At 33.4% G+C, this 72,089-nt stretch overlaps 4 protein-coding genes across 9 annotated transcripts; 3 read left to right on the top strand and 1 right to left on the bottom strand.

Annotated features, from left to right (window-relative positions):
- The first annotated feature begins 4,585 nt into the window (after positions 1–4,585).
- On the top strand, positions 4,586–21,848 carry LOC123913729 (myosin-6). Its single transcript, XM_045964567.1, has 39 exons — positions 4,586–4,948; positions 5,388–5,516; positions 5,790–5,933; positions 6,037–6,182; positions 6,299–6,458; positions 6,628–6,686; positions 6,780–6,939; positions 7,256–7,405; positions 7,493–7,629; positions 7,729–7,875; positions 7,990–8,091; positions 8,432–8,489; positions 8,813–8,914; positions 11,286–11,323; positions 11,653–11,779; positions 11,911–12,081; positions 12,178–12,309; positions 12,422–12,531; positions 12,624–12,684; positions 13,240–13,417; positions 13,522–13,727; positions 13,890–14,009; positions 15,103–15,201; positions 15,468–15,680; positions 15,772–15,911; positions 16,072–16,186; positions 16,270–16,314; positions 16,409–16,492; positions 16,575–16,745; positions 16,944–17,099; positions 17,181–17,366; positions 18,290–18,415; positions 18,563–18,633; positions 18,733–18,832; positions 18,998–19,054; positions 20,073–20,129; positions 20,582–20,662; positions 20,731–20,813; positions 21,277–21,848. Exons 1-39 carry the CDS (start codon positions 4,946–4,948, stop codon positions 21,389–21,391), a joined length of 4,539 nt encoding a protein of 1,512 aa, XP_045820523.1. The 5' UTR covers positions 4,586–4,945; the 3' UTR covers positions 21,392–21,848.
- Positions 21,849–45,145: 23,297 nt separating this feature from the next.
- Positions 45,146–50,041, top strand: LOC123913771 (WD repeat-containing protein WDS homolog). Its single transcript, XM_045964623.1, has 4 exons — positions 45,146–46,111; positions 46,749–46,850; positions 48,830–49,465; positions 49,608–50,041. The coding sequence occupies exons 1-4, from the start codon at positions 45,452–45,454 to the stop codon at positions 49,782–49,784; spliced, it is 1,575 nt and encodes a 524-aa protein (XP_045820579.1). The 5' UTR covers positions 45,146–45,451; the 3' UTR covers positions 49,785–50,041.
- Positions 50,042–52,770: 2,729 nt separating this feature from the next.
- Positions 52,771–61,570, top strand: LOC123913738. Of its 6 annotated transcripts, XM_045964608.1 has the most exons (15): positions 52,840–53,135; positions 54,228–54,371; positions 54,491–54,607; positions 54,697–54,781; positions 56,359–56,467; positions 56,593–56,660; positions 56,779–56,904; positions 57,007–57,399; positions 57,514–58,016; positions 58,270–58,470; positions 58,573–58,633; positions 60,190–60,303; positions 60,903–61,016; positions 61,114–61,220; positions 61,388–61,570. In XM_045964608.1, exons 1-14 carry the CDS (start codon positions 53,077–53,079, stop codon positions 61,213–61,215), a joined length of 2,196 nt encoding a protein of 731 aa, XP_045820564.1. In that variant the 5' UTR covers positions 52,840–53,076; the 3' UTR covers positions 61,216–61,220; positions 61,388–61,570. The 6 variants fall into 6 exon arrangements, 5 of the variants coding, with proteins under 5 accessions (XP_045820544.1, XP_045820564.1, XP_045820558.1 ...); XM_045964602.1 differs by having other exon boundaries at positions 61,114–61,570; XM_045964580.1 differs by having other exon boundaries at positions 57,007–58,016.
- Positions 61,571–69,678: 8,108 nt separating this feature from the next.
- On the bottom strand, positions 69,679–70,422 carry LOC123894954. Its single transcript, XM_045945116.1, has one exon. The coding sequence runs from the start codon at positions 70,420–70,422 to the stop codon at positions 69,679–69,681; it is 744 nt and encodes a 247-aa protein (XP_045801072.1).
- Positions 70,423–72,089: the final 1,667 nt, after the last annotated feature.

Raw genomic sequence — 72,089 nt, 5'->3', positions numbered from 1 at the left:
TGATAAGCACCATCAATTTTAAAAGTATATCATATCAAAATTATTGTTGACTATATTATTCATCACGAAATATTTTTATGTCTTTCCTGATCAATGATTTTTTTTCTACCGGATAATAAATTTAGAAAATAATTACCGTGTGAGATTTGGAAAGTTATTATCACGTGTGATTTGGAAAATTATATATACAGTTCATTTGAATCCCAATCATTTATCTGATCGGGAGAAGTTGGTTAATGAATTGCAAATTAGATATTGAACCTACTGCGTTGAGTTTTGTGTAACCGAAGTTAGTATAGTTCCAAATTTTTTAATAGATTGTTTTTTACACCAAAATTCTCAATTATTTATATTTAATTTTATGTTATATGTTATTTCTATTAAAATTATGATACTAAGTATTGATATTAGGATTTTCACACACGACACAATTTTGCATTTAGTGAATGATTTCTATTATATTTAGATTTAGATTGATACTTAACAAGGAATAAATAATATGCAGTATTCATCATTTCATAGAACATTGTTAAATCGAAAAAACTCATATTTCTTTTTTCCTAACATTTCTATTGTTCATTGATTTTATAGGGTGCAGTGATGCTTCCGAAGATGTTTTATGCTGATTTTTGACACGAAATTTTTTGTTTCGCAACTTTGGTAGATCCGTTCGCGAATCAATTTGAAGTATTAGTCGATAAAATTAAAAATAATATTTATTTAACGCATGGCTGGTATGCTTTAAAAGATTTTTAAAAGAAAAAAATCATTGGACTTAAAAGTTACTTTTTTTTAACTAAACATGCTAATAAAAATTACTTTTTTTTATGTCTTTATGAATTTAAAAGTTTGTTCATGTTGAGGAGTATGGTTGATCGTATTACTGCAAATATATATCAAGGTGATATTTATGCAAATAGTAGTTGACTCCAGGTATATATCAACGTGACTATATTATTAATTACGAAAAAAAATCACTGATTCACATTTGTTTCTTTTGCTAACAATGTATCATAACCTTTCCGGATCAAAGAAGATTGTTTTCTGAATGGGTTTTGGGTGTTGGCGATGGAGAAATTGAAGATGACAACGACGATGCTTTAGACCTTGACATTCAATAAGATTTATTGATTCCAAATTCAGGTGATCCTCTTGTTTCTATCGTTGAAAGCACTTATTCCAAACTTTTACAAAACATGAACGATATAACGTATTTCAAAAATAGAGCTATACTAGCTCCTAAAAATTCAATAGTCGACACAATAAATGATTATATGTTGGATTTAATTCCTGGTGAAGAAAAAACATATTTGAGATATGATACTCCGCTCACACAAAATGTAGACGGTCAAACAGTGGATGATGTTCATACTCCCGATTTTTTGAACACGATTTCTACGTCGGGACTTCCAAATCACAAGTTGAGACTTAAAGTTGGAGTTCCAGTTATGCTATTAAGGAATTTGAATCAAAAATTAGGACTATGCAATGAAACAAGACTTATTATTACGAGATTGAGAAAACGTGTTTTTGAAGGAAAAATTATTTCAGGAAGTAATTTCAACGGACGTGGGAATTCCTTTTAAATTTCAACGGAGACAATTTCCTATAATGATTTCTTTTGAGGACTATTAATAAGAGTCAGAGACAATCTTTAAAGCATGTTGGGATATATCTTCTGTCGCCGGTGTTTTCACATGGTCAGTTATATCTTGCAATTTCAAGAGTTAATTATAGAAAAAAATTAAAAATATTGATCATCGATGACGACGGTTACGACTAAGACTTCGAATGTGGTTTATAAGGAAGTCTTCCGTAATATAACATAATTTTCTTTGTATGAATATTTATCCAAAATTATTGTTGAACTATCGTTTAATGTTACTCAATTTTTTTCATATACCTTACATTATTGGAATTATCTTATTTTATTTAATTATTATATACTCCCTCCGTCCCGGAATATAAGCAAAAAAAAAAGTTTTCACACTTATTAAGAAACTCTAAATTTTATCAAAACAAACAATTGAGTTTCCCGTATTACCCTTGTTATAATTACTTCTTGTTAATGGAAAAAATTAGCTTTTTGAATGATGAAAGCTAAAAAGTCATATTGAAATAAGCTAACTACCCAAAAGTTTATTGGGAAACTAAACAATAGTGAATTATGACTAAGGGTAATTTTGTAACTTTAGTATTAAACAAGTTGTTTTTTGCTTATATTTTGGGACATCAAAAAAAGGTTTTTTTTGCTTATATTACGAGACGGAGGGAGTATCTTACAACTAATCAGACTCGTGCACCGCACGGGTCGATGTAACTTAAACACTAAAAGTTTGACTTATCATTAGTTCATCTACTTTTTCTATTTTAAGAATGCAATTATGGCTACTCCTAGTGTGTAAGGCAAAAAAAAAAGAAAAGCAATTAACCCCTACACAAGTCATTTCTCCATTGCAAAGCTAAAATACAAAAAGGACAGTAACAAGCAAACCAAGACCACTTCTAAAGCTACAAAATTTCACTCACCTCTCAAATTAATTCAATACTAACCACTCAAATTAATTATCTATTTATTACAAATCAAATTGCCAATTACCAATGAATTATTAGATTTAAGATAAGTCCAATTTATACCAAGAGCAAACACATTACTAGCTTTATTAAGTCATTTTATCAAACACAAGAAAGACATTAATGAAAACAGAATTTTATAAGTTATTGGACAAAATAAAGAATGAAAGTACGTTTCCCAACACTGAAAATTGGAGTTATAGACGCAGTGATGAAATTTCTCACATGAAGAAATTCAAATGAAGGGCAAAAGAGGCAAATGCACGTTCGTTTGAGAAGCTAGGGAGGCTTCAACCAGAATTGATTCAAAAGGAGAGTCGTCGTATAAATTGAGCAGAGAGTCGGCGGAGAACCATATATACAAGTCGGAATCACGTTTAAATGTTCTCATCGGGCAACCAAACCTGTGCATATAAGAGAAATAGGCAGCCACAACCACCTATTAACTACTATACAATTTGTCAAAGAAAAAATTAACTAATATAAAAACATAGACATTATTTTTGTAAGTTGTTTCTAGTCCCTATATTTTTGTAAGATTTAAGGCTATCTTTGGATTGGTGGTATTGGATGGAATGAAATGGAGTGAGATGGAATAATATATGATTCCATTGTTTGGATTTTAAAAGGCTTAACTACACATTTGGTCCCTTACGTTTATTTTAGGTTTCAATTTGGTCCTTGCGTTTAAAAAGTATTAATTTGGTCCCTTACGTTTATTTTAGGTTTCAAGTTAGTCCTTTCCGTCAATTTTGTCATATGTGGCAGTCAATTTGCACATGTGGAGTGACACGTGGCACTTGGACACACTGACACATGTACTGTTCAAACGGTGTTAGTGACAAAATTGACGAAAAGGACTAACTTGAAACTCAAAATAAACGTAAGGGACCAAATTGATATTTTTTAAACGTAAGAGACCAAATTGAAACCTAAAATAAACGTAAGGGACCAAATATGTAGTTAAGCCATTTTAAAAATTAAGATGGAATGGAACATAATGGAATGTATTCGATCCTATTCCATTATATCCTCCAATTTTTGTTCCATCCAATTTGGGAGGTATGCGATGGAACCACTCCCTCAAACTTAAAAATGACTTTTTTGCCATCTTCTTCTAATATCACATCACTACTGATGAGTAGCATTTTTTCTCAATTTTTGCCTTTGTCTTCTCTTCTTTCACAACCTTATGTAAACGAATCTTCTCTCTACCATTTTATTTTGGTTGCTTTATACACAATTAAATCTTTGTTTAGAAAAATCACAAGAAACCCTGCGAGTTTTAATTAATAAAGTCTGCATCTTTTGGTAAAACAACACAAATCAAGTATATAATTCACAGTTCAAACGCAAGTAGAATGGTAAATTAAGCACGGACCGTGTCACTTGATTTACTGGTTAGAACATAATATTAACCCACCATGGCAAAAACAAAGACTTTATTTATTTTTTTTTGTAAGAAAGCAAAGACTTTATGAAGTTTACGATCGAAATACCACGAATTTAATAATATTGCATCAAATTTGTTTATTTAATTATAATGATGTTTCTTTATATAAAAAAAAACTATTTTTTCTTTGACAAAAAAAACTGTTATTTTTCAGTTTTGCAATATTTCTTTTCTGTTTTGATGTGGTTTCTTAGTATTAAAATGAGTTTTTGTTTAGAGATTGAATTGTTGAAGGAGATAAGATTTTAGTAGTAATGTGTTTTACAAGATAATAATATTTTTAATGTTTTAAAATAAGGGTAAAATTGGAATAAAAATGTTATAATTTACTCCATTCCGTTTACTCTCCAAATGCCGGGGTGATAATTTTGTTCCATTTCGTCATTGAATATCCAAACAATGGAATACAATTTGTGTTCCATGCCGTCACTCCATTCTATTATATACCATCAATCCAAACAAAACCATATAAACAACTTACAAAAAAATCAAATTATTTTTTTTTGACAAAAAGAAAATCAAATTATTTAATACTAATTTACTTTCACCGTTAAAATTGTGATTAATATATATATAATAATAATCAGAAAATAAACTTAGACCAGAAAACGGAGATGGTGGTGGAAGAAAACGAGAAGAAAAACAAAACACCAAAACTAGCTAGCTGTTAAACTCTTGTTCAAAAGTTTTGTTGTTGTTGAAGAGTTTAAGTTGCTTTTTATTTTCTTTCCAAATCCATTCAATTTCATCACTTTATACACAACAATTACACAATATTCTTTTCATTCATATACATAGCCATACCCATTTATTATATCTTTCTTTTCATCTTTCGAAGATCTTTCAATTTTTTAGTATAGCTGTTGCCATTGGAGCTAGATCTAGAATCATCACAATCAGATTATATTGATCCGATCAATGGTAATTAATCACTTTTCATTCATCTTCGTTTTTTTCTTCTTGTAGTCATGGTCGAGTCAAATCTAAGTCTTGTTTGTTGGTATTCCACTTTGTTCGCGATTTTACTTTTTCTTAATATTAATCTTATTATTATTGAGATCTTTCTACTGAAAATTGGTTTATGTAATGGATTATGATAAATATGTTCCGATTTGTTTGCTTAAATTTTAATTTTTATCAATATGCACGTTTGTTATTACTGAGCGACATTGTAGGATTATGGCGGATTGTGTTTGAGTTGTTTGGAGAAACACAAAAGATCAAAATTTTGATCAGATTTTTTTTCTTTTAATTATTTTTATTTTATTTTTTACATTTTTTTAATTTAAATTTCAGTCTTGTTATTAGGGAGGGAATGTATCATATTGGTTTATTTTAGTTCTGACACTCTGCATTGTAGGCCACTGCTGCCAATCCTATTGTTGGTTCCCAGGTTTGGGTGGAGGACTCCGATGTAGCTTGGATAGATGGCGAGGTCTTGGAGGTTAATGGGGATGAAATAAAAGTCCTTTGCACTTCAGGGAAGACGGTGAGAATGTTTTGTATATTATTTATTAAAATATTTTCATTTTTTTCAGCAATTTATTTTCATGTTCTTTGGAATTACCACTTCAGGTTAATGGTTTGCTATGAGTGATTTAAAAACTTAAAACATGAATTATTAGTTGGAATTTTTTAAGAGTAGAATAATGAAGATAGGGTAACTAAGTGGTGCTTGCAGTATCCTGTAGTTTCTTTGGAGTACTAGATATAAAATTTTGAATCTTTTCTCATCTCTTTTTTGTCTTACAATAATTTGTAGATTGCTGTTAAAGCTTCCAGTGTTTATCATAAAGATACAGAAGCCCCACCATGTGGAGTTGATGATATGACAAAGCTTGCTTACCTGCATGAACCTGGTGTCCTAGATAATCTAAGATCAAGATATGACATCAATGAAATTTATGTGTGTATTCCAGACGTTAACTGTTCAAATATTGTCTCCCTTGTATTGTATCTTATGTTTCTATACTTACTTGACATGTGGTTATGCTGAACTTTGCTTCCAGACTTACACTGGGAATATATTAATCGCTGTGAACCCTTTCATAAAGCTTCCTCATTTATATGATAGCCATATGATGGCACAATATAAAGGAGCAGGCTTTGGTGAGCTAAGCCCACATCCTTTTGCTATTGCTGACTCAGCATATAGGTATATCTTCTGTACAGATTAACTTAATCAGTTTACTAGTCAGTCTTCCACCTAGTGGGAAAAAGTTCCAGTTGTTGGCTGTACTGTTCTGACTGTATAATTTATTGTGGCTGTAGGCTTATGATCAATGAGGGAATCAGCCAGTCAATATTGGTTAGTGGTGAAAGTGGGGCTGGTAAAACAGAAAGCACAAAGTTACTTATGCGCTACCTTGCTTACATGGGAGGGAGAGCTAATGTTGCCGAAGGTAGAACTGTTGAGCAGAAAGTCCTGGAGGTAATAAAATTAATCCTTTATAGAATTTGCATTTTGGCAATCTGTTTGACTACCATTTATTTATGTTGTTTCTCAACCTTTTCTTGGATCTAAATTTGTGGAAACCTTACATCATATCTCATAGCCACTTAATTGATCTCATTTGCCCCCCTTTTCTGAATAATTTCAGTCCAATCCTGTTCTAGAAGCTTTTGGAAATGCAAAGACCGTTAGAAACAATAATTCAAGGTAGGGGGCTTTTCCGTTATATTGGTGCAGTGCAAATTTTATACTTCTGTCTTATTTGTACTATTTTTTAACTCTCACTTGTGACTTATGCAGTCGTTTTGGTAAGTTTGTGGAGATTCAATTTGACCAGAAGGGAAGAATTTCTGGAGCTGCTATCAGGACTTACCTGCTGGAAAGATCACGTGTTTGCCAGTTGTCGGATCCAGAGAGGAATTATCACTGTTTCTATATGCTTTGTGCTGCACCTCCAGAGGTAATTGAATTTCTTTTGTGCTGAATCAAAATTAAGGTGGCAGAAAGATTGGAACAAATCAATATGTAAATGCAGAGCATTTGTTAATGCATACATTAATTGATTCCTGTATCGAATCATAGATATAAGTAACTGACAATCAGAGTGATATGTCTAGCAATGGACCTATGTAGTGGTTTGTTGTAAGATGTGCCCCTTTAGCTTAATTGTAATAAAGCTTGCTGCTGTAACCTTTAATATTAAGTTTGTTTGTAACTTCTTTGGATTCAATTTTTTTTATTTTTCCTGATATTTTTATATTATTTATCTTTGGCAGGTTGTTCAGAAGTACAAATTAGGAAACCCAAGAACCTTTCATTATCTAAATCAAACAAATTGCTATGAGTTGGAAGGGTATGATGAATTTAAAGAATATTGTGATACAAGGAGAGCAATGGATGTTGTTGGAATAAGTTCTGAGGAGCAGGTATTTTATAGGGAGTTTTTGTAAGTTCATAATGCTGTTCTTAAAGTGTGATCTGTGTTTCAATTTATTTTCTTCCCTGTCATTCAGGAAGCAATATTTCGAGTGGTTGCTGCAATTTTACATCTTGGCAACATTGAATTTTCAAAAGGAAAGGAAATGGACTCGTCTATGCCCAAAGATGAAAAATCTAAGTTTCACCTACAGACTGCGGCTGAACTTTTCATGTAGGCAAACATCGCATTCTTGCATTAATTATTCTCTTGGTAAGGTTTACATTTCATCTCCTCTTCATGCGAAATCCTTGGTTTATAATTTTTATCCAGGTGTGATGCAAAGGCACTAGAAGATTCTCTTTGCAAGCGTGTAATTGTTACTCGTGATGAAACTATTATAAAATGCCTGGATCCCGAAGCTGCTACACTGAGCCGAGATGCTTTAGCTAAGGTTGTGTATTCGAGGTTGTTTGACTGGTAAGTCTTTGAGCAGATTGCACAAAAATATAGCTCGAACCTTTGATTTATTTACTGATAAATTGGTCAATTTGTTCCAAGTTCTGTGCCTGTAAGTTTTGTCATCTTTTGCAGGCTGGTTGATAAAATTAATAATTCAATTGGTCAGGATCCTGACTCAAAGTCCTTAATCGGCGTGCTGGATATTTATGGTTTTGAGAGTTTCAAGTCTAACAGGTGCATTATTGCCGCACATTTTGTTCTGTAGTTAATGTGTATTAGGTTTTATATTGAGCCTAACTCATGCTTATGAAAGCAGTTTGTAAGGTGAGGGGTGGAACTCTATATAAACGCATTTCAGGTCTTTTATATTTTCACTCCACTGTATTGCAAACTTCTCCAACTTGAATTACTCCATTTTCATCCCCTTAAAACATCCCAACATATCAATTAAACTTAATTCTAAAGAAATTTGTTTCCTTGTCATCTATCAGTATTAATAGTCTATGTCTCTAATAAATAATGGCAGAGCTGTAGATTTTGTGTTTGATACCTAGCTGTTCTGTTTACATTGCAGTTTTGAGCAATTCTGTATTAATTTGACCAATGAAAAGCTCCAGCAACATTTTAATCAGGTTTGTTTGTGAGTGAGATTTTATTCTTGATAATTGTTAGCATCTCTAGTTTGTATATTCGAAACAGAGACCTAAGGATCGATCGTTGAAGTTATGGGTTTTATATAATAATAGCAGAGAAAAAAAAGTACTTTAAATATTATTAATTAATAATAAGTTGATAGTAACTTAATACAAAAACTGAACGCTAAACCCCAAATATATAGGAGATAAACTAAGATACTCCAATGTAATATAAAAATATTATAAGATATTTTATTCTATTCCATCAAGGATGCAATGTTGACATGTGCTCTTGCAATGTTTGAATATCTATTCTGCAGCATGTCTTCAAAATGGAGCAAGAAGAATACAAGAAAGAGGAGATTGATTGGAGTTACATTGAATTTGTTGACAATCAAGATATTTTGGATCTCATTGAAAAGGTTTTTCCTTCTATCATCATAACCATTCTGTTGATTGGCTGTCTCTTTATACAAACATTTGTGTAAGATGCTCATTTCTTTTATGTGCACTAAATGTGGAGGGTGAGGGTTGTAAAAGTTGGTTGGGTCTCAAATAGATAGAAGGGATTAGCTTAGCTTGTGATAGAATCTTTTCTTTGGTAGTGTGGCTTCCTGAATCTTTTCCTGGATGGTGACTTTAAATTAAATGATTATGTAGCATAATTGTTACCAGAAAACTAAGTCTAGGCATGCATGGCATGCACTAATGCATGCCTATCCATTTATTTAATTATAAGAGAAATGAGTGAACATAAAATTCGATATTTGAAATATTTGCTCTCTGAAAAAAAAAACATTAACTTTTGAGGAGTTTTAAAATTTTAAATTTCTACTCACTAAATACAGTTCCCTTTTCAGGATAAAATTTATATTTTGTAGATATCTGTGACACTTTTTCATGTTAATATAGAAAAAGATACGAGATAAAAGACCTGTGCAGTTTCAATTAACTATAAAACTAAACTTTTAAGAAAGTATGCTTAACATCAAGTGTTTGGATGGGTGAGAAACAGGGATTGGTCGATGACTATGATTAAAGGCATGGTAATATGTTTTAAAGGCACGGCATTTTGTGTTTGTTACCCAGAAGTTTCAAAAGTGAGACCTTTATTTGTAAATGTGATCTTTCGAGAAAAATGAAACAAGTTGTTTCGTACTTTTGAAAAAAAAAGGCCTTGGGTATTTTTTCTTTACTAATATTTAAAGGATGCCTTCTGTTATATAATTTGATTTTGAATAAAAAAATAGTTATCAAAATGTATGTAGTCTCAATTTATCTTATATAAAAAAACTTTTTAATTTGAAATGCTTTTTATTTTTTTATTATATAGTCATAATTTTTAAATTATACAATATTTTTTTAAATAGAAAAGTAATTAAAAATATTTTTGTGATTATAAAATTTTATCTAATAATAATATCAAATTTCTTTGACAATTGTCAATTAGAACCTTTAATTCTCTTTGTATGAATCTCCTTAATTCTATCATATGTTGAAATTTTTTAATGAGATCTTGCTTTACACTCTGTTCAAATGCTCTCAAAATGTGTTATTTTATTTACATTATTGTAGTTTTTTTATTTATTTATTTATTTATTTTTTTGACGAAATTTACACTATTGTAGTTGCAACCCAATATATTATATTTTTTTAATAATGATTCTTGTTTGGCTTTTAAAAAGAGACATGTGGTGATTTATTTATTACCATTTTGAACATCTATTTTGTATTGGATTTTTTTATTTATTAATATGTAATTAAATATAGTTGGATTTTTTGAGGGAATTAAATATAGTTGGATATCTAAGGAGTATTATTTTTTTTGGTAAGGATCTAAGGAGTATTATTGCGTTCAAGTTTCTAATTTAATTTCTTAAAACTAATAAAATAAATATTGATCTTCAATTATAATTTGTTCCACGAGCACATGCACCAGTAGTTTTAGGAAATTGTTACCAAGCTGATTTTAGACACAGCAACATACTTTTAAAATCCATTGGCAAGTGGCAAGAGCATTTTTTCTTCTAGAAGTCCCGACAACTATTCTCCTTTCGATGCATTGATATTTGTTTTGGTAATTTTAACATAAACCATTTTTTTGACAAAATAATAAACCACAAAATGAAAAACATTCCAATGTTACTTTTATTTTCTGTTGTGGATAGATTTCTGGTAGTTCTGTAATGCTTATTGTCTACTTCCGTAGAAAAGTATATTGCTTTTGAAATGAGTTAAGTTTTACACGTTACTGGGAATGGAAGTGGTTAAAAGTGATCCAGTGGGGTGCTAAGTTGCTTAGTCTTATTTAAACCCTTTTTTTCATCTACCGTTCCTATATTTAATGGAAGAAGTAAATTTAGGATATGACTCAAATCTTTTGATAAGCATGACCTTATAAATTGACGGGGTGTTGAGATTTGGCGAAGTTTTAAATTTATGTCTAATATAATACTAGGTTTTTTCATCTACCGTTCCATTTTCAAGAATGTTTTTTCCTTAATCTCATAAAATTTAATGCAAATTGCATTTAATTTTATCTCTCCCCCCTTTTCTCAATAAAGAACAACCAATAAGAATTGTTTTTACATCTTCTCAAGCAACTTATTCCAAGGAAAACCCACAAAAACATATTTCAAATTATCTTGTTTTACTTTTTCTTAATACGTGTGATTTTTGTTTTCCCCCTTATAATTTGGGACGGAGGGAGTAGGCTGATAAGCAATAATTTCGCATTAGTGGATTTATTATTCATCAATTACCAATTTTTCTTTTTATATATTCATTTTTCAGAAACCTGGAGGCATTATCGCTCTTCTCGATGAAGCTTGGTATGTATACCCTGTACTGTTCCTTTGAATTGGTATTGTGGATAGGGTCATGCTAACAAGTTCCCCAAGGACATTGTTTAAGGAATCCATACAAAGATATATTGTCTTGAAAATACAAGTAAAAAAATGTAGAAGTAATAAATACACAACTATATATGCAAAAGTTACTACTTTTGATTGCTTAAACAATGCCTTAAGGGCACTTGTTAGCATTTTCCTTGTGGATATCAACATCTCTGTACCACTGGCTTAGTTTATTCATTTTATTCTGCTATAAGTTTTAAATATTTTTTCGATGCTTAGATAACGTACATGTACATATTTTGCAGTATGTTTCCTAGATCAACAAATGAAACTTTTGCGCAAAAGCTGTATCAGACGTTCAAAAACCATAAAAGGTTCAGCAAGCCCAAATTGTCACGTAGTGACTTCACAATTTGCCATTATGCTGGTGATGTAAGTTGGGAGTAGTTTCTACATATTTTCAGATATATAATTATAATCAATAGGGTAGTTACTTGATTGAATACAGGAGCAGAATGCTAAATATGATTTAAACTCATCATGCCTAATATGGGGGATTTTAGGTCACTTATCAAACCGATTTATTCCTAGACAAGAACAAAGATTACGTTGTTGCAGAACATCAGGCACTTTTGTATGCTTCCACGTGCCCCTTTGTATCGGGTTTATTTCTCCCCTCACCTGAGGAATCGTCCAATAAATCAAAGTTTTCTTCAATTGGTTCCCGGTTTAAGGTTGGTGATTTTTTTTTTCATTCCTTTTTGACAGAATATGATTTGGTTTTCATCCTCCTTATGCACTCTTGATATCCTTGTTCCTATGTCCTGCAGCAACAATTACAAGCACTACTTGAAATTCTTAGTTCCACTGAGCCACACTACATTCGTTGTGTTAAACCCAATAATCTTCTCAAGCCAGCAATTTTTGAGCACAAAAATGTTTTGCAGCAACTGCGCTGTGGAGTAAGTCTGCTTGCACTTTTGTCCTGATCTGGATCATATAGTTAAAGTGATAATTGAAGTTTAAATTGTAGCTTGTGAGTTTGTGCTTATTACATAGTATGCCTGCTTGTAGGGTGTCATGGAGGCAATCAGGATAAGCTGCGCTGGCTATCCCACCAGAAAAACGTTTGATGAATTCGTGGATCGATTCGGGCTTCTTGCACCTGAAGCTTTGGATCGTAGGTATATAAGTTGTTAATCTTCCTTCCTTGTCAGGCTATTAGCTTTTTATTATTCTAAAATCTTGATTTATTTTACGTTTTTAATTATGTTAGTTCTGATGAAGTCACTGCTTGCAAGAGGATTTTGGAGAAGGTTGGGCTTAAAGGATATCAGGTAACAATTACCTTGTGGTCCACTGACTTTATTCTTTAGAGATTTATTATTGTGTTTGACTTTTATCAGCGGAGTTTGGGATATATTTGTTTCTGAAATGGGTGGAACACTTTTCTATCAATTCACCAAGGATTACTTGGATTGGAACATTGCTATGTTTTATTCAGAAATCTTCATTGACTTGAGTATTGACAAAACTCTCCAAACTTTATTCTTTTAAGTTCTAATAATGTTTTACTTTTTGGGAACTAATATCATAAAACTCATTTTATCTGGTTGCTGTTAGAGTTTCTGCTGGGACTATAGCTATATTTTTCCTTTCTTTGTTCTTCCATGTTTCATGACCATTCCTAGGGCTGCAAATCTTGACAGTATATTTTAGGTTTAGGAACGAGAACTCTTTTGTGCCTGTCTGTTAAATGACCACGAGGTAACTGTATATATATATATATATATATATATATATATATATATATATATATATATATATATATATATATATATATATATATATCAAAGTGTGGATTATTTTAATGGTTCTCTTTATTGCTGCAGATTGGTAAAACCAAAGTGTTTCTTAGAGCTGGTCAAATGGCAGAACTAGATACTTATAGAAGTGAGATCTTAGGAAAGTCAGCAAGCATTATTCAAAGGAAAGTTAGTTCCTATTTGGCCCGCCGAAGTTTTGTCTCGATTCGCTTGTCTGCTATACAGATACAAGCTGCATGCAGAGGTATCTGCCAAGTTTCTCAAAATATTATCCTACTAGTTCTATTGAAGGGAAACTTAAACATGAGAAGACTCATGACTCATGAGTTCTTTTATATGCTATCACAGGACAACTTGCTCGGAAAGTATACGAGGGATTGCGGCAAGAGGCTTCTAGTCTGATCATTCAGAGGTGTTTACGCATGCATATTGCTAGGAAGGCATACAATGGATTGTACAGCTCAGCTATTTCTATTCAAACTGGTATGCGAGGGATGGCTGCTCGCTGTGAGCTGCGCTTTAGGAAGCAGACCAGTGCAGCATTTATCATTCAGGTAGAGAACATTTTACAAATCCATCATTTTAGGACATTTTAAAGCATGTATTTTTGTTATTGGCAAAGGTCCATACATCCTACTCAACCATTGTTGTAAGTTTGGATTTTATTTTATACTTTTGATTTATTTTAGTTTGTCTTTGTGATTTGTGTATTGCAGAGCCACTGTCGGAAATACTTGGCCCAACATCATTTTATAAACTTAAAGAAGGCAGCAATTGCCACCCAATGTGCATGGAGAGGAAAAGTCGCTCGGCGGGAACTACGAAATCTCAAGATGGTAACTACCTCACCCCCCAAGAAAACGTTTTTTTAATCCATCAATGAAATGTTTTAAACTTGTTAAATTATTTGGTAAGTTTATAAATATTACTGACAGGACTCAAAATAGTAGTTATTAAAGTGAGTTCACTTTTGAACATTGTTATAGAAGGAAAAATGTACAAAGTTTAGATACCTAACACTAGCAGCACCTTATTGCTTATTATGGAAACTATGTTAAGGTCCTTCTTATTACAAGTTCACCCCGTAGTCATTGCAGCATTGCACCTATACATTGTTAGTTTGCATAAATCTCAACATTTTAAGGAGGAATAGATGCCATGATTGTATTATTCTTGCGAGATATGTTTATGTGATATTTTCTTTTGAATTCCTTAGCAAAACTACCTATATTTTCAACCATGTGCTATTTAGTTTTGGAACAATGAATACTATCCCATTGATTTTTCATCCATCATTTTTATGCTAATGGGTCACCCATACCTCCATTAAGAAATAAATAACTTAGAAAAGTATTTAGAATAAGCTAAATAATTATGAAAAGAGTTGTGTCAAATTTGTTTCTTTGTTGAGATATCTCATGGATCTAGTACCCAAAGCTCTGCAGGTCTTTTGTATATGCATTTTTCTGTTTTTGATTTCTAGTTTAAAATTGTGAAACACAATCGAATGCTCTATTCTTCAACTTTAATACTTTTCTTTTCCGTATCATTCCATATACTTCACCCTGACTAGACCTTCTTTTTCCTTATCTTTTGTCTCCCTCCATATCTAAGAAAGATTTGCAGCAGATTGCATAATCCTGCAGTATCAGCTGTGCACTTGTAGTTTACTTGAGTATAGCATTGCTCATGATGAATAAGTACATTAGGAGTACAACTAATGTACTTATAATATAATAATAATAATAATAATAATAATAATAATAATAATAATAATAAAATTAATTATCTGTGCATTTTGTTAGGATTAACTGACTGTGCTATTTTGTCGGCTGGAAAGGGCATTTGTTTTAAAGCTCTTGTTATGATTGCTATCTATCCACATATCCAATTTTTTATTCATTGATTGAAACTTTTATTTTATATCAGGCTGCAAGAGAAACTGGAGCTCTCCAAGCTGCCAAAAACAAGCTTGAAAAGCAAGTTGAAGATCTTACATTGAGGTTGCAGCTGGAAAAACGCATGAGGGTAGATAGCTATTATTTTCAGTGTGAACTGCCAACTGTAATTGTTTTATTGTACCAAACTGACAGTTTTCCTGACCCATGTTAAGCACATTATTCAATATATAAGATATTACTGTAGTAAGATCGGTTAGCTCTAGACAATACTTATCTGGAAAAACTGGTGTAGCAAACTTGTATTGTACATAATATATTTTTGTTTCTAGACATAAACACACTGTCAAGTATCTTCCCTTGCAAAGCTTCTTAAATCTCTTGGAACAAATGTAGGTTGACATGGAAGAAGCAAAAAAACAAGAAAATGAAAAATTACAATCTGCTTTGCACGAGATGCAACTTCAGTTCAAAGAAACTAAGTCATTGCTTCAAAAGGAGCGTGAGGCTGCAAAAAGAGAAGTAGAGAGAGTGCCTGTCATACAGGAGGTTCCAGTTGTTGACCATCCTGTGTTGGAGAAGCTAACTAGTGAAAATGAACAACTCAAGGTGGGCTGATTATGGGCATTAACACTTCCTCTTCACTGAAGAGTATATTTTATACTTTGAATTATTAATCACTTGCTGGAGTCCATTGCAGACCTTGGTGAGTTCATTGGAAAAGAAAATTGATGAAACAGAGAAAAGGTATGAAGAGGCAAATAAACTCAGTGAAGAAAGGTTGAAGCAAGCTTTGGATGCTGAATCGAAAATAATCCAGTTGAAAACTTCTATGCAAAGGTTTTGATTTCGAATTAACGCTTCGTTGGTATCTCGTACATATTTAATTGATATAATTTAAAGTATTACCTGGCTTAAGTCTTTGAAGTAGTTACCATCTGTTGACCATTAAATTACAAAATGTATACCATCTTGACCCTTTTTACTTAAATATTTGTAGTATTGAAGAGAAATTCTTAGATATGGAATCTGAAAATCAAGTTCTTCGGCAACAGTCTCTGCTTAACTCATCTGTGAAAACAATGTCAGAGCACCTTTCTACCCATGTATATGAGGTAAATTGTGCTTTCTTAAATATGTATTTCTGCATTCTCTGTATGCAAGTGTGAATCTTTTGGGCTATTGATTTTATATGCAGAAGTTGGAAAATGGTCACCATTTGGTAGAAGATCAGAAAGCTACTGTAAGTGCATTAGTTTCTACTCTTATCTACATTCTCTTTCTATAGCATGCCAGCTTTTATGTTGAATGGTATCTAAAATGAGTTGTCTTTGCAGGAAACACAGACTGACACACCTGTGAAAAAGTTCGGTACAGAGTCTGATAGCAAATTAAGGAGATCATACATTGAACGTCAACATGTGTGTGCTTGAAATTTTACATCTAATATTCCAGTTCTTTATGCTACTATGTTCATCTTTTTAACTCTTATTTCAAATGTAGGAAAATGTTGATTCCCTTATCAATTGTGTTATGAAAAATATTGGATTCCATCATGGAAAGCCTATTGCTGCATTCACCATTTACAAATGTCTTCTCCACTGGAAATCATTTGAAGCTGAAAGGACAAGTGTATTTGATCGCCTTATCCAGATGATTGGTTCTGCAATTGAGGTAATTTTTATTTAGAGATATACAAGTATAATACTTTGAACCTTCCCCTAATAACTTGAGCTTTTAGGAAAATTAATCCTTGATATATGATTCTAATTTTCAGTGAAAGTCTATAATATGGTTTTTTTTTGTATTCTAAAATTACGTAATGGATCCCTTATCCAATCTAACTTTTTTTTTTCCTTGCTTACTTTCCAGAATCAAGACGACAATGATCTCATGGCTTACTGGCTGTCAAATACATCTGCACTATTGTTTCTGCTCCAACAAAGTTTAAAATCCGGTTGTTCAAATGACGCAACCCCAGTTAGAAAACCACCAAATCCAACATCCCTCTTTGGCAGAATGACTATGGTAATAATCTTACAGTGTTTGTAATCTATTCTCCCTTTGCCACTTAAAAGATCTCATATTTATTTGTTACCTGAATTGCAGGGTTTTCGGTCATCTCCTTCTTCTGCTAACCTTCCTGCCCCATTGGAGGTTGTACGCAAAGTAGAGGCTAAGTATCCTGCTTTGCTTTTCAAGCAACAGCTCACGGCCTATGTGGAGAAAATATATGGTATCTTGCGGGACAACTTGAAGAAAGAGTTGGCATCATTTATTTCGTTATGCATCCAGGTATTTTGAATACAATTGTTTAACTGAATCTGAATGGGATAAGTAAAGTTGAATGTCTTATTATAATCCTCAGTTCTCATATCTTCTCCATATATATATATTTTATTTTTTTTAAGTTCATATCTTGTCCATATATAATATCTGCCTTTTCGAGATACTTTCTTGTTTCTAGAAATTTCTAAGAGGACTCTAGTCCTCCGATGTGTTTCCCGTCTTATCTCCGGATGGTCATAAGATTCTAGAGGTGGTAAAGTTGAAATCCTGGAGTTGGTTAAGTGCTAAGACCATCTCCAATGGTGGGTACTTATTTTTTTAAGTACCAGTACCTAATAGGTACCCCCGTTGGAGCAAAACACAAAGAGTACCTAATAGGTACTAGTTCTATGATAAGAAGTGATACCTATATTATTTTTGTGGGACCCATTTATAATGATATAAAGTTATTGGTGAGACCTATTTAGAACTTTCAAGAGTTGCTGGGTTGGAGGGATTGAGTGCTTATTAGGTACTAATATTAAAAAATTATAAATAAGTGATGTGTATACGTGGGGTCCAGTTAAGTACTAAAAAATGAGTAGCTCCATTGTGAATGCTCTAAGTGGACTGGTTTCAGATATCCGATTTCTTTGTGGTTTACTAATCCCATAGGATGCTTGGTTTTTTTACTTTTATTTGTATAGCAATTACGGGAAGAATTATCTTGTATATAGTTGTTAAGTCTCTAGTACTGCTATATGTGTGTTTCGGTAGGTGTGCTATTCCAGTTTTTTTTGTATCCGGCTGGTTTGCATTCTCTTCTTGTAATTGTCTTCCAAGTTTTGGCACTTTTCTAAAATTGTGTTTCAAATGAAGTTTTTAGCTTATAATTTTATTTTTTTTAAATACTGTTTGTTACTCATGCAATTCATATTGCTGATATACAGGCACCAAGAACATCAAAGGGAGTCTTAAGATCTGGCCGATCTTTTAGTAAAGATTCTCCCATGGGTCATTGGCAGAGTATTATTGAATCCCTCAACACTATTCTCTGTACTATGAAAGAGAACTTTGTAAGAAACTAAAACTATGGCTTTTTACCAATTTGAGTATTGTGTAATTACTTTTTTTTTTACCATTTATGCTTTTTTTTTTTTACACTAGCTGTTTATGCTATTTATAAAAACTGCTTATACACGATATATTGTTTTGGGTTTTAGGTGCCTCCTGTCCTTGTCCAAAAGATCTTCTCTCAAACGTTTTCATATATTAATGTTCAACTCTTCAATAGGTAAGTAGTTTTTGCATGCATCCTTTGACATAATTTTTTGTTTGTCATGGTGTTTTGATCTTAATGTTTAACATTCTGTTTTTAATAAATGATTGGTAGTCTTCTTCTGCGACGTGATTGTTGCACATTCAGCAATGGAGAATATGTGAAGGCTGGTTTAGCAGAATTGGAGCTGTGGTGCTGCCAAGCAAAGGAGGAGGTATTCATTTTTTGTTGACTGTATTGTGCTAGATAGGTTGAGTTATTGCATAAATTAATTAGGCGCTTAATAATATAAGGCAATCACCTATTGCTACTCTGTATGGCTTTTGGGTTGGTTATATGTGTCTTCGGAAAGTCTAACCAAATTGCCCTGGGTTTGCAGTATGCTGGGACATCTTGGGATGAGCTCAAGCACATTAGACAGGCAGTTGGATTCTTGGTAAGTGTTTCTTGTTTCATAATATGGCATCATGTTTTGCTTCCACTTACTGTAATTAATTAAATCCGACAATTTCACCATTAGGGTTTTATCACAGGATAAATCCTATCGAAAATACCCATGTGGCTTTGCATTGTACATCTTTTAAATCGTTTTAACCGTCAAAATGAATCTTTTATTGCCAGAAAGTTCATGCTCAAACAAATTTATGTAAGATTTGTTCAATCATATTTGAAACTTAGGTATCCAACTAATTGAGGGGGTGGGAATATTCAAAATAAAAATAAAAATGAGGGGGTGGGTGTGGGTGTGGTGTGCGTAATAGAAAAAGTAGAATAACTAGTGCAATTTTCACAAGTACTTGCACACCCTCACTTTAGAGTAGATCTGCCTTTGGCAATGAAAGTGTGAAAAAGGTTTTGACAACGCAGTGATTAAATTGTCTTTTAGATTTTGGGTTGGACCTAACTCAATTCCATAAATTTGCCTTGTGAGGTGGGGAATGTGTACCACTTATAACTATTATTCAGGCTATGTCCCTATTAAATGTGAGACACTCAACACATTTGATAATTCTCTAACCTGTTACATCCATGCCATCCGCTTCATTAGACTGAGGATGAAAAATTGAAACCCTTTGGCATTATCTAACTATATTAGTTCATAAGAAACTGCATCCTGTATATATTATTTGAAATGCTATACATGAGGCCATTATCTATGATAAGTAATTTTTTAACCTCCTAATGTTGAAGATAATAGTTTTAGCGGTTTATTTTTCTAGATAACTAATCGTTACAGTAGTCCAAGTTTGCTTGGTAAACTAATCTTATAGCTTCTATCTTTGTGATGATTTTACTTAAGAACAATGATGTTGACAAAACCTCTAAGCTCTTAATTGAATACGACAATATGAAGATTTATTCTGTTTTTCAAAATAAATATTTTCTTTATATGATGTGATCAAAATTCAATGTCTTAATTACATTTATTGGTTTAATTATTGTCATTTTAACAGGTTATCCATCAGAAGTATAGGATTTCCTATGATGAAATCATTAATGATTTATGCCCTGTAAGTATCCACCTATCCATCTGAAGCTTTGTGTGATAGTATAGGGCATTGTTAATATTATTAGTTGCCTATATCTTTGATACAACATTCAACCCTGTCCTTCCATGAGTTGTGAGCTCTTGAAATTAGTGTTTAATTTGATTTGTTTTTAGTTGTTGCTAAGGAAACATGATGATTTAGTATTTTTCTTTAAGTAGCAATTGAGGTGTTTGCCTAGATTGTTTATCTCTTTAAACTTTTGAGATTGCATGAGGCTACTGCTAAGACTGAAATTCAAATTTATTTCTGCATTTAGTCCTAAGGATGGATTGGAAGGAGATCAAGGAAATCAATATTTGCATTATGCATAATTTTTTGCTCTTTGCACTCATACTCTGCATAACTATGTCTTTCCGAGATTGTATGTTTCTTTCTCATGCCTCTTCCTTATTCCCACAATTATTCTGCATCAGATCATGAGTGTCCAGCAGCTGTACAGAGTATGCACCCTTTACTGGGATGCTAACTACAACACTCGAAGTGTATCTCCAGATGTAAGTTTTTATTTTCTTCTACATTTTCTCCAATATCAGCAGGCTATTAACATGCTGAAATGATTCAGGTCCTTTCAAGCATGAAGGTACTTATGGCTGAGGACTCTAATAATGCTCAGAGTGATTCTTTCTTGTTGGATGATACTTCCAGGTGAGACTGCTTGCTTATGGAATGTCAATTGATGCATTCTTGTCTTTAGAATCAAGAGAGTGGAATAATATTTTCATGTCTGAGACTTTTTATATAGGAAAATAAATTACAATAATAATAGTGAGTCAATGACCAATAATTTAAGAATAACAAATAAAAATAAAGAGGCTTATAAAAAAAGAATGAAATAAAATCATTGAGAATCAAATCTGAGTTCCCCAGATTCTTCTACAATATTACCTGCCATTGTCAATGATGGACAAAAGTTTATAGCTAATTTTTATGTTGTATGACACGGGAAAAAGAGATGCAGCTTAACTTGCCTGTATAATCAATTATTTATCAGACTTACAACTCAAATCTTTGATTGTGATTTTTATTTAATTGATATTAATTGAACATGAAGATACTATTATTCAGACTGTTTACATGTTTACTAACTGGCTTTTACTTCTAACTACAGCATCCCATTCTCAGTTGATGACCTCTCTACATCACTGCAAGAGAGAGATTTTTCTGAGATGAAACCAGCAGATGAGCTTCTTGAGAATCCCGCCTTCCAATTTTTGAATGAGTAGGCAGCAAGGGAAGCTTAGTAGTATACATTTATCGTAGTCGTTAAGGAAAGCAACAAAATCAGTTGCTGGTCTTTGCATAGTGGTTGTATATACAATTCTGTTTTCATTCTTTTTTCTTTATACCTAATTTTGTTTTCATTTTACCATCCATCTGCATATTGTTTATCGAGTCAATGTCCCTGCATCATCATGGCCCTGATGTAAAGTTATTTTTTCATTCTTTTCTTCACATTCATTTGTAAAATCTTCATTATAAAGAAGGGGTAGGGTTTTTAATATTTATTACAGTATTGATGATAAGTGGGTGTGCCTTGGATGTCCATTTTTTGTTATCCTGGTTTAAAAAGTGAAGCTGAGCTTGGCGTCCAAGCTCACTTTCCTCTTTTTTGTATTGCTGTGTAAATGGATATGAACTTTTATACATAATGAATATGTTGTTCATATATTGGAGTTTGAACTCATGCTTTGCTTCTGTTTTCTTTTGGTTCTGAGACATAAATGCAAACATGGCCAAATAGATTCTCTAACAGCATCCACAATGGAGAAGTTGTAGAAATGGAGAAAGTTGCACGAGGAAGATTATAAATTATTAGGGAGTAATATATACTACTAATTTAGACTTGGTCTGTTCAAGTGTCTCTTAACTTTGGATACGCTGCATTGTAATAATTAAATATAATCAAAAAGTTTTCCTGTGCATGAAACAACCATTCTCATGCAATACATTTTCTACAATAAATTGTCTTAAACAACTGCAGATGAAATTGTCATCTCATGTGTTTGCTCAATCCGGATTCAGTTTAAAATGAATTTAACACGTTTAGTTGATACTAGTTACAAAAACCCGTGCAATGCACGGGATCATGATAATTTTACGATAATAATCTTGTCATAATAATATTATATAGGAATATTTGTAATTTACTTGTTTATTGATAATATTATCATAATAATTTTATGATAATACAAATATTACATCTCAAAAAATACACGACACTACCAGCAAACAAATGCCAACATATGGAAACCTTTCGATCTTTACACAACACTACCACCAAATTAAGAATTAAGAATTAATTGATGACATGGTGAATTCCTCTAGTTTGAAAGTCTGAAGCCATCTAACTACATCCTAAGCATAGATTTCCAAAGAAAGTTAATCCTTTCAATTGTTTTGTTCCACCAAAGAAAGTTATATGCTGGAAAATACTTACTTAGGCACAACCACAAATTAGAGGTGTTAGGCACACACATAAGTAAAAAAAATTATATTTATTAATGTGACTGTTTTATTTTTCTTTTAATTTTTTTGATTAATGTGTATGTGCATAAATATTGGGCATTAATATTAATAGTTTCTGTTTTTTTTTTTGTTGAGATTTCTTCAATCTCTTTGATTGTTTTAAAAAGACAACTTCACAAATCAGATTACAATTTCAATCTCTTGCATTAATCAATATAACAATTCTGCTATAAGACTTTTGGATTATTCTTTAGATGATTTTTTATTGTGCTATTGATATGGATTTAGGAACCTTTTCTATCGTGAATCAAAGACAAGAACAAATAACAAACCCAATTTCAATTTATATCCTTCAACCACGTCCCTTTTCCAGTCACGCGATAAGAAAAAAAATCATAACCTTTAAACCATAACCAAGAAAAAAACTATTGTTGTTGTTTTGTTATAGTTGAAGTTGCTGCGTTATTGTTGCCTATGCTGCGTTGTTGAGGGTGAGTTGATGACGACGTTCGAAGAGAACGCAGGAACAACGATGTGCATCATCAACACTAGGACAACTTTTGATCTCAGCCATTTGAAATTGAGTTCTAATATAACTTTCTCCTCAACTGGGACTCTGCCTAAATAAAGTGATTCTTCATGTCTTGATTGCATTTCATAAAGCAAAGAGTATACTTCTATTAGTGAGAAGATAACTATTGGCTAAGGACATGCAAACTTAGAGAAATGTTTTTTAAGTTATGTATGTGTGCCTAATTTAGGCTTGTGTCTATGTAAGAATAGCTCACAAACTTATTGTCTTCATGTACACCTTGTCTATATTTCCCTAACTATATGACTTTGGCAGCATTTTACATTCTAAATTTAAGAACATCATATCAAAGTCATAGATTTACTCAAAGTCTTTTTGTATAGCAAAACCATTGATATAAATTGAAAAGGAAAGAAAAATTACGGAGCAGATATTCTACATGAAGGACCAGTTAATTGAAAATATCAAATATAATAAGAGACAATATTTTTGTTGGATTTGCTTAACAACATGATACTATTAGACTAAGAATAATCTATGAAAAGTGTCTCGAAAAAATAGAGGAGTATCAAAATCAAAATGTAGCCTAAAATATCTTGAACTCTTATAATTAGATTGCAAGTTATATACCAAAAACATCGTAATATTATAGTAAAAACAAAACGTAGCCAAAATCTTAATACAAAACAAAAAACAATGATAAGGGCCAAATTTCGTCACCTGAAATCACGCTTCAACGTCCGTGTTGTCGAAACGAACTAAATTAATAAAGGGTAAATAGGGTTTTACCCCCTGCAAAATAAGCCAATTTTGCATTACCCCTGCAAAAAAAAACTTGGGATTACCCCATGCAATATGAAGATTCTCTCTTTTTACCCCCTGCTTGACAACTTGGCATAGAATCTTTATTTTTTACGAGGTGGCATGCATATGTGGCATTTATTTATTTTTTATTTTTTTAAATTTGCACATGTCATTTTTATTATTAAATAAACTAAAAATTAAAAAAATAATAATAAATTCTTTTCTAATTTCCCCTTCATCCCTACCACGATAACTTTCATCATTCAACAAGAACAACAACATCAACACCACCAAGAACAACAACAACATCAACAAAATCATCAACACCACCAAGAACAACAATCCAAAAAGAACCCAATTTTTTTTCTTCCAAAAATCAATCTCGGTAAACCCAGAAACATAATCATAAATTTCTTTTGTTCTTCTATTCTTCATCCCTTTGCAACAACCCAATTTCTTCCTAACCCAAAAACATAATTCTTCTTCCCAATTCTTCATCCCATCAATTCAATCCCTAACCCATAAATTCAAAAACCCAGTTTCTGCCTTTATAGGAAATCCGGTTTCTAGTTCCTGCCTTTGTTCTTCATCAATCATTTGTTTCGACGAATTCGGCGGAGTGATTCGGCGGATTTCTAGGTTTTATTTTAGATAAAAAGGATTCTGGGATTCTGAGTTTGTGTTAGAGAAAAAATAATTTTGGGTTTTGAGAAGAAGAATGAGAAGGAGAAAGATTTGTGTTATGTTACAGGAAAAGATTGTGAGTTTTTTTTTTTTTTTTTTTTTTTTTTTTTTTGCGTTAGAAACAATGGATTAACATATCTTTTTGAATTAACATATTTTATTTTTAATAATTTTTTTTGACACAATATTTTTTATTTTTTTAAAAACTAATTAAGTGGAATTTTTTAAATATTTGTCACCAATTTATTTAATAATAAAAATGACATGTGCAAATTAAAAAAATAAAAATGAAATAAATGCCACATATGCATGTCACCTCATAAAAAATAAAGATTCTATGCCAAGTTGTCAAGCATGGGGTAAAAAGAGAGAATCTTCATATTGCAGGGGGTAATCCCAAGTTTTTTTTTTGCAGGGGGTAATGCAAAATTGGCTTATTTTGCAGGGGGGTAAAACCCTATTTACCCATTAATAAATATCAAGCTTGGTATTGAAAGCTACTCCCATATTTCACTTCAGTTTGGCTATACAATTTAACGAATTGATCTTGAAAGAGAAATAAATCCAAGTTAGATTCTCATAAAAGATTCTAAACAGGAAATTTGCAAATGGCTACAAAATTAGTCAAATATATTTAATTCAAAACTGAATACAAAATCTGACAGTAAAGACATGACATGACATACTGATACATATCATGATTAGTTAAAGATGTTTCTTCAATAGTAAAAACCAATATAGTAGAGAAATGGAACAAAAAGCATAAAGTCGGTGCCGTGGTGCTCCTCTTGATTTCATCCAAAGGAGGATGGATGTGTGTCCTCCTGCAAAGGAAAAGAAATCATCAAACTTCATGATATAAAAGAGAGTCACACAAGACTGTGAAATAAAAGAGTCACACATAAACATCAGCAACAGTTCACTGCAATATGCCGTGCAAAAAAAACCTAATTGGCAAACATAAACAAAAAATTAGACATTCCACATAAAATTCAGATGATGAAATAAAAGATAAGTAATTTTAAACCTTTATATGGTGAGAGCGTTCTTCAAAAATAATAGAATGGAAACGGCCGATTTACTCTTCTACAGAAATATTAAACAAAAACACAAATAAGAGTATGATAATCTCAAAATAAGTTAGAGTAAAGAGTAAAGTATGATAATCTCAAAATAAGTTAGAGTAGAATATAGATGGTAATACAAATTCAAAGTTTTTAATGCTCATGAATATTGTGTATACTTTGTTCATGACAGAGCATGTGGAAGACCAGGTAACAACCAATTGATAGGATATTTTATATTAGTTGCTAATTTGAAATCAAATTAAGAAGAGGTTACTAACAATATGGGTAACTTGACAAATTAGGAACTTTTTTCCAACAATCCAAACTTATCTACCAAAACAAACAAAAAAAGTCAATTTTTAAAGTTAAAAAAATCTATTTTACAATAACAAATTTTCCCTAAACCTATTTAATATCATTAATACACCATCAAAAGAATGGAACATTTCTTCTATCTAAAAAATTCAGTTCCTTCTAACTACAAAAATCACAAGGTTCCAACTATTAGAATTAGAGATACAAAATAGAAATGAACAATGGAGGTTAGGGTTTCATTAGAGTACAATGGCATGTGACATAATGAAAGTTACAAGAACACTTAATAGACTATACTAACCAAAAAGCTTTAAGGGCCCAATAACATAAGCCCATATTTTATTATTATCTAACACCTACCCTCAAACTCACGATGCATAAACAAAAAACATTGTAAGTTTGTCAAACAAAATACGAAAAACATAATAATATAAACTTCTAACACTACCCCTCAAGCTAAAGCTTACTAAGCTTTAAGCTTGTTACAAATTAACCCAAAAATAAATCAAACCAATTAATACCACGACCAACGGAGCGGCAATTTGCAGTCAACAGAGAAGTCATCAAAGAAAGGAGAACCAAATCAAATCAATCCAACATATATTCGAGTCCAAGCTAACCAAAACAAACCAATCGAACAAATCCAAACCAAACAGAAGAATCAGCAATAGAGAGAGATGCAATCAAATAGAAGAAATCAATAGGGAGAAGTGCAATCAATCAGAAAGAAGTCAGCAGAGAGAAGCAATTAGACAAAAGAATCAACAGGGAGAAATGCAATGCAATCAATAGAAGAATCAGAAATCAAAGAAGAGAAACCAACGTACCGACAAGAACCATCATAAGCAACCCAATCATATCAAAGAAAACCAAACTAATTCAAACCAACAAGAAGAAATCATCAGAGAGAATAACCAATTAGAAGAAACCAAATAGGAAGAAAGATGCAATCAAACAGAAGAAGTCAATGAGGGAGAGACAATCAAAGAGAAGAAGAATCAAAAGGGGGGAGAAGCAATCAATTAGAAGAGACCAATAGAGAGACAATCAGAAGAAACCAAATTGTGAGTACTTAACCCACCAAATAAACCAAATTGTGAGCACTTGACTCACCAAACAACCAAAGACTAACAAAAAAAGAAAACCATAATGAAGAAAGGAGCAAACACCAAAAAGTCAAAACCACCTATTCATCACCATCCATATGCAAAGTCACATCCTCAATATTCATATCTACACCAAAATTCTTGAATGATACGTACAATTCAGAACACTCGGAATCGCACCGAAAACGAACAAACAACCGCACCAAAATTCCAAAAAGCTCTTACTAGAAAGCACTCATTCACTTGCAACTTGTTACAACCAAACTCCCATGAAACAAAGATACAATCCAACAAAAGAGTCTAACGAATTTGCCAGCAAACCAACAATCCTCATAAACATATGATCCAATCTTTTCATAACAAGAAATCATTGCATTCCAAGAAGCCATTTTACATCATTCCGATGAAATAAAACAACCTATGTTGTCTTCACAACACAACCTTTTTATCCAAATAGAACAAAGCCAACCAATAAGATATTTCAATAAACCAAATCCAACACAAGACATTCCTCAAACACCTTACAAGCACTCATCATCTTCCCACAAACAGCATACAAAATCAACATATTCCTAACATATATAAACATCCGAATCAAAATCAAACTTAATAACATTGCCTTAATCCAATATTCCCAAAACAAAAGCTTCACATATATCCCACCGCCTACATTTATGATTCACACCAAAACCAAACCTTTACAATCCAATGCAAAAATCATTGCATTCCAAGAAGCCATTTTACATCATTCCGATGAAATAAAACAACCTATGTTGTCTTCACAACACAACCTTTTTATCCAAATAGAACAAAACCAACCAATAAGATATTTCAATAAACCAAATCCAACACAAGACATTCCTCAAACACCTTACAAGCACTCATCATCTTCCCACAAACAGCATACAAAATCAACATGTTCCTAACATATATAAACATCCGAATCAAAATCAAACTTAATAACATTGCCTTAATCCAATATTCCCAAAACAAAAGCTTCACATATATCCCACCGCCTACATTTATGATTCACACCAAAACCAAACCTTTACAATCCAATGCAAAAATGTAAAAGCAAACAATTTAAATGGCAACCTTGAAATCTACCAACACACCATCGAAAAGACCAAGAAAAACGAAACAACACAACAAAAAATCGACCAAAGCTTCACAAGAACAAAATAACTTACTCCCAATATTTTTTTTTTTAAGTTGTGGCTTTTTTACTAATGCACTGATTCTCTATCTACCTAACAAATTCAAAGATGGATGCAAAATCTTGTACTTCATTGTCCGATTGCAAAGTTTCAAATCCACCAACACCAATCTTGCGATTCCAACAATAGGACAAAGCAACACATTCCCAAACTATCAGGAACCCGACAGCGGAATAACAATATACTATCTAAGGAGGATCGAACCAAGCTCTCGATACCATGTTAGAATTAGAGATACAAAATAGAAATGAACAATGGAGTCTAGGGTTTCATTAGAGTACAATGACATGACATAATGAAAGTTACAAGAAAACATATATATATAGTAGAACTTAATGGACTATACTAACCTAAAAGCTTTAAGGGCCCAATAACATAAGACCATATTTTATTATTATCTAACACCAACCATATGAGTAACATTGCTATGAACCATGCATCTAAATAGAAAATCATATAAAAAACACCACAAACCAAAATTCAATCAATTAAAGTTCAGAAAACTTATCTAATTAAACCCAAATTTGTGAACCTAACCAAACAATAACATTCCAAAAAAAAACTCATAATATGAAATCAAACCATGAAATAAGGGAGGGATTGAGAAGCAAGTTGAAACTTTTCTACTTGATGAAGCTGAACTGAGGATTTCGTTTGATGGTTCTTGAAACAGGTCGGAGGGTGCGACTCTAAATAGCGTGTCAATCAATCATGCTCTTTTCCTTCATGTGAAATTGGGAAGGAGGCGTGAGGAAACTGAAAGAAGAGGGAGAGAGAGCTGAAGAGAGAAGAATTGAAAACGAGTAAGAAAGTGATTCATGGTATTGAAGGGAGATAATTTGAAATTTGAATTTTCAAATTGATTCGAGCAAAAACTATGTCCGTAGAGAAATAAAGTGAGTTTTTTTCTTCTTCATTGCACATTTAGTCTCTTATCTTTTAAAAGTTTTGAATTGGTCCTTATCTTTTATTCCGTTTAATAAGTTGGTCCCTCCCGTCAATTTGTTGACTGACGCCGTTAGACGGGGACACATGGCAAACGAAAAACACATGTGGACAGACATGTATTTTTTTGACATGTCATTGGCACGACAATTGCCACGTCAATTTCTTTAAATTTTTAAATTAAAAATAAAATACAACTAAAAATGCTGAATCTTTTAATTCTTTTTTTTTTTACACAATCATTTAATTCTTTTAAGTAAAATAAAAAAAATACTGAATATATAAAACAAAATTATAGAAAGGGGGAGAATCAAATTCTTGGATGAACATAAACCCGTATTGTAGCAGCTGAAGAACGTGAATTGATAGACCTATGCTGTGGTGTGTGTCTATATCTTGAAGAAACAGAGATTGTAGGAGTTGGAGTATCAGGTCTAGAAGCACAAGGTGTAGAATTGATTCTACTTCTTGAAAAAGATGAAGATTTAGGAGGATGAAGAAAATTAGAATTAGAATTAGAATTAGGGTTGGAACTGGGATTGGGATTAAGGTTTAGGGGATTTTCAAAATCCCTATTAGTTGATTCTTTGAAAAGCTTACAACTCTTTGTTGTTGTTGTTGTTGTTTTTTCTGAAAAGAATAACCAATTGGGAACGATGATTCAGAATTCTCGTCGTCGGAATCGTCTCGTTGTTGGCGTCTTTGAGCGGTGGATGCAGAAGGTGTCATGAATCTGGAGCTGACTTCACGGGTTCTTGGTCGGCGGTTCTTGATTTATGATGAACATAGATCAAGAATTAAAAGATTTTGTAAAAAAAAAAAAAAAATTTTTTCTTTTTTTTTTTTTGGTTTAAAAATTTTTTTAAAAGATTGAGTTAGGATCCTCTCCATTTCCAATTCTTTCCATTTCTTCCATTATTATATAGTTTTGAGAATATAAATGCAAAAATGTGACATCAAGTGGGTCCAAATGTCATTTATACACCCCAAAATATTTAAAAACTTTGGTAATGGAAGAAATGGAAAACATAAGAAATGGAGAGGATCTCAACTCCAGCATTTAGTTTAAAATTTTTTTCTAGTAACGCCCCAAAAATACCTAGTTACACCCAAATTTATTTTAAATTTAATGACAATATCAATACTGCCCTTAATCTTACTTTTCATTTTATTTTTTGAGTGAATGTATGTGAAATCAAATTCACATACGTGTCTGAAAAATTGTAAGTTCATGTGTTAAGTGAATTGAATTCATTTATAAGTCTGCAAACTCAATTCACGTATGAAAAAAACACCGAAAATAGCACTTTGTAAAGTTTGTTGAAATCTTGATATGTAGCGGTGATATGTATCTACCAAAAAATTAGTACCTATCTATAATTCATCTTTGCCCATTCACTGAGAGGAAAAAATTTATCATCTTTTGCTTTTGCTTTAAAGTTTTTTCTACAATAATACATTATAGACGAATTGGAGTAGTTCGACAAGCAAAAGTATTGGCAATAACAAGAAGTTTCATGGAGTTAGGCATCGTGGGAACAATGGGTCAAAAAATCATAAAAATTAAATTGAGAACAAGGGTTTATGTGCATTTAGTTTGTTTCAAACTTTCAATAAGTACTACAAGTCTTGAATAGATTTATATGTACTTGAAAATTGTTTGATTGAATGAATGAAGAAAGTGAAGATGAAGTGAAGAGAAGATGAAAAGGTTGAGAAAATATGGAACCAGAACATATTAAAGAGACAAAAAATTGAAGAAGGGGGTGTTGGAGAATTAAAATTTAAAATAAGGATATTTTAGTCTTTTTGGGGTGTGGTTGGATAAATTAGGGGTGTTGCTAGAAAAAATCAAAAAAGAATTAAAAGATTCAGCCAGTATTTTTTTATTTTATTTTATTTTACTTAAAACAATTAAAAGATTGTGTAAAAAAAAGAATTAAAAGATTCAGCATTTTTAGTTGTATTTTATTTTAATTTAAAAATTTAAAGAAATTGACGTGGCAAATGACATGTCAAAAAAATCCATGTGTCTGTCCACGTTTGTTTTCCGTTTGCCACGTGTTCTCGTCTAACGGCGTCAGTCAAAAAATTGACGGGAGGGATCAACTTATTAAACGGAAGAAAAGATAAGAGACCAATTTGAAACTTTTAAAAGATAAGGACCAACTTGAAACCTAAAATAAAGATAATGGATCAAATGTAGAATTAAAGCTAAGTTTTACACCAAAATGGTATTTTTGGGAAGTTGCAGAAGAAAAACGGACAGAAATCTTATGGAAAAAACTTGTTGACTTTGTATACTTCCTCCGTCCCAAAATGAGTGAGTCATTTTGACTATATGCACTATTCACATATCTTGTTTTGACCCTATTTTTCTACTAATAAATAAAAACAAATATTAACATATGAGATGTTGGATTCATCTCGATGAGTATTTTCAAAATATCATTTTATTTTTATAATTTTTACTATTATACAATTAAAAATATTAATCGTCAAAGTTATGCATTGACATGCGTGATGCAGTCAACCGACTCACTCATTGTGGGACGGATGGAGTAGTTTGAACCGACCGAGTCTGTCAACAATTGCACGTGAGGAGTCTTTGTCTTATTCATCTATTGGATCAGACGGTATTTTATAAGCCCGTGTTGCAATTGGCTTATATTGGCCCAATAAAAGCTACATGTTTGATAATTGTGGTAAAATTTTTGGACTTCGTGAAAGACATCTTTGATGTGGTTGCGTATAAAATTGACACGTGGAAAAATATACCCTGTGTGCATACTACAATTGTCTAATATTAAGATAAGATTAAACTCACGATATTGGTTGCGTATAATTGTACCCATCAATACATTTGTCCATCTTGGACCAATTAGCTCAACTCCCATAGATTTATTATCCATACACTTGACAACAAGGAAAATGCAGCTTTGGGTCATTGAATTTGGCCCCAATATTATTTGTTTTATTTTTTTAATTCCCTTTTTTTGCTTGGTACACAGGATAAACTTGGTGCCCAAGTTTCACAAATTATTATTTTAACTATCTCTCTTCAAATCCTTTATCTATAAATACCATTAGGATTGCCCAAAAATTTTACACAACAAAACAGGAATACAGATGCATGTTTTCAATAAAAATGGTTTAATTACTAAATTGGTCCCTTAAAGACATTTTTGGTTTCAAATTGGCTCCTTAAAGAAAAAAAGGCCCAAACTGGTCCCTTAAAGACTTTGCCGTTAGTCATAATAGTCATTTCCGTTAATTTTTAACTGTAAATGTCTAAGGTGGACCAATATTACTGATGATCCATCATAGACCTTATTAATTGTTTTAATTTTAACCATTTGATTTTTTCAATAAAAAAAAACACCATTGAATCTTTCATGTGCATTGTATCTATTGTGAACTACCAACACTTGATACTATTTACCTTTTCTTCATCTTTTTTACTCTTCTTCTTCATGATCTTCATCGATCAGCAAACCCAGGAAGAAAAAAAAGAAGTAAAACAATCCCAAATCTTTGCACTGTATATTGGTGCTATTATATCTCTTTTCCATTGAACAAAACAACAATAAAGATTAGAACACAGTAGAAACAATAACAAAACATTGTAGAAGCGATGGAAACATTGTGGATTGAAGCACAATCGGAGATCGATCGGAAAAACGCGAACAAACAACAATCAAGATGTCAAAGATGTTGTAGATCGGAGCACGATCGGAAAAAATGCCCGTGAATAGAGAAACACGAACAGAGAAACCCGTTGGTGTGATGTTCGTCGGCGGCGGCGCAAACAAAAGAGAAAGGCGGTGTGAATAAGAAGGATGAAGAAGATCTGTAGTTGTTTCTGTTTCTGTTCTCCCTTCAGTTTCATTTTTTTTGTTTGGATTTGTTGTTTGTAGTTGTTTGGTGAAGAAGATGAAGATCTGGAATTTTTTTCACAATTTCTGGAATTTCTGTTCTCCCTTTATGCATTCACACAATTTTATGGATTTTGTTGTTTCTATTCTCCCTTTAATTTAGCATAATTGTTTTTTGTTTGAAAATCTGGAATTTTGTTGTTGAAGTTCATGAAAATATTGTTAAAGATGAAGAACAAATGAAGGTAGAAGATGAAGGAAGGAAAACAAAATTGGGTGTTTGTGTTGAACCATTAGTAACAGTGGACTTGCACAAAACTAACAGTTTTTTGAAAAAATGGACGGAAATGACTATTATGACTAACGGCAGTTTGAGCCTTTTTTTTCTTTAAGGGACCAATTTGAAACCAAAAATGTCTTTAAGGGACCAATTTAGTAATTAAGCCAATAAAAATTGTCCTCCTTTTCTTTCTTTTTTCTCCATTTTATTCTCTTCAAAATTGGACTAACAATCTTCATTTTCCTTTTTGTTATTGTCTTTCTTTTGCATTGATTTGGAGCCTGAAAATGGAAAATGTATTTGATTAGATTCCATCCATAGTCAAAGTGAAACATGAATATATGAAAAATGATTAAGGTTATGAACTATTTCTCTATGCAATTTATTAGTTACTTTGTTTGAGACTTATATTGTCATTTTGTTTGGTCTTTGGTGAGGCTCACTTCTTTCAAGGATCTTGCTTCTATGTTTCAAAGGTAAGAATCTCATTTCTTTCATGAATATTGTCTTTAGTAATACATTCTTAAATTACTAACTCATGATAATTTTAGTGACATTATGTTTAGTTAGTCTTTATAACTCTTCAAAAGCTAATTACATATAGAAAGACAAAATATAAACATGGACAATTCATGATTTTAGTTGCAATTCTCATATGAAGCTATTTGAAGATTTTTATGACTTGATCTATTTATTGATCACTTCCTGCCTGATTTGGAAGTAAATAAGTTTTTCCATATAATCTGAAAAAAACAGAATTTATTTAAATAAACTATCCTTTTACTTTTTTAAAAATTTTCATCACAATATAATTTGTGAGTAGAAAATATAACAAGCAAATTGGTTAAAACCAAATATATTTCCTCTAAAAAAACAAACCAAATACAAAAGGATTTGGGTTAGACACAAAACAAGTTAAAACAAGGGAGTAACACATACCACTTGCTACAACGGAAAGATGTTTCACAATTGCTTGAAGCTGCGACAACGGGAGACCATCATGGCTGAATCATCTTAACATTGGAAGGGAAGACCTTAGGATGGTTTTTCAATAGTGGCAGCACTCAACATCCTGGAATCAATATAGAATTAACATGTATGGAAATTAAAAAAACAGCTTCAATTTATCCAATGTAATACTATAATGCTACTCCATATAGGTCTACCAAAAACTATAATTCATGCTCTAGAATTGATTTTGCAGGTACATTTGAAGATAAAAATATGAAACCTTTCTTCAAGGTTGTCCTACTCTATATGTAAATCCATGAGTTTTGGGACCAGAGGAAAAAAAATTAGAGTTCAATGTATGCTGGTTGATTAATTTCAGAGTTAAACAACATAAATCATAACTAAACCCAAGCAAGATGAGATTTTAAGCAAAACAGTCCAATATTGAGAGTAAATTAGAGTTCATATTAGAACTTGGAAATTCATAAGTTATATATTAATAAGTACTAAAATCATTTTAAGCAACAAAACATTTATAAGTTTAAATTCAAATTTGGAAGGAAAGAAGAGTAAGGTCTCGAAGAAAATTTGGCCTTGAAATTCAAAATTTATCACAAAACAGTGTAGTACAATACAAGATTTAACACTAATTCAATATTACATAGTCATGACATCTTGATACGTCTAAACTCTTTTATATTCTCTAAAAGGTGAGTAAATTTATATTTTCTTTTTTAAATTTATGACTTTCATGAATTTTTTGTCTTCTTTGATATATTCAAAACATCACTGCCCAGATAAATAAATACTAATTTGAAAGTAAAAAGGTTTGTATGCAATCTGTACAAAAAGAAAGTTTGGGTTAGTGTTTTCTACATTCTAGGGAAACATACCTGCAAAATCAAATAGATGAAAACCTTTTTACTTTCTTCAGTTGTATGCAATCTGTACAAAAGGTTTGTATGCAATCTGAAAGTAAAAAGGTTACTTTCTTCATCACTGCCCAGATAAATAAATACTAATTTGTAAGTAAAAAGGTTTGTATGCAATCTGTACAAAAAGAAACATGCCTTTAAAATTTGGCCTGTCATTGCATATTCTGGGGAAACATACCTGCAAAATCAAATAGATGAAAATGGTATCATTTTGAGGCCGGGAATTTATAATGACATCACATGCTGATGGTAATCACACTCAATTTATAAGATAATAAGATACAAAAGCTACAATCAATGCAGTTAATAGTTTTGGTAAAACTATTAAGTAGTGAAGAAAAGACAATCTACAAAGTCATTGACATGCTGATGGTAATCACACTCAATTTATAAGATAATAAGATACAGAAGCTAAAATTAATAGTTTTGGTAAAACTATTAAGTAGAGAAGAAAAGACAATCTACAGAGTCATTGACTAACCGACATAAAATATACAAGTTAAGTATTATAGTTAATCATTATCCTGTTAAAATATGAAAGATATCAAAAATCTTAATCATGGTCACACTCAATAATGCTTACGAAATGGAAAATCTATGCATCATGCATGTACCGGTCTACCAGATACACAGGAATACAGGATCCACCCCCATCTATTATGCATGTCAGATTAACGCCCATGTTGCCAGGATATGTCATATAACATTTAAGAAGTATTAATCAATTGTGGTAGACAAAGTCTTGTGCTTACCCAAAAGTACCCATGAGCCCTTGTAGGAACAACATGACTTCTTCAGTTGCCTCTCTTGCCTCTCCTTGTGGGTAAAGTCATCTTCTAACAACACGTTGCTAGCTTTGAAGTCTCAGTGGATTACACAAGGATTAGAATCCTCGTGAAGATAAGTCAATCCTCTCGCAGCTCCAATGTCAATTTTTTTTTCCGTGCTTCCCAATCTAGAGGATTATTTCTCTGGTCAGCACCTGCAAGGATAAATAACAAGAGTTAAATTTGATTAATGGTAATGCAATGTAAATTGAACAATGAATGCATACTGAAGGCGGAGAAAATATGTCATCAATTACCATGCAAATGAGATTCAACACTGCCACTGCGAACTAGCTCATACACCAAGCATCGCATGTGCCCTTCTGTGCATACACCGATGAGTTTCACAAGATTACAATGATGCAAACGGATAAAGTCATAAATTTGTATGGCTTATGGAGATTATGGCATCTCAACTTCCACAGTAAATTCACGGTATCCACTCTGCTGAATATCCCTTCCCTTGTTAGCAGCTTAACGGCAACATCAGTTCCATCATTTAACCTCCCATGCTAAACAAGCCCAAATCCTCCTTCTCCCAATACTCTCAATTTCAGAAAGGGAAAATGTTTTCACAGAAAGAGCAGAAGTATCCATGGTGGACATATGGGACATTGATGTTGAGCTTGTCATTTTGCTACACAACATATGCCCCATGACTGCAAAACAACCAATCACCCGTTTATATTTAATTTAACCTCAATTCTGATGTGATTTACGGAGCAAAGTAGACATCCAAGAGTCTCAAGACAACATAAATGTTTTTCCATTAACGCACGAGGCCACCTACCATATTTGCAACAATTTATACTTTCCCCTTGTAAGAAGGCTATAGTAGGTGATGTCCCTTAGTTCTCACGTTTTTTTTTTCTTTTCATATTGTTTTGAAAAATCTGTTGTGCTCTCTTTCAATAATTTTTTCATGTCATCCTACTATATTGTGGTTATTATTAACACTCATTTGTTGTGAAAATGTGCCTCAATATTTTCCACTATCTCCATGACTAGATTCTTCCATGTGTATTTCTAAATTTTTAAAAGAATTAGCAAGGACATGAATTTCAATATAAAAGATTAGATCTTGCATTTACTGTGTCGAGTTTTCAGACTTTATAAACTCTATGGATTAAAATAGGAAGGCGCATGAATAGATATATCCCACAAAAAAAGTGTCAGATGTTAATTTACTCATGGATCTCCAGGTAAAATTTAAAACTTGCATGTTATGAATTTCATAATCACTAGTGTGTGGTGATGGTGACAGTGAGAATTTGGTGGTGGTGGTCATTGAAGAAGAATGAATTTTATGCAACTCTTTAGATCAATTGAATGTGTGAAATCAAGTGCTTAGAAGTGTCAATTTAGTTGTGAATTTCCAAGAGAGAAAATAATATGTTATGGAGTTAACTTGCTTATAGAAATGCTAATTATTTTGATGGAGAAGCTGATTAAAACATATCTAATATAGAGTTCTAGAAAAATTCATCACTTAATTGATAATAAGATTTAGAGTGTAATGAAATTATATGTTATATAGTTAAGTTTCATTTGGACAGATGTTGTAATTTATAACTCAATAATCTCTCTAAGCCATACAAATGAATCTCTAGTGGAAACCCCCTCCCCATGATTCCATTGCCCCCTTTTTTCAACCTTTTAACGGATAAAGTTTTAAGCTTTCACCCATTTTACACACAATCGAAACACCTTTTAATTCAAAATCAGTTTATACATTGGATGTTAATCTATCAGATTTTTTCTATAAATTGGGGAGTAAAAAACAAAACGGGTACAGACAGAAGAACAAAAAAAGAAACAACAACAACAACAACAACAATCAGGGCAAAATATTTAAGAGAGTAGATATAAAGAAATCAAAAACAAAATCTCAGAATCATAAAAACACAAGAAACACTCAAAAGTTTTTTTAACAAAAAAAAATCAAAACAGAAACACAAAAAATAGCTCAAAAATTTATTAAAAAAAAGAAGTCTGCATAAAATATAAACATATCTAAAGAAATCTTACTGTTCGTTGTTGTTTTTTTTTGTATCTTTAACGTTGATCCGTGTTTAAATCACGAAAAATTATGTTGGGGGGGTGGGGGGTGCGTCGGTTAGGGATCCAGCGAAGTGGGTTTGGCCGGTCACCAAAAATTGGGTTTTGGGTGGCTCCGGGGAGTTATATAGTTGAGAACAATTTTGTATTTAAATTTTTTATGAGACACACTTTATGATGCTATTTTTTTCAATGTAAAATAAGTGGGATCAATTATCATTTATTACTCCTTAATATGTGTCTTATATGCACATGTTAACAAAACTGTTTTGAAAAATTAAAGGCATCTACAATGAACATCCAGAGGTAAATGTGGTTTAAAATAGTAATTTATTTTTCACACATATGGAACTTTTACCTTGATAAAGTGCTAAAGTAGGTATAAAATCTAGTAAATAAATTGATTTTTCAGACACACAACAGGATTAATCCAAAACATTAAACTAATAGGATTCAAAAGATACTTTAAGAGTCCGTTTGGTGTGCAGGATATGATAGTGACATGATAGGATATAAAACAGGACAATGATAAGATAGAATATCAGCAGGATAACAGTTATCATATAATGTGTTTGGTGCACACATGATAACAAACATGATAACTATTATATCTTGTTTTTAATACATACTTGCTCATAATAATATGATAAGGGCTTAATTAGTAAAATGGTCCTTTAAAGACATTTTTTGTTTCAGATTGGTCCCTTAAAGAAAAAAAGGTCCAAATAGGTCCCTTAAAGAAAAAAAAGTCCGAATAGGTCCCTTAAAGACATCTCCGTTAATCAGTTTGGTCCTATTTAGACCTCTTTTTAGGGACCAAACTGATTAACGAAGATGTCTTTAAGGGACCTATTCGGACTTTTTTTTCTTTAAGGGACCTATCTGGACCTTTTTTTCTTTAAGGGACCAATCTGAATCCAAAAATGTCTTTAAGGGACCATTTTACTAATTAAGCCTATGATAAGATATATAACAATTTAAATGATAAAGTTATTATTGTAAAACAATTGTTATTTTTTTAAAATTATTTTATAATACTTTGAATTTTATATAAAAAATATATAAATAAGTAATCAAATAACTTTATAATTTCAAATAAAAATTATGAGAAAATATTCAAGTTTAATTTTTTATATGAATCATGATCAAATAAATAACTCAATAATATATACATGTTAGATAAGCCAAATAAATATATGATATATCTCATACGTAAATAATAAGACTACTATTGCAAAAGAATTATATTTATTTTTTTTATAAAATTTAAATTGATATCCCTATTTTTCAATTTTTTAATAATTATTTTACTTTAAAATATTGTAATTTTAGTAAAACTTTAATTTTTTAGAATATATTAATTACAAAATTACCCATGTGAGAAATCATAAATATTTAAAAATTAATTATTTTATTATTTATATTTTATTTTTTTTATTTTAAAATATATTTTATAAAATAAATCAGTAATTTTTTTTCTTCTTATCCTATCCTGCTGGTAACCCAACTCAAATTTAGGATAATAATTATAACTAAAGACAAGAACGGATCGAGAAATTTATGAGACGGAGGGCCAAAAAATGCAATATGAAATGTTAGATAAAACATAATAATAGTTTTTTTTGTTAACTGATAGGACTCGATCTCGATTACGACTGAACATTGATCAATAAAATAAAATAGTAGAATATAGTAGTTAATAGAAATTCTTATTGCTGGAAATAACTAGAGTTCATGTGGGATCTAGCTCACAATACAAACAGAAGACTAAAATGAAAGGAAATAAGCTGTAAATGATAAAGGAGGCACTTCGAGAGGCCTAAGCTCTCCTAGGGTAAAATTCACCACTCAAATCATGCATAAAAAACAATGACAGGAAAACATTCTCCTATTTAATCAATCAGATCTAGATTTACTTTCTCTTCCCTCGCTGAATAAGGAAACATTCCTATAAGGGAATGATTAGCTGTATCCTTCTGCCCACGTTTCCTTTTATAAAATCTGTCATAACTATCAATACCTCCCCCTTCAAAATTCTCCTTGACCTCAAGGAGGAATCTGGGAAACTCTTTTCTCATCTTGTCAGCTAGTTCCCAAGAGTTCTCAACACCTAGAAGTCCTTTCCACGTGACTAACACTTCAACCTCCCCACTTGCATTCCTTCTGGTATCTAATGCTTTTTCAGGTTCTGGTTTCAGCTGCCACTCTTCATTCAAACTAGTTGGTAAAGGTTGGAAATGATTATGTTTGCCATAGACCCAATTAAGCAAACCATAGATTGAATAAGATTTTCTCCAACAACATTCACAATCAACTTTAGCCTTAAACACATTGAATTTCCCGGGGTCCCATGATATTATCCTCATTGATGAATTTAATATCATAGTTGCAAACATCAAAGCTTTAGATATAAAATAGCCCCTTTCCATCTCAAGAAATTGAATAAGTGGAACAACAACAACCTTGACATCATACTGTTGCAATACCATCTTCACAACCACCCAAATTGATTTCCTCGCAATTGGGATGTCTGCATTGGCATCATATTCACGCTGCTCTGTCACCATCTCACCTGTGTTACTTTCATTTGCAACTGTGGTCATCATTTTCAGCCTCAACTTTTTGACATCTGATCGCCCATTATACTTGTCAGTAATCAGTATATCCAGTGGCGTCTCTTCTACAAAATCAAGAAGCATGATAAAATCATAGACTGCATCCTTTATTGAGAAAATGGTTAAATGAAAAACAAATGGTGCTGGTGCTATGCCATTTTCTCTGTTCTTGCTGTCCATAGTTGGATTTATGAGCTTTTTCACCAACATTGGTTGACCCCTAATTTTATCCATGTCTTTAAGACTTGAATTGAACTCAAGCATGTTATCACAGATAAAATATTCATAATCATGTCTACGTTCTGCTATATCAACTAGAACCACATCTAACCCATTATGAGAGGCCTGTTGACATGCTTCCTTTGCCACACCAATAAGATCTTTGGCATAACCTTTCTTTAATACATATGTTTGAAATATAATTGCAAGTGCCCATAATTGTTTAATAGCTCCCGACTGAATTGCATCACAAGTAGATAGTATAACTCTGTTATTGTGTTGTTTGAGCCAACAATCAATCCTAAGATTAGAATTCCCCACACCCATAGATACAACGACAGGTCTGCTTAGCTCCTTGGTAACATTGATATCCTTTAATGTGCCAACATAATGATTTGGAATAAAAATATGAACACATATTTTCTTCCCTGCATGCCATGCATACTCACATGTAAATGCCCACTTGGCTGTTGCATATGTCAACATCTGTAGCACCTCTAATGCCTTGACATCTTTATATTACCACCGGGAAATGGCATATGTAGACATCCTTAACACATCTAACACTTTGACATCTCTAATCACTATTAGTAGTGAACCAAGACCACAAGGAAGGTAAAGTAACCTTTCTTCTGTCCCTTGAATTGGGATATGTGAATTTCCCTTTTTCTGAACCCAGAGGTTGTTAGTTTTGAATTGGGCCAACTCTATTATTTTTGCTCCTGCCCAATTGGTGAATATCTCAAAAAGCAAAACCTCATTAACATGGGTCTGGTTCATTAGATTAAAAGATGTACCGAATTCACAGATTCCCCATTTTACCCCCAGTTTTTCTAAAATTCCTCCCAATATAGAAATTACCTTTTTTGCCCTTCGTCTTTCAAGATTTTTCTCAACTGAAGTGAGATCGATCTGCTCGGTCGATCTAGAGGTCATATTCGCCGGTGTTGTCTGTGGCGGTGGACTTGTCTCCGCTCCTGAATCGGTGGCCGGTGACTGCGATGATGGTGGTAGCTTGGCCAACGACCCATTCCCCTGAACATAATTTTCCGGATCGGGAGGTTTAGGTAACGGAACTCGTTGTGGAAGGACCATCACTGATTGGTTGGAATCCGACGGGTCTGGCTCTAGTAGCTGTGTGTGTGCTACCGGTGCTTCAATGATTTGGAAGTTTCTAGATACCGGAGGTTTGGGCGGCGCAACTTGCCATATTAGTGTCGTTGTAGATCGAACGACGTTCAGCAGTGGTGTTCGAGACTGCAAAGCTGGTGTAGGTGCACAATCGTTCTCCTCCGTCGTACATAGCACCCTCATCTTCTCTGTCACAACCTTCACCGCAGTTTCACAAACCTTCAATTCTGTTTCTGGTTGAAACTCTAATTTGTTGAGATGAATTCCTTCTTCAACGTCACAAAATCTCTGATCATTACCACCGTCAGTTTGTTGTGGTTGAGATTGTGAGTCCCACAACCACGTGCTATTATCGGTCCATTCCTCTTCTTCGTCATAGTGGTGAACTCTTTCCCGTGGTCGCCCCCGACGACGGTTACAACAATCCCGTTGTTCTAGGACGAGCTCCGAATCTGCTCCACCGTGACTGGTGGCGGTCGTGATTGTTGTTCCAAAACCAACTGACGAAGCTGCACAACTGCAACTTCAACTTTGCTCATCTTTTGTTCTAACGCATCAACACGTTTCTCTATTCGGTGATTGGATTTTGGATTGTAACCAAGGCTCTGATACCAATTGATAGGACTCGATCTCGATTACGACTGAACATTGATCAATAAAATAAAACAGTATAATATAGTAGTGAATAGAAATTCATATTGTTGGAAATAGCTAGAGTTCATGTGGGATCTAGCTCACAATACAAACAGAAGACTAAAATGAAAGGAAATAAGCTGTAAATGATAAAGGAGGCACTTCGAGAGGCCTAAGCTCTCCTAGGGTAAAATTCACCACTCAAATCATGCATAAAAAACAATGGCAGAGAAACATTCTCCTATTTAATCAATTAGATCTAGATTTACTTTCTCTTCCCTCGCTGAATAAGGAAACATTCCTATAAGGGAATGATTAGCTGTATCCTTCTGCCCACGTTTCCTTTTATAAAATCTGTCATAACTATCATTAACCATTAGATTCAAATGAGATAAGAGGGCTGAAAATACTAGATTCGGCAGCAGAATAAGTAAGTCTGACAATAACTTGTTTCTTTGAAAAATCAAACTCAATTTCTTCTAAATGATTCTTCCTAACCTGAACTTATTAAGTATTAACTAAATTCAAATCTCTTGATTAAAATATTATATTGGGAATATATATTATTTTTTACTGGCTTTAACATTTTTTAATGGATTGATGGATTTATCATATACTATAAGCCATAAAAAAATACATATTGTTTGTTATGAAAATATATAGACAAAATTAAGAACCTTTCATACATGAATGGAAAGTCTCGACTTCATATATATATATATATATATATATATATATATATATATATGTACGTATATAAATATAATCCTTTTGGTTAATATCACTGTCCATATGTTCATAATTATTATTATGTTTGGTTAGAAAGGTAATCAATAAGATGGAGGGAGGGGCCCAAGCCCCTGCTTGCCCCTGCCCAAATCTGTCCCTGATTAGAGAGACAAGATAAGATAAACTTCAGGATTAACTTATTATATCCTGCTGTGTCACCAAACACTGAATTGCGACATGATATGATACAGTTATCCTATTCTGTCTCTTATTCTGTACACCAAGCGGACCATAAAATACTTGTATTTTGACGGTATGCCTATTTATAGTATCTTGCCATGCTTAACATGATGACATACACTTTAGAGAATTAATTAAAATAGACGAATCATCACATAATTTACTCATCTAATGATTCCCTTGATCAACTTGCATCACCAAACAGAATTAGAAAAAGGATCGTAACCATGTCGATATTGAAATACCAAAAGTAGAAGCATAAGAAAGGTGTCTAACTGCTACAAATTACCCTGACTTTCAGAATGGGAGGGAGCGACAACATAAGGTTTCATGCGATGGGACTGATTGTGATGATGAGGATGTTTTTTCTGTCCCTGAGTCACACTAGGACCTAAAACAGGAAAACATTAATTCATAGGCACATAGCAAAAGTTGATGAAAAATAAGATAATATACCTTCAAACGGTGGAGATGGCACAAGTTCAAAAGATGGCCCAAAAGAAGGTTTAGAAAACCACACTTTGGCTCGTTCAGACGAAGCAAATGACAAACTCATAGAAATCAACCTCGCTGCAGGAAAAGAAGCTGATATATATATGACATACTGTTTCAGTGTAAACACATACATAATAATATTTGCATTTAAGTTAATACATTAGCATAATAGTTATCTTACAGGTAAAGCCAATAATATACACCAATATAAACAAGATTTGATAAAAATAAAAGTTTCATTTCATCCGAGTTCAATCAATTTAAAATCATAAAATTATTGAACAAAAATAATTATGAAAATAGTACTCCGATTATATGAACTCCAAATAAATATTAACTTTCTATAATTCAGATTATTATTTAAGAAAGAACAGTAACATGATTATAAAAAAAGAGATTTTGATAGTACTAAACAATTTAGAGATTAATTTTTAGAAAAAACAGAAGTTATTTTGACAATAAAACATTTATTTCAACATTTTTTTTTTTTTACAATAAAACTGAAATTCGAACTTAGAATATTTAACGTACTATCAAAATTTTTATCCACTTCATGGGACCTAATAATTTATCCTACTTTACTTACTTTATCTTCAAACTCCTTTTACTAGAGATTACCAAAAAGAAAGAATTTAATTTTTCTTAGGATGAAAATGAAATATTATTTTTTTGAATTGGATGAAATAAAAAAAATGAAATTCATAAAATAAAATAAAGAAATCTAAATAAAAATTGAATTTCATTAATCTAACACGAATAAATAAAAATTGTTGTATTTAGTAGTTTATCTTCATTCAAACTCCATCCAATCCAGGTTAACAAGACGATTAAATAAAAAATGTATGTTGTAATTAGGCTGGTGTAAGAAAAAACATTTTGGGTCACGGCTCTGTCTGATCCATCATCCATAATAGTGATGGTGAGGTGGATAAGAACCAGAACAGAACAGTGGAACACGACCCACTCTCAGATAAAAATAAAACCGTCATTTTTAACGAACGAATCATCCAAAAACCCCTCGCTTCTTCTTCTTCTTCTTCTTCTTCATTCGATCGCATTCGAACGGTAACGCTTCCAATTCACACTTACTTTCTTAATATTCAAATCATCTTAGTTCAATTCATCACGTGCATGAATTTTCTGTGTAATAATAATAATAATGGATAATAATAATAATAATAATAATAATAATAATAATAATCCTTCTCAGACACTTGGCTCAAATGGGTTAATTCAGAAAAACGAATTTATTAGAATCATACTTCAGTCTTTATATTCATTAGGTTATACAAAGACTGCATCTTCTTTAGAATTGGAATCTGGGGTTTCATATAAGTCCAAGGAGTTTCAGTTACTTGAATCTCATGTTTTCAATGGAAATTGGGATGATTGTGTTGTTTTTCTTAATTCAATTAGGGATTTATTAGGTGAATCACTAGAACCTGCTTTGTTTCTTGTCTTTAGACAGTGTGTTATGGAGTATTTGAACCGTGGTGAGATTACTTTAGCTTTAGATGTGTTGAGGAAACGGGTTTCTTCCTTGCCTGTCGATCGTTGTAAGGTTCATAGTTTGGCTAATGCTTTACTTTGTTTGAATGATGGTGATGTTGTTTGTGATTTACGGGGGAAGTTGTTGGTGGATTTGGAGAAAATTCTACCTCCGCCGGTTTCAGTACCTGATGGTAGGTTGGAGCATTTGGTTGAAACTACTGTTACTGCTTGGGTTGATTCTTGTTTGTATCATAGTTCCGCGAATCCAATTTCACTTTATGAGGATCATCATTGCGGTAGAGATCAATTTCCTACTACAACCACTCAGGTGAGTTTGCTCTGTAGACTATTACCATTTTCCAGATAAATTACTTGTGATAGCAGTTCCTTCCATTTAAGTCAGAAATGGAATAGCAGTTCCTTCCATTTAAGAAAAACTTAGAAGAGATCACTGCCTTCTTTATATGCAATCTGTGTTATATTGCTTTCTCATCCAAATTTTAAGAGTTCATAGTTTGGCTAATGCTTTAGATTCTCTTTCTATATTTCTCCTCTGTAAGACTGTAAGGGTTGCACTTTGCATATATACCATAAAAAAGGGAAAATTGCATTGTTTCCATGTTCTTATAGTGCCCAACTTTCTATAAACATTTATGCTGAACCATATGAGTATTTATTTTTGCATAAAAAGCAACACTATTCTGGTGTCTGCCATCCATATGCGTCTAATTCTTGCACTTAGTAATTGCCATTGTACCTTGTGAGCATGTCAAAATGACGTTTCTTGTCTGTCTGTTTCCCTATACGGAATTGATCTATTAGGGCCATATGGAAAGAAATTAACTATTTTGGCAAGTATAAATCAGATTTGAATCCACGAAGATAATATCCAAATTAATTGTCAACATTTGATATTACATGTTTTACTTATTAAATAACACTTTTCTCCTTTGCCATCCTTGCAGATATTGACTGGACATAAAAATGAAGTTTGGTTTGTTCAGTTTTCAAACAATGGAGAATATCTAGCTTCTTCTTCCAATGATTGTACAGCTATCATATGGAAGGTATTATGTTATTGGCATTATATGACACATCTATTTTTGATTTAGATGATTCGTCCAATAAAATTGTGTTACTTTTTCTTCGCTTTTTCAAGCTCACAATATGCAGAACAAGAATGGAATTGGCAAATTCATATTTGTACAATATTCAGATATTCGTTGCAACTTGTAGCGCATTGCGTGATATTTCAACTTATACTAATTCCTTTAACTAGTTTGGGCATTGTATATGAATATAGACACATTTATATCTGGGTTACTTTGTATTTTGTATATATTTTCTTTGCTGGTGTCATTAATTCCTTTGTCAATTTCTACATGACAAGTGATTAGAAATCGATTCAGGCATCTATGATGTTAGTGTTTGAAGATGGGAAAAATTCAAATGATTAAGGATTTTTTATAGCACGGTATCTTTTATACCACTCCTCAAGTATCATGTATGATGTGTAATAAAAATTTCACATTTTCTTAGACTTGTCACGAGACGGAATTTTTTGTTAGGTATCTTAAGAGCCTTGCAGATTTATGAGCTTAAGACTAAAAGTAAGGATTTGCTATCGAGTATGCCTGTAAGTAAAGGATAGTTGAAGCTCATTATCTTGTCTGGAAGTTTCTTGGAATAAAATATAATGAATGTCTCTTGTTTGGTTAGGTATTTTATTATGTATGGAAACATTATAGGATGTTAGGGTCAGCGTACAATGTAAAACGGAAAGCTAAAAGAATAGGTTCTGCTGTTTGGTCAGATATTATTGCTAACATGGAGAAGACTACATTATTGTCAGAATCCAAACTCGTATATTCCTTAACCCTAGTTACTGGAGGTCCACTACAAGAGTCCTTGCCAGATTCCTTATTACAACATAACTAGTGAATGAAGAGGGCTGGCACGTCGATTGGTGTGCAGGTTCAGACTTTCCTCTATCATTCACTCTCAACCGGTCGACGTTACACTGCCTTGCTTGTGTCCTGCTATCCCCATTCACTGTGTTTCATCAAGTGCTTCTCTTTCTTGTCGGCACATTTCTCTCCACATCCAGCTGTAATTCAACCAGTCGCGCCTTCTCTACGGAGACCTATTCCTGACAACTACCAACTTTGCTACAGTCACCTCTGGCCGCACTACAACTTTCCATCCGCATTCACAGCCACATTGTTTCTATTTTCTCTAGGGTGCACCCTCCCATTGTAACAAGATTAAAGCTTAGTAAGTTTTAGCTTGAGGGGCGATTGTTAAAATTAGTCACATCTTGTTAGAATTGGTCACACGTAATTCCTTAGCAGCATAATGTTACTGATTAAGATTAAATTTAGCAATCATATCAATCAGCATTTATTGTATTTATTGCAGTCCTATTCTAAATGCCGACTTGTGTGATTTGATTTAGACACAAAAATCACAAATTCAACAGATATCAAAGTTTATATTACCAAAAAAAAAACAGATATCAAAGTTTGTCATGAGGCTGGTCAGATCAATTGCCAAGTTTGATTCTAGGAAAATAGTTTGTGTCCGAGTTAGTCTATAACTGGACATAATTTGAGATAAAATTATCATTAAACAAAAATTATCTGGGTTTTAAGATATTGAACATTTTGCAGTGATACACCCTATAGAATGAAATAAAAGCAAAAAAGAACATGTATCTAGTCCATTTGGATTTGGACTAGATACATGTTCTTTTTTTGCTTATATTTCATTATGGAAGGAGTATATGTATCTTCCAGATGTTTGAGTTTGACGGTTCGACTGTCAAGGAATGTGAAATTCTACTTAAATCCTGCTACCTTGACTTCAATTTGTCAAATTGAAACTCTGCTAAACTTTATCAATCTAGTATAGTTTATAAAAGTTGGTAGGTAATGATAATATATAAAATTTTAATTATGGTTTTTAGTTTTATGCTCCAAGCTGAACTATGATAAGGAAGAAACAGTTGAGCAATATGGTTCCTAATGTGCTGAAATACTCATGACAGGTGCAAGAGGATGGGAAATTGACATTGAAACACACACTCTGCGGTCACCAACGTGCTGTATCTTTTGTGGCATGGAGTCCGGACGACACCAAGTTGCTTACTTGTGGGAACATTGAAGTTTTGAAGCTGTGGGATGTTGAAACAGGTACATGCAAGCATACATTTGGGAATGACGGCTTTGTTGTCAGCTCATGTGCCTGGTTTCCCAACTCTACACAATTTGTTTGTGGCAGTTTTGACCCTGAAAAGGGCATCTGCATGTGGGATTGTGATGGAAACGAGCTAAGAGCATGGAGAGGAATGAGGATGCCGAAAGTCGTAGATCTTACTGTTACTCCAGATGGCGAGTATCTTATCAGTATATTCTTGGATAAAGAAATTCGGATTTTACATTTGGGTACCAATGCAGAACGAGTGATTTCAGAGGAGCACCCTATCACATCAATTTCAGTTTCTGGAGATGGTAAGTTCTTCATTGTCAATCTGAACAGCCAGGAGATCCATATGTGGGACGTATCGGGTACATGGAAGAAACCATCGAGGTATACGGGTCACAAGCAGTGCAAATATGTGATCAGGTCCTGTTTTGGTGGATCAGATAGCACATTTATTGCCAGTGGTAGTGAAAATTCAGAGGTAGTTTCCATTCTTTAAGTGTACTAATTAATTAGTTGCAGCTACTAATAGAAACTAACATGCAATATTATACACTACAATCCACACACCACATTTCTTTCTTCATCATTAATTAAAGCACCCTACAATTTATGTCATGCAGGTATACATTTGGAATACTCGGAGTTCGAAGCCAATAGAGGTTTTATCTGGGCACTCCTTGACTGTAAATTGTGTGAGTTGGAATCCTAAAAGGCCTAAAATGTTAGCATCTGCAAGTGATGATCATACAATTCGTATATGGGGACCCAGCTTATTGAAAAGAATGCAACTTGAATAGATTAGTTGAACACAGTGCATATTAAGTTGTTCAGTATGAGTTTGTAAAGTCCTGTTTTGTCCATGCAGGAATTTTGGCGTACACTTTTATCTGTAAATCATCTAGTTGGTGCAGAAACTAGAAACTGTTTGGTTAGGGTTTATACTTGTTCACATTTTATAATTATATATATATATATGGGGGCTGCTAACTTAGACCCAGTTGGGTCTAAGTTAGCAAGGTGCACCTTTTGAGTTGGACAAAAATACCCATTTTTTTTAATTTTTGAAAGAATAGAGCAACAGGGGCATTTCTGTAATTTTACCGAACAGTACACGCGCCCCCCACTTCTTTTTCCCCCCCAGGACACGTGGCAGCGTGTTATTGGACACAATCAGCGCGCGTGCATCACACGCGTCGACAGGCGCGCGTTTGGTGGAAGGATGACGCGGAGAGAGAAAGTTTTTGAAAAGGCAGGCCACGTGTCAGCATATGATTGGCTACGTTAATTTTTTTCCATTTAATACTTTAAACTCGATTATTTCGTCGTAAATTAATTTTTTATTTTTTATTTTTTATACCAAAATTCATAATTTTTTTTTCTCTACAAAAAGAGACTTGGTTCGTTTGATTTGGACACAGAAAAAAAAAACCCAATTTTTCACTACCTTAATCTCATTTTTCACTACCTTAAATCAACTCACTGAAACCATTCTACCAGGAAAATGGTTTCAGAGTGCAAATCTCCGAAACCATTCTACAAGCTAAATGGTTTCAGAAGCAAATAACTAATAATCAACTTACTGAAACCATTCTACCAGCAAAATGGTTTCAGATTACAACTCTCTGAAACCATTGTACCAGATAAATGGTTTCAGAAGCAAACACAATTAATAAATTACTCACTGAAACCATTCTACCAGTAAAATGGTTTCAGAATGCAACTATGTGCAACCATTCTACAAGCTAAATGGTTTCAGAAGCAAATAACTAATAATCAACTTACTGAAACCATTCTACCAGCAAAATGGTTTCAGATTACAACTCTCTGAAACCATTGTACCAGATAAATGGTTTCAGAAGCAAACACAATTAATAAATTACTCACTGAAACCATTCTACCAGTAAAATGGTTTCAGAATGCAACTATGTGCAACCATTCTACAAGCTAAATGGTTTCAGAAGCAAATAACTAATAATCAACTTACTGAAACCATTCTACCAGCAAAATGGTTTCAGATTACAACTCTCTGAAACCATTGTACCAGATAAATGGTTTCAGAAGCAAACACAATTAATAAATTACTCATTGAAACCATTCTACCAGTAAAATGGTTTCAGAATACAAACTATGTGCAACCATTCTACCAGTAAAATGGTTTCAGAAGCAAACATTAGTTTTTTATTACCGTTTTATCTCATCTAATTAACTAAAAATAGTTTCAGGTCTCCAAAAATTTCATAAAATATACCAAAAGTTCCATAATATTATCTACTATTTTCCTGGTATAATGGTTTCAGTGAGTTGGTTGAGTGGTGCGTGTTAAATTACAACACACAAGTAACGTATTTAGTAAACAATAAATGAGATTAAGGTAGTGAAAAATTGCGTTTTTTTTTCGGTGTCCAAATCAAACGAAGCAAGTCTCTATTTGTAGAAAAAAAAAATTATGAATTTTGGTATAAAAATAAAAAAATAAAAAATTAATTTACAACGAAATAGTTGAGTTCAAAGTAAAAAATGAACAAAAATCACGCCCAGCCAACCATTGTGTGACACGTGTCCTACTTTTAAAAAGCAAATTTTTCTCTCTCCAGGTTGTAATCCAGTGTGACGCAGGCGCTTGAATCTGATGGATCAGGATGATCTGGGCTGTCTGATTGATCAGACAGTCTTGATGAGATCAGATATTGGCTGTCTGATGGAAATCAACGGTCTGTAACCATGGTCCTTCGGTACGCGCGCGACACTGGATCCGCGTCTATTAATGGTTTAAGAAGGTGGGGCGCGTGTATATGGTTGGCAAAATTGCAGAAAATTACAGAAATGCCCCTGTTGCTCAATTCTTTCAAAAATTAAAAGAATGAGTATTTTGGTCCAATTGAAAAGGTGCACCTTGCTAACTTAGACCTAACTAGGGTCTAAGTTAGAAAACCCCTATATATATATATATATATATATATATATATATATATATATATTTATTTATTTATTTGCTTTTCATTAGTCTTAATAGTTGTGTGTAGAGGATATTCAATTTACACATAAATAATTCATTCTCATGTACGGTATCAAGATATAGTAGATATAAAAGACCATAAAAGGTTTGTGCAGAATTTGAGAAGTTGTCCTAGAGACATAGTAAACTCTCACAATTGTGAGGACATTGGGGGAACCAATATATATCTCGTGTGTTTCAATCTTGTATCATTTCTCTTCACATTTGCATAGTAGATAGATAAATACATGCTTACATTTAAACCTTTCTCATACTTCAGAATCATATTTATCAAAATTGATTAATTTCTTTTTCAAAGTTGAGAATCATTTTTAAAAAAGATTACAATTCAAGCCCTCATTTTCTTGCGACTATTATCACATTATTTTTTACCTTAGCATGAAGTGCACCTTAGACCATCAATTTGAGGTCTAAACCAAACAAACATTGAACATGGAAATCATCATGTTAAGTTCCAACATTGTTCTTGTCTCTGATTCAAAGTATAAACTAACAAACAAAAATTTACCATGCATTATTAAGTCTTGTATTCATTCTTTTAGTCAAAACTAACTAATAACTTGTCGCATGAGTATGTGGATTTCGATTTATTATGTCTTAAATTATTATTATTAAAAATAAAGAAACACTTTGGCACAATATTTATCTAATAGTTTTTTAATTCATAATAATAATTATTAATTTATCAATTTATTAATGTAGCCGGTAAATGTACGGTAGAAACTCCCCAAAATTATTACTAGTCCCAACTTTTCCCATTTACCTTCAACCCAAACGCCACGTCATCATCATTATTAAAATTCCCCCCCAAAACTTGTCGAAATTATCTTTTCCACCCCAAAATTCGATTCTTCTAGTTCTTCAGTTTCTTTGTCCTCTCTTCCGTTTCTCCTCCGCACCAATATATAGTGAGGTGATATAGAGAGATAGAAAGGGAGCGGGATAGAGAGAAAGTTTGAGTTTTTCGATCGAATTCGGTGCCATTTGTTTCTGTAAGAATCGAAAAATCAAGAACTATATTATCCTCAGATTTGATCTTTTTTGTTATTTTACCTCAATTTTCACTTCAATCAATGGAAATTCATCCTTTATGTCATGATCAAGCCTCATTCTCTCATAATTCCAATACCAGGTCTGAATTCCCCATTTTATGATAATCCATATTTTATTTTATTTTGTTTAATTTCCAATTTGCTTTTTTTTATGCATATGAAATTCTGATTATTGGTTTGAGTAATTTGATTACAAACTTTGATGTGTTACTATTGATAATTGATTGTCATGACCTAAGTTTTTTTTCTTCCAGTGTTTATATACATTTTGTGATTGTTTTATTAATTGGCAGTGTGCTTGCCTTGGATAATTTTATTCTATCATTGTTGTTGTTGTTAGATTCAGCTGAGAAGTTTAGATTTTAGCTTAATTGTGCCCTAAGTTATTTGTTTATTATTTCCGAGGGTTGATTTCATATGTCGTTAAATTTTCAAGTTGGAAGAAGTTCATTGGCCACTACTTAGATAATTTTTTTTCTCTCATTGTTGTTATTAGAGTTAGCTGAGTTTTTTAGATTGCAGCTTAATTGTGCTCTAAATTATTTGTTTCTTATTTCTTAGGGTTGGTTTCATATGATATGAATATGTTGTTAAATTTTCAAGTTGGTTAGTTCATCGGTTTATTATTTCTAAGGGTTGATTTCATATGTTTATAAATTTTTAAGTTGGAAGGAGTTCATCTGGTTTGGTTTTTAAGTAATTTTAGTGAACTTCAATTCACAATATTGATTCAAAGACCAGCTACTGATATGTATCAGGGCTTGATGCTCAGTCATTTCAGTTTAGCTAGAGGGTTAGGTCAAAGTAATTGACGTTCTGTTATGCATCATTTTTTTTCCAAATCAATTGGGAGTATCTAACAAAAATTTTGGCCCAAAAGAAAAATACTCGGATTTAATGATCATATAAATACTTGATAATGTTTGTAAATTTGTGGAGCATTTAATCTGTTGAAAAAATTAGGGTAAAGTTTTTAGAAATTTATGTTCCTGCTGCTTTGTTGGTTGGATTTTAGACATTCCAGCCGTCGTATGCTTAATCGAACAATCAACTTATAATTCATTGTTGTATTAAACAGATCAAACCCACCCACCCCCCTGTTACAGTGTTGATTTGAAGTATTGTATTTTTTGTTACAATGTTTCTCACACGATTCTTTTAAATTTGGGCAGTGGTACGAATGTCTTCGCTTTGTTAGCTCAAAGAGAGATCTCACCCAGAACCAAACATGTACGTAAATGGCACTGGGGAGAATCTTCTAAATCAAAATCTGGTTCATCCAATTCTAAAGATGCAAAGTGTGGTCTCCTCTCATGGTACTTACTCAACTTTAGTCAGTTCAGTGTATACTTTATACCGAATAAAAACCTAACATTGGGATTTATTTTCTTTCTCTTGGAAAGTCAATTTTGAGTACTAACATTTCTTAATGTAGGGTTGAGGCTGAGTCATTGCGGAATTTGTCAGCCAAGTATTGTCCTTTGTTGCCTGCCCCACGGTCTACTATTGCAGCAGCATTTAGTCTAGACGGGAAAATGATCGCCTCCACACAGTAAGTTTCAATTGATTTTTCTTTTCTTTTGCTAATTTGAATAAAATACTCTTTTATGATCAAACTTTTGTGTGTCTTGGAATGTGCAGTGGGGACCACACCGTAAAGATAATTGACTGTGAAAGTGGAAACTGCTTGAGGGTATTGGGTGGTCACAGGAGGACGCCTTGGGTGGTAAGATTTTCTTAATTTCTTTTCTCTATGCCTTTTATCCTTTTCATTTTCTTTTTGTATGGTTATAACTTTTAGAAGGTTTCATGAACCAAGTGAATATTATAGTATTATATTATATTTCAGCAGCCCCTGAAAGTTTGGTGGGCTCATAACCCATGTCTCCTTGAATCGAAACTAAGATTTGATACCAACTTGAATAGTAATTTATTGAATATTACTTGTTGATTTTAATTGTACAATAGAGCATGTATCATATACGACTAATCAGTAATTACTGCTTTCCTATAGTAGAGCTACACTAAGTTACATACCCGTCTGTCCTAATAAAAGGAAGTTAAGTAACAAATTTGTACTAGGAAATGGAATAGAAATAGTAACTCTCAACAAAATTAATATTATTCCATTAAGTCCGATGTTAGGAGCCCCACATCGAGTATTTCAAAGCGCTCAATGTGGTATTTAAGTCATGAGGCTCTCCCACCTATTGGACTAGTCTTTTTGGGTTGGGCTCTCCCCATGTGCTTAAATCCTAACATTTGGTGCTTTCATTGAGAGTTGGGCCACAGAAAGGGCTACCTATAGGTTGGATTAAGGTGCTCCACCGAATACTGATAGGTGAGTGAAGCCGCCAAAAAGGAAAGGGCTACCATCGGGTCAGTGCCAATAGAGTGAAAGCCGCCGTGGACGTCGACTCTTAAAGGGCGTGACAATGTTAGGATCCCCACATCGAGTATTTCAAAGTGCTCAATGTGGTATTTAAGTCATGTGGCTCTCCCACCTATTGGACTAGTCTTTTGGGTTGGGCTCTCCTCATGTGCTTAAATCCTAACATCCGATGAAATATAGTCAGCTGATGAGCCAATTTATGGAGTGGAGTTTATAGATTTTTCATCGCTAACAAAACACTAACCAGTTACTCAATTTCGGTTGTCAGTGTTTGCTTCATGAATTCAATAATCTACAATTTCGGTAGCCATTGTATATAATTTCATTTCCCAGGGCTTGCAAAATGATACTTCTATGAAAGGGGCTATGAAAAATTTGTGTGGTTGAATAATTTTTCTTTGACCAAGACTTTCTTTTGCTATTTTTGGACATTTGCATGGGTACTTCTATGAAAGGGACTACATAAAAATTGTTACAGAATATGAGAACCATGTTAGGCATATGCCCTGATGGGATATTGTGTTTCAAATCCTAGCACAGTCTTACTGTTGTGCATTAAAATCTTCAAATTGCGGTAAAGGGAAAATATAAATTCTCATTGATTTTGATGGTAGATTAGATGCTCTATCTTGTTGATTCTTTATGTATATTGATAAAAGCATGGAGCTTGGAGTTAGATTAAGGGATGGAAATAAGTGTTTATCTTAAGATGTAATAATTTGGAAATCCGAGTGCGGAAAACAACTTTCTTATTAGATATTTGTGTTCTTCAATCAGGGTAGTTTAATCTTATCTTGGGAACATTCTCTATATATTCTAACATCTCTCCCCTCCTTCAAGTATTTTGCATTTTAGATATATATATAATTTTTAATATTCTCCATTTGGAATAACGTGTTAATCTGCTACAGGTTAGGTTCCATCCTATGCAACAACAGATACTAGCCAGTGGGAGCTTGGACCAAGAAGTTCGTTTATGGGATGCTAGCTCATCAGAGAGGATTTTATCTCACTATTTCAGTAACTACACTACCCATTTCCCCTTTTCTTAATCACATTTGACAATATTACTGAATTTGTTTGTTGTTCTTTTTCTTGCATTTATCGGTTTCTCTTTGATGAGCTTATTGGATTTATTCTCTCAGATCGCCCCATTGCATCTCTTGCTTTCCATGCCAATGGGGAAATAATTGCTGTTGCATCAGGCCACAAGGTAACAATGTAGTGTAGTCATTTTTTCTGAGAACCTGCCATGGTTATAACCCTTGGTGACATGTTCTATTTTATTTTTTTTAAATCTTGTTTAATTGTGATTTGAAATACTGTGTTAGTTGTACATGTGGCACTACCAAAATGGACGGGAATTATCTTCACCAGTAATTGTGTTGAAGACAAGGCGCTCACTACGGGCTGTGCATTTTCACCCGCATGGTGCACCATATCTTTTAACTGCTCAGGTGAGTGAACTGACTGGTTTTAAATTAACTGGCTTTCACATGCTGTAAAAACTATTACTTTTGGATTTTCTTTTCTGTTACCTCATTTGGATTGGTGTGCAGGTCAATGATCTCAACTCTTCAGATTCCTCAATGACAGAGGCAACGTCTCATGGTAATTTACAATATCCTCCACCGGGTGTTTTTGTCACAAATGTTCACCCCAGGATGCATATCAATATTTCAAGTGAACCACCTGAGTCAAGAGTAGAGCTACAGGATGCTAGTAATGATGTTGGTTCGAGTAGCATGCGGGTTGAGTCATCTTCTGCAGTTCAGTTTCGAACTGATGCAAATGCAACTGAACAATCTGATATTCGATTGTCAAACTCCGAGATACGCTCTAGCTCTCAAACTGGTGCAGAATGTAGTGTCCATTTACATAATCAAATGAGAATTGGCATCAACAACCTCGCAATGGGTGGTACGGAGACTTATGAAACAGAACCAGCTGACGTAAGTCAACATGAAAACCCTGATCATGTTCATTCTCTTGATGTGATGTTACATGAACCATCTAGGCATGCTGTAAAACATGAGGATCTCTCTGAGTTTGATCAATTTCCTCAGATTGTTCCTTCACGAGAAAGTGTATGGGAGTTACCTTTTCTGCAAGGATGGTTAGTGGGTCAAACCCAAGTTGGTGTTCCCTCAATGCTTTCCCACGTTGGAGGCAGTCATGAAAGCCTTCCTCAACAGATTGGTTCCTCCGCTATGCCATCTAATCTGTCCACTCCTAATGTTGAGGTAGCTATGCCATCTTCAGAAATGCCCAGCGGCATCAGCATACCAGCAGTTTTGCAATCAGGTTTACAGAATCAATTTTCACCGTCCCTTTTACCTGTAGCTGAGGCTGGAAATCTTGCGCCTTCTATCAATGCGGCACCTGATGGGTTTGATACCCAAGCCATTATAAGTAGAATCCAGTCAGAACTTGCCACATCAGTGTCGGCTACAGCTGCTACAGAGTTACCTTGCACTGTTAACTTAAAAGTATGGTCATATGACTTAAATAATCCCTGTGCTCAACTACAAAGATGCCATCTAACTATACCACATGTCGTCCTCTGCAGGTACCTTCTGAAGTTATGAACTTATCATATCTGTTCTAGCATGTGATTGATATAGTGTTATTCTTAACTTTCGTCACTTTTGCATGCATAATGTGAATTGAGCGCTTTTCATTCTTCGTATGAATGAACACAGACCAATTACTTGATAGAAATTGCTTAATATTATAAAGTTTTGTTATATAAATGTTTGGAGTGGCTTTGTGGAACTATACTCAATTGCATTTAGGTTTTTAATTTGCAATTGTGTTTGCAGTGAAATGGGTGCCCATTTCTCACCATGTGGTAGATTTTTAGCCGCATGTGTTGCATGTATGCACCCTCATATAGAAGCTGATCCAGGATTACAAACTCTTGTACACCAGGAGCATGGAATTCCAACATCACCAACTCGACATCCAATCTCAGCACATCAAGTAATGTATGAGCTCCGGATATATTCCCTGGAGGAAGCAACGTATGTCTCTATCCTTCAACAATTGCTGCTAATAATTTAATTATCCCTCAATGCACTCTAGTTCAAGCATGTCCGTTAAAATTTATACATTTCTTTTAACAGATTTGGATCAGTGCTTGTATCACGAGCAATTAGAGCTGCTCATTGCCTAACTTCAATCCAGGTCAGTTAATTACTTTATCACGTGGTTGATTTACTTTGCAAACCTAAGATAATAAGTTTTAAATATATTATTACTCCCTTCGTCCCATTTTAAAGACCTAGTTGACCATTTCACACACTTTAAGAAAAGTGTATAAATAAAGAGAGTTGTATAATTACTAAACTACCCATATTATTACTAGTGCTTTTTTCATAGCTAGTAGTAATGATTAAGGCTCTGTTTGGTAAGATTAAGCTATAAGCTAGCTTATAGCTGATTATAAGCTAGCTGATAGCTGAAAATTAGCTTATAGCTGAAAAGCTAGCTGATTGAAATTAAAGTGTTTGGTAAAATTAGCTTTTTAAATGATTGATAAATATAAAAAAACATTTATATGTAGTGGGTAGTTTTTTTTAGTGGGTAGTTTATTTTATAAAAAATAATAAAATGAAATTAAAGGTTACAAATGGAAAAAACCATAAAAAACTATAAGCTATAAGCTCAAATGCTACTTGAAATAGCATCTCAAAAAAAGCTATAAGCTCGTGAGAAAAGCTTTTTAGCAAACACTTTTATTTTTTTCAAACAAGCTTATAAGCTAGTCCAATAAGCTATAAGCTAGCTTATTGGACTTACCAAACACACCCTAAATTTAGTATACCATACAAAATCTGATTGGTTGAGTATACCACACATAAACAACATAACCCATAGGTCATTTATCTAAAGGGTAAAATTGGAAAAGATGACTTTGAAAGTTGTATAGGTCATTTATTTTGGGACAATTTTTTTTTCAAAACTATGTCATTTAAAATGGGACGGAGGGAGTATTGTTTGTTTGACCCAAAAATATATTGTTGAAAGCTATTTAATGTATATTTTAAAGAACAATTTATTAGTGCTTTTTTTGAAATCGTAGGTGCTAGGTAGTTTGTTCTTTGTATTCTTTTCATCACAGTATTACAACAATATGTTTTCTCCATTTTAATTTATGTTCATCATATGTCGTCATGATCATAATTCTATTTTTAGTTTGCATGTGCACATGTTTGCATGTTTTTTCACTTTTATTAATACTTGATGATAATATCTCCTCTCTCCCTCACTCCTGTGCTCTCTTGCTCATAGAGAGAGAGAGAGAGATCTTACTTTTGTCCTAGTTTGTATTACACAAACAAAAAGTAAATCCATTGGTATTATAATTTGGAAAATGCTAACTAGTGCCCCGGGGGCACTAGTTAAGAGTGCCCCGGGGGCACTAGTTAAGGATACTAATTATAGTAAAATTACATTGAAACTTGTGTAGTCAATGTTTGTAAAATATAAAAAGTATCATTTCCAATGCAAAAATTGCTTTTTTTGTATCCTTACCTAATGCCCCGGGGGCACTAGTTAGCATGACCCTTATAATTTTTATCACATGTATCGTAGTAGCTTACTTACCTATTTTTGTCTTGAAGTTGCATGGGTCATTTAAATATTAATAGCTACTACAGTCACATTTCACTCGATTAGCAATAATCTAAGAAATCCTTATATTGTGGATTAAATTTGTGCAACTATTGTTTTAAATGTAGTTCTCGCCTACATCTGAGCATATACTTCTTGCCTATGGTCGACGTCATGGCTCTCTTCTCAAAACCATTGTCATTGATGGAGAAACAACATTACCGATATATACAGTTTTAGAGGTAAAATACTTTTTTTTTTCTCAATGTAAAATTATCTTATCATCTGCAGTGCATTGTGATATAAATAAATAATAGACTCCTTCCTATCTTGAATATAAGAAAAATATATATTCATATTTGGTGGTCTTAAATATAAGTAAATTTAACTAATTTTACTCTTTTTTTAATGATGTCATTTCTAAAATACCCATAATTTAATGCAAGTATTATTTTCCACCGACTCTTATTTTCATGAAAAGTTTCCTATTAATGATATTTTTCAGAATGCACTTATTTTTTTATGGGATCAAGAAAATTAATCTCACTTAACCAAATTTCTTCGTAAGTGTCAAGTTATTTAATTTTGCTTTATAATAAAAATTGGAGGGAGTATATATCTATTTATTATAATCTCCACATAATCTCCACATCTATTTAGTAACTGTATCAAATTAATGTTTATTCATTGTTTAGTTGTTGTGTTGGCTGGTGGTTGATAGTAACTATGTTTGCTTTTGAACTAACATTGATTGTTGTTGGTCATCTCTCTCATCTCTTCAATGTAATTAAAATTGTTTTGAGTTGGATTTCATGTCTTTGAATTTGTCTTTGTGTTTTAGGTATATAGAGTATCAGATTTGGAACTTGTCAGGGTGCTTCCTAGTGCAGAGGATGAAGTCAATGTGGCATGCTTTCATCCTTTTCCTGGGTCAGGGCTTGTATATGGAACCAAGGTATGCTTTTGAATGGAAACTGAAAGCTTTCCTTTATATTATTTTAATTTTTCTGAAACAGGCTTTCACTTATACTCCTTGCTCGTGGTGGTTGTAGGAAGGAAAGCTTAGGGTCTTCCAGTTTGACCGTGCTCACACTGTGAAAGGCACCAGATCTGTTTACTTCCCTGAGGAGAACATTGTTGGAGCTAGTCAGTGAGCAAGGTGTCGTCATACATTACATATTTTTGGGATTTCAAATTCTTTTAGATGACTTTAATTTAATTTTCCTGTGGATGAAAGTAAATTTTCACCCTTTCTTTCTGCTCTTGGTTAATTATTAAAGGGTCAAAGCAAGAAAGTAATGGTTTCAATATCATGGCCTTTTTCAGGACTTGTTCATATGAAAATGTAAGGTGTTGTAGAATTTCAAAAGTTATAAAGAATTAGCAATTATGTTGTGGATTTTCCGGGGCTCTTGTTAAACTTAAAAAAAAATACTTTGAAAGTTACTTTGAGAAAGATTAATATAAGTGAGTGTCACACACCTAACGCACTCCAATGTATTAGTATCACATCACATGTTAAAAAGATAAATGTGGTAAATATTAAATGTTAAGTTTGTGAATTTAACTTTTTAAATATTAGTAAATATTTTGTATAATTAAATGTTATATTTCTATTTTTAGGTAGATTAACACATACTTTTGGTGCACATGTTAACATGACTTTTTTTCTATTTCTTACCTTGTAACCGGTTGAGCAAATTGAAGAGTTGTTTTTACCTTTTCATATTCTTTTTGATATATTATATTATTTAAATCGTAAATTTTTCATCTTCCACCGTTCATGACCTCTTTCAAAATAAAATACATGGACCATGATATTATTAATTTATTAGGAAAAAGATATTGTTTAAAAAAGAATTATATTATTTTGATTGAAAAATTATATATTTTATTTACTATGATATTTTGGAGCCTGTAATAAAAATAATCACTGTTCATGACCTCTTTCAAAATAAAATACATGTTCATGGACCATGTTTTGGACGTGCAACAACATCAATCCTCAAAATTTTGGAGCCTATAATAAAAATAATCTCATGATCAGCATTAGATATTGATTAATAAATTAACGATTAACTATGATATTTTGTGTGCAAAGTCCTTGGTTCAAATTTTTACGGTATCATTTTTCTGCTTAATTTTTGTTTCAATCCTATAAAAATTGTTTCGGTCCTATAAAAATATAAACTATTACACGTACTTATATTATATGTAGAACTTATTCACCAATTCAACCATGATATTTTTACTATAAGATCAACCTTGGTATTTTTCATTTTATTTACAATTTAAATAAAAATAATATTTTTAAATTTCTTTATTTGAGACCAATATTTCATATTCAAATACGACCCTCCAAATAATCGGTCCAAATAAGACCCGTAAAAATTAGTATAACATACCATGTAGAGTTTCAGTCACGTTAAGGATACAAAAAATTTTGATGTAGACTTTTCATTATACCAACAATACCTTTGATTTTATTTTTTTGAGCGATACAAAAATTTTTTATTAACAAACTCATCATAACATAAGACATGTATTTTTTGATTTTTTTGAGCAGCAAAAATCTTTTATTAACAAACTCACCATAACATAAGACATTTTTTTTTTACATAAATTTGCATAATAGACACAGACAAATGCAGAACGTGCCCTGTCTAACCGCTAGTATTCATAATTTCTTTATATGAAAAATATCTGATAGTTTTTTTTTTTTTGTTAAATTATTTTATAGGTTGATATTTTGTCGTTGAGTCAAACAAACATTAAAAAAATAAAACTATATTTAGTATTGATGATAAATTGAACACTTTAATGTTCGTTATATAATAAATATTTTCTATCATATTTTAATCAATTATTTGATACACCAATGTGACGAGATAAATTTTTTTTTTTAATCACATCCCGTTATTCCTTTAGAAATATCTTGTGCGAACACGATAAGCAAATCCTTTTCTTTCTTTTTTTCTCGCGTGTGCTTTTTTCTTTCACGACTCATCTCATTCTTTCTTCTATGTTATTCATCTGCGCCTTTATTCTTCTTCTCACCATCAAGAAATCTAAACCCAACAAATTAATTAATCACAAACTTCATTTTTCCTTCAAAATATTCTCCCTAAAAACATTTCTTTTTTACTCAAAATTCTTTTTTTTTTTCAACAATTTTTTCCCAGAAAATCCCAAAATGGGTTTTGGAGTGGAAATTGCAACGAATTTGCTCACGGTGCATTCACATCACAAGCACCGACTCAATCAGAGTCCTGTGCATTTGGGTTTTTCATTTCCCTTCAATTTGTTGTATATTTTGACAAAATAATTTATTTTGAAGCCCTTTTCTTTTTTTTTTCTTTTTTTTTTTTTTTTTTTTTTTTGAATCAAAGCAAATATTATTAAAGAAGCAAGACTAGGTTACAAAGGCCATATCTTTTTGGATATGATGATTTATACAATCAGGGAAATAATTGGACCACCACTTGTTGGGCTCAGTAAAAGCCCATCTAGCCAAAGAGTGTGCTGCGTGATTCCCCTCTCTGCTTACCCACTTCAGAGAAAGCTTGTTGTTTAGATCGAAAGCCCTAGAGCACTCACGAGCCAACAGTCCCCATTGATTCCTTGGGAAAATTTTGTTGTGAATCGCGTTAACTATCACTGCTGCGTCCATCTCCACAATAACTTCATCGAGCTCCATCGCCTGAATCAAATTCAACGCTTCTTTGAGTCCCGCTGTTTCTGCTAAACCCACATCATTCGATCCCTTTATAACCCTCGTTGCAGCCCCAACGCAGCGGCCATCATCCCGTCGTAGGACCATACCTAACCCCCAATGGCCATCATCCTGAAGATGAGCATCCACATTGAGCTTTAGGCAGTTCCTAGGCGGGGGACTCCAGCTTTTGTCGTTACTAGCAAACGAAGGATGGGACGAAGTCTTGGGTTCAAGTCGTTGATCATTGATGTTATGGTGGTATTCATGAAGCAGCTTCAATGCACGGGGGAGAGCTAATTGCACAGGTATGTCTTGATGTTGAAAAACTTTCTGATTTCTAGCAAACCATATAGTGTAAGTGATTGTAGTAATGATTTGCATACTTTCCTTGTTTGTGTTATTTAGCATGTAATAGAACCAGTCTGAGAAAGATTGAGTCATAGAAGTAGTAGTAGTAATGGTTAGGGGAGAGCTAAACCACATCTGTTGAGCCCACTCACAAGTCATAAAAATATGGTCAATGGTTTTTGGCGCTTTATTACATCTAGGGCATATGGAGTCACATAGAATGCCCTTCGTTAGCAAATTTGTTTTAACCGGAATAGCCTTATTAAGAATCCTCCAAATGAGATGTATTTGCTTTGGCGGGTTCTTCAAATTCCAAATTTTTGCCCAATTTGAGTCCATTTGCTGATAATTGCTATGTTGGGCTTGGTTATACTTTGTCTGCTCCCAATCCATTATAGCGTTATATCCAGATTTAACAGTGTAGTTACCATCTGTGGTTCCTTGCCAACTCAGAATATCTTCCTTCATATTGCTAAGCAGGGGTATATTAAGAATGGAAGCTGCTTCCATTGGGAAAAAAGTTTGTTTGATAAGTTGCACATTCCAATCTGTGTTTGGAGAATCAATGAGCTCTTTGACCTTCTTTAGACTAGTGTTTTCAGGCTTAGGGGTCCATATTGTGCTTCCCCCTAAAGGATGTATCCATCTATCTTCCCATATATTTATCTTTGTCCCATCTCCCACAAACCAAAAGCAACCCTTTTTAAGAATCCAGCTAGCCATTTGAATGCTCCGCCAAGAGTAACTAGCTCTGTAACTATGTTTTGTTTGGAGCAACTGATTGTTGGGGTAATATTTTGCCTTTAGAACTGTGGCCACTAAGGAGTCTGGTTCAGTCATGAGTCTCCATCCTTGTTTTGCCAACAAGGCTTCATTGAAAGCTGAAAGATCCCTGAAGCCCATACCTCCTTGTTTCTTTTGTTTGCAAAGCTTTTTCCAGCTTACCCAATGTATTTTCCTCTGATCTACATTGCTTCCCCACCAAAATCTACATATCATACTTTCCATGTGGTTGCATAGCCCTTTAGGGAGTAAAAAACAGCTCATTAAGTAGGTGGGGATGGCTTGGGCAACAGCTTTAATGAGCACACCTCTGCCAGCAAATGATAGGTTCCTCTCTTTCCAACCTTTCAGTTTCTTCCATATTTTATCTTGGATATAGTTAAACACTTGGGTTTTGGATTTACCAATAAAAGTAGGTTGTCCTAGATATTTTGAGAAATGATCAACCATAGGCATAAGAAGGATTTGCTGTATATTTACTCTTGTTGACTGTTGCACTTTTTTGCTGAAAACAATTTCTGATTTATTGTAGTTGACAAGTTGTCCAGAGGCTTGTTGGTATGTGGTAATAAGAGTTTTCATGTTTGTAGTTTCTTCCTCTGTTGCCCTGCAGAACATCAGACTGTCATCTGCAAAAAATAGGTGGGTAATTTCAGGTGCTCTTGGGGCTACTTTAACCCCATGAATGAGCTTATTTTGTTGAGCTTTAGAGATAAGAGCAGAAAGCACATCCGCACAAATAATAAAGAGATAGGGAGAGAGAGGGTCTCCCTGTCTGAGGCCTCTTTTAGGATAAAAAACTTTAGATGGTTTCCCATTAATGAGAATGGAAAACGACACAGTGGTGACACATTTTAAGATAGTTTTGATTAATTTCTTTGGGAAATTCATTGCTTCCAGGGTAGCATATAAGAAATTCCATTCCAGTCTGTCATAGGCCTTTGCCATATCGGTTTTGATGCCCACATAGCCAGTTTGTTTGGTAGTTTGAGAGAGGTAGTGGAAAATTTCATTGGCAATAAGAGAGTTGTCAGTAATAAGTCTTCCCGGGACAAAAGCACTTTGATTAGGGCTTATAATGTCAGGTAGGATGGTTTTTATTCTGTTTGCTATTGTTTTTGTGATGATTTTGAGTGTAACATTGCACAGGGAAATGGGTCTAAAATCACTAGGTTGGGAGGGGTTGGTTATTTTAGGGATAAGGCAGATGTGAGTAGTATTGAACGCTTCAGGATTTCCCTCATGGTTTAGAACCTTAAGAGCCATTCTAGTGATATCTTTTCCAACAATTTCCCAATAGGTGTGGTAGAATCTTGCTGGTAAAGCCCATCATTATTATTAGAGAAATGCTACTTATCGCGAATAGGAGCATCACGAACGTGTAGCGAATGACGTGGCATCTTTTAGTCCACCGATTTGCATCATTTCCATTAATTTATTTTGCTCTTGTTTATCTCTTCTCTCATCCTCGTCTTCCAAAATTTCTTATTCTAAAATTTTTAACTAATCATTTTCATCTCTTCTCCATAATTTCTCTCTTAATCTCTTGTAACCAATTGAGGTCTTTTTCTATTACCTCTTAAGGCTGACCTCTTTTCTCAACTTGGTTTTTCTTTTTCTTGTTTGAAAAGAACTGTTAAGATGGGGTTTTGGAAAGTGAAGATTTTGATAACAAACTACTCTTAGAAAGTCTTTGTTTTGAGGGTGTATCGGTGGAGATGAACTGGTTGGCTATTGAAGAAATCGAATTTGTTAAGTGGTCAAAAAATTGGTGGTTGAAGGTTCCTATTTCCTACTCTTTTGTTCAATGTTTGCTAGGATGTTCAATAAATTAAGGCCAAAACTTGCAGGAGTGTAGTTGATGGTGTTCTGTTGAAACTTTCAGAGCATATTGAAATCATTTTTGGTTCATGATGTTGCTAGCAGAAGGTTTGATGCATTTTTCTTGTAAATGGAGTCATAATGATTTGCATAAATTTGATTTTGTTTACCTGGTAACAATGATATTTCTTGACAAAACAATGATGGGTGTATTTCTTGACAAAACAATGATGGGTATTTGCATAGATTGATGTAGTTACTAGTAATATATAAGAGTACAGTAAAAACGAAAAACAATCACAAGCACCGACTCAATCAGAGTCCTGTGCATTTGGGTTTTTCATTTCCCTTCAATTTGTTGTATATTTTGACAAAATAATTTATTTTGAAGCCCTTTTTTGTTTTTTTTTTTTTTTTTTTTTGAATCAAAGCAAATATTATTAAAGAAGCAAGACTAGGTTACAAAGGCCATATCTTTTTGGATATGATGATTTATACAATCAGGGAAATAATTGGACCACCACTTGTTGGGCTCAGTAAAAGCCCATCTAGCCAAAGAGTGTGCTGCGTGATTCCCCTCTCTGCTTACCCACTTCAGAGAAAGCTTGTTGTTTAGATCGAAAGCCCTAGAGCACTCACGAGCCAACAGTCCCCATTGATTCCTTGGGAAAATTTTGTTGTGAATCGCGTTAACTATCACTGCTGCGTCCATCTCCACAATAACTTCATCGAGCTCCATCGCCTGAATCAAATTCAACGCTTCTTTGAGTCCCGCTGTTTCTGCTAAACCCACATCATTCGATCCCTTTATAACCCTCGTTGCAGCCCCAACGCAGCGGCCATCATCCCGTCGTAGGACCATACCTAACCCCCAATGGCCATCATCCTGAAGATGAGCATCCACATTGAGCTTTAGGCAGTTCCTAGGCGGGGGACTCCAGCTTTTGTCGTTACTAGCAAACGAAGGATGGGACGAAGTCTTGGGTTCAAGTCGTTGATCATTGATGTTATGGTGGTATTCATGAAGCAGCTTCAATGCACGGGGGAGAGCTAGTTGCACAGGTATGTCTTGATGTTGAAAAACTTTCTGATTTCTAGCAAACCATATAGTGTAAGTGATTGTAGTAATGATTTGCATACTTTCCTTGTTTGTGTTATTTAGCATGTAATAGAACCAGTCTGAGAAAGATTGAGTCATAGAAGTAGTAGTAGTAATGGTTAGGGGAGAGCTAAACCACATCTGTTGAGCCCACTCACAAGTCATAAAAATATGGTCAATGGTTTCTGGCGCTTTATTACATCTAGGGCATATGGAGTCACATAGAATGCCCTTCGTTAGCAAATTTGTTTTAACCGGAATAGCCTTATTAAGAATCCTCCAAATGAGATGTATTTGCTTTGGCGGGTTCTTCAAATTCCAAATTTTTGCCCAATTTGAGTCCATTTGCTGATAATTGCTATGTTGGGCTTGGTTATACTTTGTCTGCTCCCAATCCATTATAGCGTTATATCCAGATTTAACAGTGTAGTTACCATCTGTGGTTCCTTGCCAACTCAGAATATCTTCCTTCATATTGCTAAGCAGGGGTATATTAAGAATGGAAGCTGCTTCCATTGGGAAAAAAGTTTGTTTGATAAGTTGCACATTCCAATCTGTGTTTGGAGAATCAATGAGCTCTTTGACCTTCTTTAGACTAGTGTTTTCAGGCTTAGGGGTCCATATTGTGCTTCCCCCTTGAGGATGTATCCATCTATCTTCCCATATATTTATCTTTGTCCCATCTCCCACAAACCAAAAGCAACCCTTTTTAAGAATCCAGCTAGCCATTTGAATGCTCCGCCAAGAGTAACTAGCTCTGTAACTATGTTTTGTTTGGAGCAACTGATTGTTGGGGTAATATTTTGCCTTTAGAACTGTGGCCACTAAGGAGTCTGGTTCAGTCATGAGTCTCCATCCTTGTTTTGCCAACAAGGCTTCATTGAAAGCTGAAAGATCCCTGAAGCCCATCATTATTATTAGAGAAATGCTACTTATCGCGAATAGGAGCATCACGAACGTGTAGCGAATGACGTGGCATCTTTTAGTCCACCGATTTGCATCATTTCCATTAATTTATTTTGCTCTTGTTTATCTCTTCTCTCATCCTCGTCTTCCAAAATTTCTTATTCTAAAATTTTTAACTAATCATTTTCATCTCTTCTCCATAATTTCTCTCTTAATCTCTTGTAACCAATTGAGGTCTTTTTCTATTACCTCTTAAGGCTGACCTCTTTTCTCAACTTGGTTTTTCTTTTTCTTGTTTGAAAAGAACTGTTAAGATGGGGTTTTGGAAAGTGAAGATTTTGATAACAAACTACTCTTAGAAAGTCTTTGTTTTGAGGGTGTATCGGTGGAGATGAACTGGTTGGCTATTGAAGAAATCGAATTTGTTAAGTGGTCAAAAAATTGGTGGTTGAAGGTTCCTATTTCCTACTCTTTTGTTCAATGTTTGCTAGGATGTTCAATAAATTAAGGCCAAAACTTGCAGGAGTGTAGTTGATGGTGTTCTGTTGAAACTTTCAGAGCATATTGAAATCATTTTTGGTTCATGATGTTGCTAGCAGAAGGTTTGATGCATTTTTCTTGTAAATGGAGTCATAATGATTTGCATAAATTTGATTTTGTTTACCTGGTAACAATGATATTTCTTGACAAAACAATGATGGGTGTATTTCTTGACAAAACAATGATGGGTATTTGCATAGATTGATGTAGTTACTAGTAATATATAAGAGTACAGTAAAAACGAAAAACAATCACAAGCACCGACTCAATCAGAGTCCTGTGCATTTGGGTTTTTCATTTCCCTTCAATTTGTTGTATATTTTGACAAAATAATTTATTTTGAAGCCCTTTTTTTTTTTTTTTTTTTTTTTTTGAATCAAAGCAAATATTATTAAAGAAGCAAGACTAGGTTACAAAGGCCATATCTTTTTGGATATGATGATTTATACAATCAGGGAAATAATTGGACCACCACTTGTTGGGCTCAGTAAAAGCCCATCTAGCCAAAGAGTGTGCTGCGTGATTCCCCTCTCTGCTTACCCACTTCAGAGAAAGCTTGTTGTTTAGATCGAAAGCCCTAGAGCACTCACGAGCCAACAGTCCCCATTGATTCCTTGGGAAAATTTTGTTGTGAATCGCGTTAACTATCACTGCTGCGTCCATCTCCACAATAACTTCATCGAGCTCCATCGCCTGAATCAAATTCAACGCTTCTTTGAGTCCCGCTGTTTCTGCTAAACCCACATCATTCGATCCCTTTATAACCCTCGTTGCAGCCCCAACGCAGCGGCCATCATCCCGTCGTAGGACCATACCTAACCCCCAATGGCCATCATCCTGAAGATGAGCATCCACATTGAGCTTTAGGCAGTTCCTAGGCGGGGGACTCCAGCTTTTGTCGTTACTAGCAAACGAAGGATGGGACGAAGTCTTGGGTTCAAGTCGTTGATCATTGATGTTATGGTGGTATTCATGAAGCAGCTTCAATGCACGGGGGAGAGCTAATTGCACAGGTATGTCTTGATGTTGAAAAACTTTCTGATTTCTAGCAAACCATATAGTGTAAGTGATTGTAGTAATGATTTGCATACTTTCCTTGTTTGTGTTATTTAGCATGTAATAGAACCAGTCTGAGAAAGATTGAGTCATAGAAGTAGTAGTAGTAATGGTTAGGGGAGAGCTAAACCACATCTGTTGAGCCCACTCACAAGTCATAAAAATATGGTCAATGGTTTTTGGCGCTTTATTACATCTAGGGCATATGGAGTCACATAGAATGCCCTTCGTTAGCAAATTTGTTTTAACCGGAATAGCCTTATTAAGAATCCTCCAAATGAGATGTATTTGCTTTGGCGGGTTCTTCAAATTCTAAATTTTTGCCCAATTTGAGTCCATTTGCTGATAATTGCTATGTTGGGCTTGGTTATACTTTGTCTGCTCCCAATCCATTATAGCGTTATATCCAGATTTAACAGTGTAGTTACCATCTGTGGTTCCTTGCCAACTCAGAATATCTTCCTTCATATTGCTAAGCAGGGGTATATTAAGAATGGAAGCTGCTTCCATTGGGAAAAAAGTTTGTTTGATAAGTTGCACATTCCAATCTGTGTTTGGAGAATCAATGAGCTCTTTGACCTTCTTTAGACTAGTGTTTTCAGGCTTAGGGGTCCATATTGTGCTTCCCCCTTGAGGATGTATCCATCTATCTTCCCATATATTTATCTTTGTCCCATCTCCCACAAACCAAAAGCAACCCTTTTTAAGAATCCAGCTAGCCATTTGAATGCTCCGCCAAGAGTAACTAGCTCTGTAACTATGTTTTGTTTGGAGCAACTGATTGTTGGGGTAATATTTTGCCTTTAGAACTGTGGCCACTAAGGAGTCTGGTTCAGTCATGAGTCTCCATCCTTGTTTTGCCAACAAGGCTTCATTGAAAGCTGAAAGATCCCTGAAGCCCATACCTCCTTGTTTCTTTTGTTTGCAAAGCTTTTTCCAGCTTACCCAATGTATTTTCCTCTGATCTACATTGCTTCCCCACCAAAATCTACATATCATACTTTCCATGTGGTTGCATAGCCCTTTAGGGAGTAAAAAACAGCTCATTAAGTAGGTGGGGATGGCTTGGGCAACAGCTTTAATGAGCACACCTCTGCCAGCAAATGATAGGTTCCTCTCTTTCCAACCTTTCAGTTTCTTCCATATTTTATCTTGGATATAGTTAAACACTTGGGTTTTGGATTTACCAATAAAAGTAGGTTGTCCTAGATATTTTGAGAAATGATCAACCATAGGCATAGGAAGGATTTGCTGTATATTTACTCTTGTTGACTGTTGCACTTTTTTGCTGAAAACAATTTCTGATTTATTGTAGTTGACAAGTTGTCCAGAGGCTTGTTGGTATGTGGTAATAAGAGTTTTCATGTTTGTAGTTTCTTCCTCTGTTGCCCTGCAGAACATCAGACTGTCATCTGCAAAAAATAGGTGGGTAATTTCAGGTGCTCTTGGGGCTACTTTAACCCCATGAATGAGCTTATTTTGTTGAGCTTTAGAGATAAGAGCAGAAAGCACATCCGCACAAATAATAAAGAGATAGGGAGAGAGAGGGTCTCCCTGTCTGAGGCCTCTTTTAGGATAAAAAACTTTAGATGGTTTCCCATTAATGAGAATGGAAAACGACACAGTGGTGACACATTTTAAGATAGTTTTGATTAATTTCTTTGGGAAATTCATTGCTTCCAGGGTAGCATATAAGAAATTCCATTCCAGTCTGTCATAGGCCTTTGCCATATCGGTTTTGATGCCCACATAGCCAGTTT

This window comes from Trifolium pratense, linkage group LG1 (genome assembly GCF_020283565.1).
Source record: "Trifolium pratense cultivar HEN17-A07 linkage group LG1, ARS_RC_1.1, whole genome shotgun sequence".
NCBI lineage: Eukaryota > Viridiplantae > Streptophyta > Magnoliopsida > Fabales > Fabaceae > Trifolium > Trifolium pratense.
Note: the sequence above shows the minus strand (reverse complement) of the source record. Positions and strands in the feature narration are given on the sequence as shown.

Excerpts from the sequence above, each read along its gene's own strand:
- LOC123913729 (XM_045964567.1), top strand. Across the intron at positions 8,092-8,431 it reads GAGAGTTTCAAGTCTAACAG|TTTTGAGCAATTCTGTATTA; the intron begins GTGCATTATTGC and ends TTTACATTGCAG. Across the intron at positions 11,324-11,652 it reads GCTCTTCTCGATGAAGCTTG|TATGTTTCCTAGATCAACAA; the intron begins GTATGTATACCC and ends CATATTTTGCAG.
- LOC123913771 (XM_045964623.1), top strand. The coding sequence starts at position 45,452 with ATGGATAATAATAATAATAATAATAATAATAATAATAATAATCCTTCT. Across the intron at positions 46,112-46,748 it reads TTCCTACTACAACCACTCAG|ATATTGACTGGACATAAAAA; the intron begins GTGAGTTTGCTC and ends CCATCCTTGCAG. Across the intron at positions 46,851-48,829 it reads GTACAGCTATCATATGGAAG|GTGCAAGAGGATGGGAAATT; the intron begins GTATTATGTTAT and ends TACTCATGACAG.
- LOC123913738 (XM_045964588.1), top strand. The coding sequence starts at position 53,077 with ATGGAAATTCATCCTTTATGTCATGATCAAGCCTCATTCTCTCATAAT. Across the intron at positions 54,608-54,696 it reads AAAATGATCGCCTCCACACA|TGGGGACCACACCGTAAAGA; the intron begins GTAAGTTTCAAT and ends TGGAATGTGCAG. Across the intron at positions 56,468-56,592 it reads GATTTTATCTCACTATTTCA|ATCGCCCCATTGCATCTCTT; the intron begins GTAACTACACTA and ends TTATTCTCTCAG.
- LOC123894954 (XM_045945116.1), bottom strand. The coding sequence starts at position 70,422 with ATGACTCAATCTTTCTCAGACTGGTTCTATTACATGCTAAATAACACA.